This window comes from Megascapheus bottae, chromosome 10 (assembly GCF_031878675.1).
Source record: "Megascapheus bottae isolate mThoBot1 chromosome 10, mThoBot2.hap1, whole genome shotgun sequence".
In the NCBI taxonomy this organism is placed as follows: domain Eukaryota; kingdom Metazoa; phylum Chordata; class Mammalia; order Rodentia; family Geomyidae; genus Megascapheus; species Megascapheus bottae.
Genome location: NC_143518.1, coordinates 32610610 through 32682698, shown reverse-complemented (window position 1 = coordinate 32682698; position 72089 = coordinate 32610610). Strand labels below are relative to the sequence as shown.

Sequence of the window (72089 nt, the reverse complement as noted above, 5' to 3'; positions counted from 1 at the left end):
AATGCTAGTTTTGCTGGATATCTCAGTCTGGGTTAGCAGTTGTTGGTCTTCAGGACATCGATAATGTTTTTCCAAGCTTTTCTTGCATGGAGAGATCTGCTGTAATTCGAATTTTCTTCCCATTATAATATAGCTCCTTCTTTGTTTTTGCAGCATTTAAGATCAATTCCTTGGTATTCGGGTCTAGTGTCTTTACTATGATATGTCTAGATGAATTCCTTCTAGGATCTTGCCTGTTTGGGGTCCTGAAATCTTCAATAATGTGAGTATTTTCCCTTTTGAAGTTGGGGAAGTTCTCTGCTATGATTTTGGTGAATAAAGGTTGCATACCTTTGTCCTGAAATTCGGCCCCCTCCTCAATTCCTATTATACGAAGATTAGACTTCTTTGCTGCATCTGCCAGTTCCTGGAGCTCTCTCTGGTAGATTCTGACTGATTTTTCCAGCTCTTGTATTTTATCTTCCGTTTCTGATGTTCTGTTCTCCATCTCCATCAATCTGCTGCTTCATGCCTCCATTTTTGCTTGAAGTGTGGACACTGAGCTGATCATGTCTGCTCTGAGGGTATTAATCTTTTCTTCCATTTCTCTTTTGAATTCAAGGAGCTTTTGGTGATTTCCTGCTTATGTTCCTGGAATTATTTTTGGAGTTCTGTTTTTAATCTCTTTAGTCATGTCCACAATCATCTCCTTGAATAGGGTCATGTTTCGTGTCTCTTCAGGTGTCATTTCTTGGGATGGTGACATCTCTCTTGTCCCTTTGCTCTTGTTACATTTTGGGCTTTGTGTGGGACTTTGATTATTTATGTATGTCATAATTCATCTTTGCGCTCTCCTCGGCATCGAGAGCTGTTGTTGTAGTTCACTCTGTGGTCAGTAGGTAGCGGTCTTTACTTGGATTGGGACCAGTAGTTCTGGGAATATGTGAATACCTGTGGTTCTCGGCCAAATTGATTCCTCTGCTGACTAGGTCAGAGTTTGCAGTTCAGCAGGTGTTCCCAGAGGCTGTGTGCTGCTGCACGACTAGCTCTCAGCCCAACCAATGGCCTCACAGTGGCCCGTGGGATGGATCTGCGAGCTTCAGTCTCAGCATGCTGGGCGGACGGTTGGTTTTCCTGTGCTGCTTCTAGGGGCAGGCCCCCGGCCAAGGTTGGCCCTTCAGTTCCCTGCTGGTTTGTCAGAGAGTCTGTGACTGTGGGGGGCCCCTCGGTGCTGTCTTGCTCAGGATTCCCAGCTGGAGGATGCCCAGCTCAAGATTTGAGGGGGACAGATGCTGGCTCCTATTCCCCCCCCCACCTCACCAACTGTTGTAAGGCAGGGTCTCAGTGGCCCCCACTCTCCAGACCCAGTGGCCTGGGGGAGGAACCTGTTGGGCAGGTGGGAGCTGGGACACCTCCGCCTCCCTTGGTGGGGTGCTGGGTCTTAGGGCCGCCCGCCTGTCAGTCGCCAGTCAATGGCCTGGGGGAGGGGGCTGTTGAGGGAAGGGACAGGATTCTAAATTCCTTGCCCCCCTGCTCCTGCCAGTCTTTCTCGGGCGGGGTGGAGGGGTCTGAGTTAAGTTCTATTGCTTGGCACCAGCTCTGCTTTCCCCATAGGTTTCGGGACCCGCTGCGCTACTCACGCTACTCACGCCTCTGCATTCGTCTGTGGGTGCTGCACGGTGTTGGAGAATCCTTCAATCCCCTCGGATCTCCGCCGCCGCCTGTGGTCTGCGTCTGGGTTCCACTGCTTGCTGTTCCTGTTCTGCGTCTGGGTTCTGCTGCTTCTGCCGCTCGCTGGCCCTGTCCAATGCTGCGGGTCGGGGCTGCCCGGCCTGGTGCCCTACGCCGTTGGTTTTCACGGCTTGGAGCCGGTGGGGGGGGGGAGAGGGGTCCTCGCGTTCCGAATTCTTTGAGAAAGTTGAATGTGAGCTTTATCTGGATTTCTTTTCCGGTTTGAGTCCTTCTCCGTTGCTTCTTGAGTTTGTTGTTGTGGATTTCTTAAGGTTGTTGGCTCATGGGACTCCCTGGTTCTCTCTTTTTGTGAAAGAGAGCTAGGCAGCGTCCCTATTGTCTCGGCGCCATCTTCCCCCAACCTATATGGTATTTTTGAGTAGCTGAAACAGAAGCTATCTGTTCTGCAAGCAAAAAATAATAATTACTTAGAGTTTTTCTTATTGTTGGGATATATAATAGTAATATAATAATGCAAAGTATTATTCTAGTCTTAAAGACATCAGGGCCCATTTTTTCTTTTTTTTTTTTTGCCAGTCCTGGGCTTGAGCTCAGGGCCTGAGCACAGTTCTTGGGCTTTTCTCAAAGCCAGCACTCTGCCACTTGAGCCATAGCACTATTGGGTTTTCGTGCATGCTAGACAGGCACTCTACCACTAGGACAAACTCCCGGCCCATTTGAATTAAATCTATTGAGAGGAAAGTAAAAAAATAATCCCCATTTTTAATTAATTTTTCATTTCTGGATCTGCCAATTATTGTTCTAGTGCTAGAAATATAGCAGTGAATGGAGATGTGGTCCAGTCTGCTTGGACCTTTTATTTTTATGGTGGAGTCAGAAAATAAACATATAAGCAAAACAAGTTAATAATTTCATGTTCTAAGGAGAAACTAAACAGAAAGATATTGTATGTCTTTATCTACATCAGGACTGTCCAAGAGAATATAAGTTCAAGTCACTTATGCAATGTAAACATACTTTAGCAGCTTTGAAAAGAAAACCTCAAAAGGTTAATAAGCCCAATTTTAATGGTATAATGTCTTTAACCCCTCAAATCATCATTTTGATGATGGATCATTTTACATAATTTTAATAGTACCAAGATAACGTATAGGATTTTTTTCATACTTTAAAATCTCATGTGTATTTTGCTCTTACAGTACCCATCATTTCAATTCAGACTGGTGTCTCTTCAAAGTCACATGTTGCTGGTGCCCAGAGTAGAAGGTGATAATAACTGAGAGGCCTCTTTTAGAAAATACCATTTTATCTAACACCTGAATTAGGAAAAGAACAATGTCAGATAGACAGTTCAGCCAGTGAAACAAGGCTGGGAAAGGGGTTCAAGAGACAAAGTGGCTGAAGTCTTAGAATAAAGAGGCAACAGAAGTTAAGGGTGTTGTGCCTCACTAGGGAGCCTCATTTTTTTTTTTACAGTAAGTTGCACATGTATTTTTTCATATATTTTTATTGTAATTAATAGAAGTGTTACATCATATTCACCAGCTAGAAGGTGCATTAATTCACATACATTGATACCCTTTCTCATGTCTTGGTCCCCATTTCCCTCCCTTCACCCCCACTCCTCATCTTGTTTTCCCCCTTCCATATCCAACTTCAAATAACCAAATACAAATATATCCAATATATCAGATAACAAAGGGAGATACTGTAACAATATGAGATAGCCAAGGGACAGCAAAAAAGATGAGAGATAACATAGTACATTAAGGACAACAGTCACACATATGGCTTTTGTTTCTATATCCTAGAGGTCCTTTCATTTAGCGTCATACCATATGACCTTTGTATCTAGGTTTTGCTCTATTGCAAATCTCTGCTAGGAGAGCCCAAGATTTCTAACTGATTATGACAAATGAGGGAAACCATTGAGCCTATGTTCCTTTGAGTCTGGCTTACTTCACTTAATAAGATTTTTTCTAAGTCTTTCCATTTCCTTACAAATGGGGCAATGTCATTTTTTCTGACAGCAGCATAGAATTCCATTGTGTACAAATACCACATCTTGTTGGTCCACTTATCAACTGAGGGACATCTGGGTTGGTTCCATATCTCTGCTATGGTAAATAGTGCTGCCATGAAAATCGTTGTGCTATGTCCTTGGTTCTGGACAATTGGGTAAATGCCAAGTAGTGGATTTGCTGGGTCATAGGGGAGCTCTATGTTTAGTCTTTTGAGGAACTGCCATACTGCTTTCCATAGTGGTTGAACGAGTTTGCACTCCCACCAACAGTGTAGTAGTGATTCCTCCTGGCCACATCCCTCCAGCATCTGTTGTTATTAGTTTTCTTTATCCGGGCCATTCTAACTGGAGTGAGGTGGAATCTTAAAGTTGTTTTGATTGCATTTCTTTTATGGCCAGAGATGTGAGCCTTCAAGTGTCTATAGGCTATTTTTGTTTCTTCTTCAGAGAAGACTCTCTTTAAGTCTTTGGGATGGTTGTTTCTTTGGAGATTAGTTTTGGAGTGATTCAATCTTTTGAGCTGTTGATATATTTTAGATATGAGGCTTTTGTCAGTAGTATGGTTAGTGAAGATCTTCTCCCATTCTGTAGGCTTCCTAATTAATTTACTAGCTATGTCCTTTGCAATACAAAAGCTCTGCAGTTTAATGCAGTCCCACTTATCCAGCCTTTCTCTGATTTGTTGTGTTTCTGTGTCCTTATTAAGATAGTTTTGACCTGTGTCATGGAGGCCTAGTGTATCTCCTATTCCTTCTTGTAAAGTTTTCAGTGTGTCGGCTTTTACCTCGAGTTCTTTGATCCATTTGGAGTTAATTCTAGTACAGAGTGACAAGGAAGGATACAACTTTAGTTTTCTACAGGTACTTAACCAGTTCTGCCAGCACAACTTTTTTTTTATTGTAATTAGTAAAAGGGTTACATGATATTTGCCAGATAGAAGGTGTATTAATTCACATACATTGATACCCTTTCACATGTCTTGGTACCCATTTCCCTCCCCCCCCACACTCCCCACCCATCTTGATTTTCCCCCCTTCCCTATCAAATTTCAAATAACCAAATACAAATAAATTCAATATATCAGATAACAAAGTGAGGTACTATAACAATATGAGATAACCAAGGGACAGCAAAGGAGATGAGAGACAACATAGTACATTAAGGACAACAATCATTCATTATATGGCTTTTGTTTCAATATCCTGGAGGTCCTTTCAATTAGCTTCACATTATATGGCCTTATGTATCAAGATTTTGCTCTATTGCAAATCTCTGCTAGTAGAGCCCAAGGTTTCTACTGATTATGACAAATGAGGGAAACCATTGGGCCTAAGTTCCCTTGAGTCTGGCTTATTTCACTTAATATGATTTTTTCTAAGTCTTTCCATTTCCTAACAAATGGGGCGATGTCATTCTTTCTGACAGCAGCATAGAATTCCATTGTGTACAAATACCACAACTTGTTGATCCACTCATCAACTGAGGGACATCTAGGTTGGTTCCATATCTTTGCTATGGTGAATAGGGCTGCAATGAACATTGTTGTGCTAGTGGATTTAGTTTGTCCTTGTTTCTGGATGGTTGGGTAAATACCAAGTAGTGGAATTGCTGGGTCATAGGGGAGTTCTATGTTTAGCCTTTTGAGGCACTGCCACACTGCTTTCCATAGTGGTTGAACGAGTTTGCACTCCCACCAACAGTGTAGTAGTGATCCCTCCTGGCCACATCCCCTCCAGCATCTGTTATTATTCGTTTTCTTGATCCTGGCCATTCTAACCGGAGTGAGGTGTAATCTTAGAGTTGTTTTGATTTGCATTTCTTTGATGACCAGAGATGTTGAGCATTTCTTCATGTGTCTATAGACCATTTTTGTTTCTTCTTCAGAGAAGACTCTCTTTAAGTCTTTGGCCCATTTTTTAATGGGATGGTTGTTACTTTGGAGGTTAGTTTTGGAGTGATTCAATTTTTTGAGTTGATATATTTTAGATATGAGGCCTTTGTCTGTTGTTTGGTTGGTGAAGATTTTCTCCCATTCTGTAGGCTTCCTAATTAATTTACTAGCTATGTCCTTTGCCATACAAAAGCTCTGCAGTTTAATGCAGTCCCATTTATCCAGCCTTTCTCTGATTTGTTGTGATTCTTGGTCCTTATTAAGAAAGTTTCGACCTGTGCCAAGGAGGCCTAGTGTATCTCCTATTCTTTCTTGTAAAGTTTTCAGTGTGTCAGCTTTTACCTCGAGTTCTTTGATCCATTTGGAGTTAATTCTAGTGCAAGGTGACAAAGAAGGATCCAACTTTAGTTTTCTGCAGGTGCTTAACCAGTTCTGCCAGCACAACTTGTTGAAGAGGCTGTCTTTCTTCCATTCTATTTTTTTTGGCTCCCTTGTCAAAGATTAGGTGGCCATGGGTCTGTGGTTTAATATCTGGGTCCTCAGTTCCATTCCATTAGTCTTCAGGCCTGTTCTTGTGCCAGTACCAAGCTGTTTTGATAATTATAGCTCTGTAATAGAGTCTAAAGTTTGGTATTGAAATTCCTCCTGCACTGTTCTTTCTGCTAAGAAGTGTTTTTGCTATATGGGGTCTTTTATTATTCCATATGAAATTTTGGATTGCCTCTTCTATTTCTTTAAAAATGACATTGGGGTATTGATGGGTATTGCATTTTATTTATAGATAGCCCTTGGCAAGACTGTCATTTTCATGATGTTGATTCTTTCAATCCAGGAGCATGGGAGGTTTTTCCATTTCCTCACTTCTGCTTTAATTTCCTTTTTCAGGCTTTTAAAGTTTTCATCAGAAAGGTCCTTTACATTCTTAGTTCCTAGGTACTTTATTTTCTTTGAGGCTATTGCAAAAGGAGTTGCTTTCCTGATTGTTGCCTCATTCTTCTCATTGTTGGTATAGAGGAAGGCAGTTGATTTTTGAGGGTCAATTTTATACCCTGCTACCTTTTGAAAGTTTTGAATCAGCTCAAGGAGGTTGGGAGTGGAGTCTATAGGATTCTTTAAATACAGAATCATGTCATCTGCAAAGAGGGAAAGTTTTACTTCCTCTTTCCCTATTTGGATCCCCTTTATTAGGGAGCCTCATTTTAATTCTGCATGGAATGGGAACCCGCCAAGAGTCCATAGAGGAATTTTAAAAAATACTTCTGTTGATGTATCACTTTGCAAGGCATTGTGGGACATGAATGCAAGTAGGAGGAAAATTACAAAGCTGTTCTAGTAGTTCATTTTTGAGAAAACCTTGACGTGGATTTGTGTTTTTATGTACCTAGTGCCTGCCTATAGCTCTTTAAAACTGAAAGTAAAATAATTAGCATGGTACCTTTCATGAAGAAACCATTCAAATATTTTTTGCAGATTATTATTAACAAACTTATGTCTGGAAGATTGTACTAGAGCAGTATTTTGACAAGCAGACAAAAATACCACCAGCTAATCTTAGGTTGCTTTATTTAAGTGAAGGATGTAGATTTCCAATTTCTTCATCTCTCCCAAATCTTATGTCTGTTCAAAAAATATTGCTTAGTATATATCAGGATATGACTGAGAGAAAGATAAAACAATGAACCAAACAGACAAATAGTCCTTTTCTCTAACAGTGCACACTCTCTACAGGAAAGTCAGTAAAATAATAAATCCATACAACATAGAATATACATATCAATAGTAAGGGCTATGGAAAAACACCAACCAGTCCTAAAGAATGTTCCTAGAATCAGAACAATATCATAATTTTACAAAGGGCAAAGTCTCGAATGTGCTGATGTATAGGGGATTAGCTAAGTGTTGGGAGAGGGACCCGCTCGAAAAGCAAGTCAGATGAATATGAATAATCAATGCACACACTCTGAGACAGAGCATGGCTGACATATTTGACTGTGGAGAGGGTGGCCAATTTGGCTGGAGCAAAGAGAATGAGGGAGGGACAGAGTAATAGGAAACAAAGTCAGAGAGATGATGGGGGCTAAGCTACCTGCAAGTCATTATAAATATGATGGTCTGTACTTCAAAGGATATGGGAGGCCATTGGGGAATTTTATACCAGGCAGCCATCTGAGCTTCTTTCTGTTAATAAAAAAAGAACAATAAAAGGAGTTTCATCATGCCCCCAAATAGAAAGAGAAACCAAGGCAGAGGACAGAGCAGCAGCTCAGAAGCTTTCTTTGATATCCAATGAGAAATTCTGGTAGCCTAGAAGGAGCCAGAAGAATCGGATTACATGAGAGAAAGGTCTAGATTAGAAAGAGCTTGTTCAGCCCCACTGGGGATTCTCTTGGGTTGGATGAAGCTGCCCTGGCTACCTCCTTTGTTTACCTGTAATTGCCCATCTGGACATAGTCTGGTATTATAAACCTCTACCACCTAGGGAGAATTTGGTAGCACTCCAGATATCTGACTCAGTAAGGAGTTGTGTTTCTTGATGACTTATTTCTCCAATTGGATGCCGAGTTGAAGGAAAATGAGGAAGAAGCCAAGCCCTTAGGCAGTGATGATAAAAATGACCCATACCGGGATGGGAGACAGTAATTGCAAGGTCAATGACATGGTCTAAGCTTGAGAACACTGTCCGAGCAATGGCAATGTCTATTTGCTGCCTTTACCTTAGTGAGCCACCCATTTGGCTTTTGGTTGCAGGCATCCTGACAGAGGGCACCTGCCCACCCAGGGTGAGTGCAATCAAATGGAAGGTGCAGTCCCCACCCAGCTGCCCACGGCCCATGGCAACCATCTGGAGTCACTAGAGCATGACTGCTCCAGCTGGAGTGGGTAAGGAAGTGCTCGGAAAAACAGAGTGAAGGAATCTGTGCAGTTCAGTAATGAGAGCTGGGCTCTACATTCAATCAGGAGGTGTGAAATCTGTTTTCTACTCTCATGCAGGGGCTAGGAGAATATACATAAATTCACTTCAACAGACATGCATTACCCACATGGCAAGCACGTAGAAGAGCCATGAGGATACATAACACATATATTCCACTTAAAAATTCATTCTACCAAAAGAAATTGACATAGCAGTAGAGAACTAAAAATAGGGTGAGTGTGTTAAATATTGTACAGATAAAAATATCAAGCCTGGTGCAGTGGCTCATGCCTGTAATCCTAGCTAGGCAGGAGGCTGAGATCTGAGGATCGAGGTTCAAGTCCAGCCTGGGCATGAAAGGACCTAAGACTTTTATCTCCAATTAACCTCTAGAAAACAGGAAGTGGGGCTTGGTTCAAGGGTAGGGCTATATCGTAGAGCTGAAGAGCTCAAGGACAACACCCAGGCCCAAGGGTAGGGGGGTAGCTTTGAGCTGAAGAGTTCAAGGACAGTGCCCAGGCCAACTTCAAGACCCATGACCCACAAAAAATATATCCTAGGTATGTAGATTCGGGTGGGACTAATGGTGGCTAAATAAACAATGTCATGTGCCTTGAAGAATAGCTTGTCAGTGAGCAAGAAAGACTCTAGTTTGAATATGTAGTTGCAAGAGCATATAAAGGAATATAAAACCAATGGGAAGTGTGCATATTTACAAATGAGCAATGAGACTTTAACCAGAACCCTTCATGTAAGTGGAATAACTAGAGAGTTAGAAAGGAAGGTTGTTAAAAAGCTGTAAACACCTGCTTTATTGTGTAAAAAATATAACCCAATAAAACATTTCTTGTTTTCTTTTCCCTCTTATCGGGGGAGTGAAATGATGATTTTACAAAATGGGACATAAAGGTTTTCAAAAGCTGAACTCCTCTTATTCACATCCCTTTACTTCTGTCTTTTTAAATTCTCTACCTCAGAGTGTTATATTTGCTTTTATATCTCTCTCATATTTTCTTCCATCTTCTTCCACTAGGACAGAATTAATTATGCAATCAATGAAACTGATAAAATACTGAAAAGAAAATAGCTTCTCTACATGGTTAATAAACATGCATGACTTAGGTCTTCACAAACAACAAACACAAAGAATGACTCCAGTGTCCTCTTTTAATATGACACAATCAGTGTTCTCTCTTCAAGGATATTTAATCTACATTTGTCCATTTTTTTAGTGCAAGTCCTGAGGCTTGAACTTACAGCCTGAGCTCTGTCCATGAGCTTTTTTAGCTCAAGGCTAGTCTTCTACACTAGAGTCATAGCTCCACTTCTGGCTTTTTTTTTTTTTTTGGTGGTTTGTTGACAATAAGAGTCTCATAATAATCCTTTGATTTTTGATTTTCACCATAAAAAGATAGTTCTCTCTATGAAGAAATGGTTTTCTTTCTGCTTGTTTATTATTTTAATGTCTATTGGCAAAGGACCTTGTATAAGTCGACAATCAGTAATGGCTTGGAGATAGAAAAAAAATATTGAGGAACAAGCCATCCAGATTTGAGTCAATTTAATGAGAACATTGTCATAGCCTGTCATTAAATGCTGTAGCATCCGTAAGTAGCAGTAGACCAGGAAACAGGAAGAGCTAGATGGGTACAAACTAACATTGTGCTACCTGGTACTTGTTTGTCAGTGAAATGTACTGTGAATTTAATGCTACCTAAGCAAAATTTATTTTAACCACAATAATCTTCGAGGAGCTATTCAATTTGAAGAATTACTAGCACAAAATGAGCTTCCTGACTAAACATAAAATAAAATAAAACAAACATCTGAGTTGTATAAGCAGTTACCAAAAGCATACCTAGCTCTCCCTCTGGCTTCCTAAAGCATCTTAACTATTCAAAAGCCTGGCTATGATAAGAAGGCTAAGTAATTTTTTAATCATTTATCAGGTTACATAAGAAAACCTTATAAATCACCAACCATGAATTTCTTCCATTCGTTCAGATTGTACTTTTGAAAAGCTAGTAAAGGGAAAATAGGGAGGGAGCAGAATGGAAAGATAAGTGATAAAGAATTAGCGATCCAAAAAGAGATTGCCCTTGCTTCCGTACTGCAGTTTGCTTTTTCATAATTTGCCCTAATGGTTCATGCAAGCATCAGAAGGTCAGAGATCCTTATCTTTCAGTAAGGTGACATGTCCATTTATCACATTCAAGCTAATAATGCACATGCTTCAGATGACTCCAAAAAGAATGCTTGATTCAAGTATCTATTTTCTTTCTTCTTCTTTTTAAGTAATTTTTTAGTTCATAGGTTTTGTGTTGAACAGAGGCAATATATATTAGTGCTCATTTTGTATTGTGGGCAGTATAAAAAGATTTCAAATATAGTATTCTCTTTCAGACTGATATATTAAATGGTCAATTAAGAAACAAGGAAACAACCTCCACCATGTTTTGCTGGAGTCAAACAGGTTCATAGGATTATTTTGCAGGTAAATGAGATTTCGATAACTTGTGTGAATCAGGGCCTTAATATTAGAAATAAAATCATGTGATGGTTTCTCAAAATATTTTCTCCTATATCCTCTCAGGTAATTTTTGGCAGGAGTTTCCCTTTTTACCTTAAATTTTGTTATTGTGTGCCTAAGTTCTGAGGGTTCCCACACTAAAGGGTGTTTAGAACAGTGGAGTTGCAATGATTTAAAAAAAAACAAAAAGAAAGAAAGAAAAAAAAACAAGTCCCTTGGCCTTTCTTTTGAGAAGGGTTTCAAAACATATAACCACCTTCAAACTAGATAACAAAAATCTTTCTCATTGATTTCACATTTTCCTTTATCTATAATCTCTTTCTTACAAACTAAGTATATGATACACTCTACATGTTGTTAAAGCAACAAAGCAATAAGTAGAATTGGATATTTCTGGAGGTTTGATTTGCTTATTTTTTTTAGTGAGACCAGTGGTTCCCTTCATCAACCATTTACTCTGACCCCTGCTGTGCAGCACAGATCTGGAATAAGTTGTTCTCTACATAACAAGACTATTTATCTCATATGTGCTTTCTGAGGTGCTAAGTTATTGTATGACAAAACTGAGAGCCAGAAAAATCAAATGATTTTTCAAGATCACAGTCAAAAATACATTTTGGAGTTTAATTCTAGTCTCTTGGATTTCAAATATTTTTTTGTTGTTGTTGCTTCAGATTTTCCAAATCTGAGTTTAGAAGCTATTTGTGACTCATCATATTCTGAGATATTTATCAGAAAGCTAAACCTTTTAAAGATTTGGCACTGTCTTTTAAAATTTTAGTTTTCGTGTGTGTGTGTGTGTGTGTGTGTGTGTGTGTTTGTACTGGGATGTGCTATAAGCTATATTTCTCATAGTTAAAAGATTTTCGAACATATTATGCCTTCCCACATCTCATTAATTCTTGGAAGGTAGGGACTCTACTCTATCCATATGTAGGTTATTCTATCATAGCCTACATATATAGTTAATATTAAAAATGCCATTGCTATTTCATAATCAAAACATATTCCATTTTCATCTGAGCATTGAAAAGGTAGTTATTAAATATTTCTTCTCACTCTATAAAACATAGGAATAATGCAACATAAAATAAATATTCCAACCAGAAAAGTCTGTCTAGTTTAAAAAATCATTTTATCTCCTAATTACTACATGTTTACAAACAATAATGTCTCATTGTGATATTTCCACATGTGCATAAAGTACACTTTGAATAAATTTACTTCCCTTCTCCCAATTTCCCTCTACCTTTTCTCCCACATTTTCAAACAGTATAGGTAGGTAGATAGGTAGATAGATGATGGATAGATAGATAGATAGATAGATAGATAGATAGATAGATAAATATATATATATATATATAGAGAGAGAGAGAGAGAGAGAGAGAGAGAGACAGACAGACAGACAGACAGACAGACAGACAGACAGACAGAGAGATGCAAGGCCTTTTGATCTTTTTCACCCCTCATTCCCTCCATTTCCCACCTTATACTCCCATTGATTCCTTTTAGATAGCCAAGTACTGCTCCTGGGCTTGAACTCAGGGCCTGGGCACTGACCCTGAGCAATTTTTAACTCAAGGCTAGCAATCTACCTCATGAGTCACAACTTTAAATCTGGCTTTATGATGGTTAATTGGAGATAGGAGTCGTATAGTCTTTCCTGACAGAGCTGGCTTTGAACTGTGATGCTCAGTTCTCAGCCTCCTGTGTAGCTAGGATGACAGGTGTGAGCCACCAGCACTTGACAGCAGTCCCTCTTTTACACTCACAGCTCCCATGTCTCCTGACAAATATTATCACAGTTATTCTCACCACTACCACCACCATCATCTTAGAACCATGACTACCTTCTCATGGGTCAGAGGAATTCCAGCTTTCCAGCTAGGTTCTCGGCCTAGGGAATTCATATACCTGCATTCCTCCACCATTTGGAGGCATGCTTCTGCCAGAAAGCATTCTTTCAAGCTAGGGGAATGCAGTGGGGTGCTGGCCACGTGCGGGTGAAACTTGAGTATCTCCAAACAGTAGAGGCCTGACATCCCTGAGAGCAAAACTCCTAGACTCTAGCCACTGGTCTGTAGTTTTCCAATTGTGTCTTTTCTCTGCTCACTGTTATTTCCGCTTCACACTGTCTGCCACTGGAAATTTCCAAGATTCCAGCTCTTCCCTGAGAAGCTAAGAAAGGGAAGGAAGAAATGAAATGTGGTTCCTATTGTTTGTTTTCAAAATGGCATCTATTATTTCTTTCCCTATTTTTAAACACATTCTCTGTAAGACATTTAGAACATAAGCAAAAAAATAAAAACAAATGGTATTCTCAGAAAATCAGTTGGCTACTAGAAAAGATAGTTTAATCAGAAATCATTTGTTTCCAGCAGCTGGAAACATGTTCTTCACAAAAGAACAACAGCCTTTCTACCTGAGAACTTAGGTTTCAGTACCATAGAGCTTCAATTTGATAAATCAACTTAGACTCTATATATGATCAATGGAATCACTGTCACTAATACTTTCGCATTGTCCTCATCCAGAATATCTCCAACTTCCTTCCACCATATCTTTGCTCCCTTGGTTTGATTGTATCTTCAGAAACATATAAATTGTAAATGTTAGACTGGTTTTCCAAACCTGTATTACATGATAGAACATTTTAAGAAATAAGTATAAATCGAAAGTTTTAAATGATAAATAAATTCGAGAGAAAACTAGAAAACCTCCAGGAGGAATTTAAGTATAGAGACGTTAAACAATCATTTATGAAATGTAGAAGAAGCTGGGATGACAGGCATGAGCCACCTCCCATGACATTTTTAAGATAAAGATCTTTATATTCATCTGTAAATAAGCTATAATAAAACCTACCTCAAAGTGTTCTGAGTGTTAATTGAGATTACATTTCTAAGGTGTTAATTTACTAAGGGAAAACGAAATGAAAAACACTATTGTTGCTTGTTTTCTTAATATTCTCCTGAAGATGGGCTAACTTTATCCATCAACTTCAGTAGACATACTCACTCATCATGATTTTCAGCATTAAGATATTTAGTATATTTCTCATAGCTATATAGTGATAGTACAATAAATGTTTTGACTTTTCTTCTAAGGAAAGATGTAGAAGATACTTTTCAATGTCTCCCAATCTCTGCTCATTACTTTGCTATTCTACCTTCTTATGTTTAGTTAGTTATATTGTTTTCTGCATTTACTGAAATATAGATGTGTGTATCTATGTGTACATATATGCATATGTGTGCGTGCTTATGTGCTCTGGACAGGTAGACTACTGATAGCTTTCTTGTGAAACATATCCAAATAAGGGGCTAATTATTTAAGTAGACAGACATGGTAACATAGCCACCAGGATAAAGGAATATACGAGAAACTGCAATAACAGTGGCACAAGAAAAAAGAAATCCAAATACTTCTGTGAGAAAGTAGTAGAAAAATAGAATAAAATAAAAGACAAATGGCCAACAGTTGCACAGAAAAATGCTACTATCATCAGGGAAATGCAAATAGAAATCAGTGAGATATCAGCTCCACATGTTAGAATAATTGCAACTGAAAAGAAGAAAAGGAAAGAGAGACAGAGACAGAGAAAGAGAGAGAGAGAGAGAGAGAGAGAGAGAGAGAGAGAGAGAGAGAGAGAGAGAGAGAGAGAGGAAGTAATCATTGGATTTTTTTTTATCAGAGTGTGGAGAATCTGAAACCCAGCAGACTTTTGATGGGAATGCAAATATTAGCACAACCACTAAAGGAAAGAATATCAAGGATATTCAAAAGGGTTGAAGGTAAGAACCATCCTATGATCTAGCAATTCTGTTATTTGCATATATTAAAAACAACTGACACCAGCATGGCCATATTCCAATTAGCCAGGGTATGGAATTAGCCCAGTCATCAACTGATGAATGGATAAAGAAATGGGAATATTTATACAAAACAGGATACTGTTTGCCTTAAACAAAAATGATTGGCAACACTGTGGATGAACCTGGAGGACATTATATTGAGTGGAACACTTGGGCACAGAAAGGCAGACAAAGGGGAGATATGTCTCAGTGATACCATCAAATAATACTGGAGACTTGGTGTATAATTTGATGACTGTAGTATGTAATTCATTGTGTATTTAAACATTGCTAAAAGATCACACAAAGTAGTTCACTATACCCAAAAGAGAAAACAAACTTAAGTGATAGGTATTTTAGTTGGTTTGTGGTAACCATTTCACAGTGTATTCTTAATGTCAAAACATCATGAGCTGTGGTGGCTCAAAACTTCAGTCCTAGGTACTTGGGAGTTGAAGATGAGGGGACTGAAGCTCAAGAACAATATGAGAATAAGTTTTCAAGACTCCAGCTCAACCAATGGCTAGGCATGGTGGTATGTGCCTGTTACCTCTCTACAGGGGAACCATGAAGATATCTAAGTGTCCTTCCCAGAAACACAGGGAAGGGCCAGGAGTTTGGCCTAGTGGTAGAGTGCTTGCCTAGTATGTATGAAGACCTGGGTTTGATTCCTCGGTACCACATACATGGCAAAAACCTGGAAGTGGTGTTGTGGCTCAAGTGGTAGAGCTCTAGCCTTGAGAAAAGTGCAAGGACAGTGCTCAGGCCCTGAGCTCAAGCCCCACGACTGGCAAAAAGAAAACAAAACAAATAAACAAACAAAAAACACAGGGAATACAAGTTGAAGGATAGTAGTTATTAGCCCAGAATATCCCAGGTATAAAAGTAAGACTCTATCTCAAACATTTTAAAAAATTTAAAACTTGGCTGAAATTATGGCTCAAAGTGTCAAACATCCTAAGAAGTATATGGGCCTAAGATTGATCTCCAGTAATCTTTCCCTGCAAAAAAAGCCTACTTTATCTACTTATAGTTATAATGTTAAAGACAATGAAATCACAAAGCTTATTATATAAATACATAAAATAGAAATATTCGTGTATAAATATGTATTCATATGCAAATATATGAAATATGAGATGGTATCCTCATAATATTATGGTGAAGAAAAATTTTTGAACAGGTAAGAAAAAAGTCCCATTGGATATTAAAGCTAAAAAGACTGATAAATTAGAATGCTACTGCACTTGATAAACTTCTCCAGACTAATAAAAGCAAAATCCACCCCCACACTGGAAGGCAGCATTCACCATTCATGTGTCTCACAGGAGAAAAAAGACAGATTATGCCATTAGAAAGACCCTTTAAAAACTATAAGATGGTCAGCATGTAACTGAAAACAAGCTTAATATCATTAGCCATCAAATACGTGCAAATTAAAGCCACAATGATACATCACTGCACACTGACAATAGGGCAAATTAAAGGCTGATTATGTCAAATATTAGTAATATGTAGAATTGCAATATGCTTGTGTCCTGGTAGTAGAACTCTACCTTCAGCAGCACGATAACATCTTTTGATAGCTTCTTATAAAATTAACTATGACGTATCTTGTAAGCAGCATTTGTACTTGTAGGTATTTAGAATCTAGTATCTACTGGTGATTAATCAACATTGGGTATTGATTTCAAACGTGTATAAACTGGTCAAAACTCATCATGGAGCTTCAAACTTCCAAGCTGTGTCCTTTTCCAGATGTGAAACACACTATCAATAAAAAAAGAAATCAAAGGTCAATGGCAAAGAGGTCAAAGAAGCTTCAGTGTTCAAAATTTCAAAATAACACTATACCTGTGGACTCATATGAGAAAATGATAAACTATGGCTTCTTTGTTACAATAAACAGCAGTGGAGGGATGCAATGGGAACCATGTTTTAAACATTTTAAACATTTGAGCGTTGTACTCAAGCAATGACCGGTGTTACAAGAGGGAGAGCGTATGTGGAATTAAATTGAATGCCTATGGATGACCCTGAAGGTGTTTCTAGAATTCAGTGAGTCAGTAAGTTCAGCCTATTTCAGAGGCCAGAGGCCTACCCTGAACCATTTGCCAAGATTATTAAAATAAGTTTGGTAGGTAACACACATAATATGTTATTGGTTAGCAATAGAATAATGTAGAGCCCTTCTTGTTGTGATTTATTTTGTTGATTTTTCTAGTGTAGTTCCTTTTTTTCTAGAGGGAAGGGGAGGGAGAAATGAGGAGAGGACATGTGAAAAAAAATATTCTGAATGTGGTATCAGGAAAGGAAGCTTTCAAAGTCTGACAGATTGTTTATTGTTTAAATTGTGGAAAATACTTGAGCCCTGCCTCACCAGGTTATTTATGTACCATGAATACATGGCCAAGCTATTTCTCTAAGAGTATGTGCCACCGGGTAGCTGAAGAGTTGAACTTCTGACTGTATTTAGTTCTTTCTCATATCTGAAGCCATTGCTGTATATTCGTATAACTTTATATTCATTTAGAAATGGAGATTTCTATAAATTGAGACTTTTTTTAAGGTCTAAGACCAGGACTTGATTTCAGGTACCTGCCATTTTCACTTACTGAGTAGTCATCTACCAATGGAGCCATGCCGCCAACCCCTAAAGTTGAGTATTTTAATTAAACTGTATTACACAACCAGGAAAAGCTAATCTTCCCTAGAGGAATATAATTGTTCTAATTCCCTTCCTCCTTGTTGCTAAGGACATCCACCACTATCAATCCATCCTTACTGGGAGAAGAGAGTGTTTTACAAGCCCTAACTACTTCTTTTTGATATAGCCTTCTTCAACGTATTTAATTTCTTTTCAGTTGCTTAATAACCAGTTCCATGCCTCACACCATTTCTAAAGTTTATTCCAGGCATCATACTTGTCAATTTACCTTATGTTGTTATATTTTATTACTATTGGTATTAGAGTGGTGATATACAGAGGGATTACAGTTACATGAATCATGTAATGAGCCCAATTCTTTTTGAACCATGTCTCCCTGTCCCTTGTGCTCTACCACTTTTCTCCTCCTATACCAACCCTTAAGATTCTCATTTTACAGTGTCTAGAGAGCACCAGAGTTGTATTTATCCACCCTTTGTATCACCTTTTCTGTGCCCCTTCCTGTCCCAAATACAAACTAACCAGACAAAAGGAAAAGCTAGCAAAAAAAAACCCCAAAACAAAAAAAAAACCAGTAACTAAAAAATATCTCTTGTTTCCTTTTCTTGGAGTGTATTTCATAAGTATGATTTTATATGATTATCTGAACATAGCTATTGAGCCTTTTTCAATCACTCCTATGCATATTCTCCTTTGGCCTCCATGTGTGATGGTGTAGAATTGTATATAATTTATCGTGTATCTGTGTGTGTGTGTGTGTGTGTGTGTGTGTGTGAGAGAGAGAGAGAGAGAGAGAGAGAGAGAGAGAGAGAGAGAGACAGAGACAGAGAGAGAGACAGAGAGAGAGACAGAGAGAGACAGAGACAGAGACAGAGACAGAGGGAGGGAGAGAGAGAGAGACAGACAGAGACAGAGAGACAGAGAGAGAGTATGCATGTGTGTATTTTAATCATTCAATGTGTTTAGTTATAGAATTATAGGCACTTTCTAGGTACCCAAAATGAGGAAAACCATGCAACCTATGTTTATTTGGCTCTGGCTTACTTCACTTAATAGAATATAAAAACTAGATTCTATTTCAAATACCCTATCAAGATCCTATCTTGATAATCATTTTAATTCTGCAATAAATCCAAAATTTTACATTAATCTTACCTTTTTATGTCCCTCATACCTCATACTACTGCTTCATGCTAGCTTCTTAGCCAAGTATTCAAGGGAGGGTGTCATATGCTATGGATATGAAATGGGTTGACTTTAAAAATTCTTCTTCATTTGGATTGGAGGCCTGTTAGACATACCCTACTAAGCCAGTTGAGTCTTTCTTAGCACCATAATTCCGCAGGAGGGTCACCTATTAGCTTACTTCAATGTCTTTGAAAGACTTCCTTCTAGCTATACCAATTGGGACTGTTTAGCATCTGATGAGCTTCACTGCTAATTCCAAAGTCTGGCCCCACTGTATCTTACCTCATTGCACTGAAAAAGACTCTTCTATGCCAATATTTTTCAATATAGAGTATAGCTACAGAATTTGGTATTTAAGTTTGGGTGCTTTCATATTGAGTTAGCTCAGGAAGAGCAATGAAGATTAAATTCCTCATGGCTCCCTCTGGACAAATCTTTCATCATGTATCTTTAGACTTTTTTCTTGCTCTGAAATACATTTTTGACATTTCTTCTTTTTCAAAATCATGTTTGCTTTTCTATCTATAGGGTATTTTAATTTATAAGCCAATCTTCTAGCATTAGTTAGTTTTCTAAGTACCCCTTAAAATGTTGGCAGAGAAAATGGGACTAAAGCTTAGCAAGTTTTTTAATCCATCTCCAAAATAAATTTACATTAAAAGAACTTTAAACCAGGGTTAAATTCTCCTCAGCTTAAAGTATGTATAATTTTAATCAAAACCAACCCTTTCCTAGGTGATAATGGTGATGAATGAAGAAATAAAAATAATTCATCAACCAATCAACATGAGCAAAAGGATAGTTTATGTCCATTCATGAGCACTGTATGTATGGCTTTCTTTTATGCAGTATAAGACTTGGGTATCAAGTGCATTGGAGCTTAATTAAATCAGCTAGTGGCTCACTCCATAGAAGATGGGTCCTATTTTAAAGGGCTCTGGCACTTCCATAGACCATAATGGCTATTATTTTCCTTAGCCCTAATGGCTAGCTTAAAGTGCTTATTAATAAATCCAAAAATCAATAAATAAGTTGTGTCAAACATTGACTGAATAAAATGTTAAGTGAAACATTCTGTGTGTTTAACACAATTGAGGTCAGCACCTGCAATGATGTCACAAAGACGCAGCATTTTCCATGAAATTCTGTCCTCAGTAGGCTGCTGTGACTGTGATGTTGCACTACTCACAAAGTGTCAGGAAGAAGGAAATTAGAATGATACTTTTCATCATGTTATTATAATAATAGGACCATCTGCTCGGTGTAAATCATGGATCACATTTCTGAACATTGAAAGTACAGCCAGTAAGTGTTGCATGGTGAAAAGTTAGATTTGACCAAATGATTGGAAGGGAGGTGTCTTGGTCAGTTGAATGGGACAAATTATGTGACATGCATTTATTTATTACAGTTCTAATGGCTGGGTGGTCACATACTGAAGAATCTACAGGTATGAAATCTACTAAGTGTCTCTTCCTTCTTTTCAGGATCTTTGCATGATAGAAAAAAGGAGGAAAAGCTTCTTTCATATTTTTCTATTTCACACACACACACACACACACACACACACACACAGTTCAGGTATTGCCTACATTAGAAAAGTTCTCTGTCTTTGGGCTTCATCTTCAGCTCTTCTATCTCTCGTTATAAGTTCTTTTATCTCTTTTCTTATTTCAACTTATAAAGACTCTACGTTGGGAATTCTGTCACTTCTCAAAGACCCACATCCAATACAATTATACCAATGTTAAGATTTCAGTATATGAATTTGGGAGGGGTCTATTTGACCATAAAAGAAAGATATAGAAAAAGAAAATGAACTACCATGAGGAGTCTGTTAGCTAGAACATTTGAGGGGGGTACAAGTTTATACATGGAACTCTATATCATGGTTGTTTCAACAAAAGTAAAAATAGGGATACCAGCCTTCCTTTTATACTAGGAAAATGGACAAACTTATACATACATGTGTACATTACACATCTATACATATGATACATATACATGCTTATAATTATAGATACATCAACCAGCACAGTATTTATTGAATGTATATATATTGAAAGGAACATAAAGAGAAATCATCACAGTTGAGTGAAAAGTAATCCAGATTTCTGGAGAAATGTTTTTCAAACTTGACCTGAAAATATTAGTAGAGGTCAGGAAAAAATGGCTTCCAGTTGGGGTAAATTGGATTAGGAAAGATATACACAGTTTAAATATGAGAAATGGCAAAGCAGTTAACTTGGTTCCTGTACAATGGTTGTACTGACAAAAAATGAGAAAGAATATAAGCATATAATGATGACATTTTAAAATGTAAGAATGATGTCTATCGAAAGCAGAATCCTACTCTACTAAGATCAATCTTCTTATAGCACTGTTTGGATCCCATTTCTCTCCTGCCTAAAGCCTTTATTCACTCATTACTCATTAAGCAGAAAGGTGACATCACTGGCATGAACTCCACAGGCTCTATTTGTCTTTACCATGCAATTTCAACTAAATTTTTCACTACTCACCTTCTGACCACCTCACTCCTTCCCTTGTTTATCACTTGCTATGGCCAAATGGTTATTCTTTGAAATTTTCTTGCACAGCCTGTCTCTCTTCTTGTTCTTCTGCTATTTCATCAAGTTGCTCCTTTTTTAACATGGAGATATAATTCACATTGTGTAAAATTTGTCAATTAAAATGTATAATCCTGAAGGTGTGGTGAATCAAACTTATAATCATAGCTATCTGGGAAGTGATAACTGGGAAAATGAGGTTCTTGAGGCCAGCCCAGGTATAAAAAACATGATGAGAGTTGGTCTATGCCCATGGTTATTCACAGTGACATGTGGCTTGTCACACACACAACAAAAGGGAACACAAATAGGAAGATGAAAGTCCAGGTTAGTCTAGGCATAAACTGAGACTCTCTATTTTGTAAGTAACCAGTGCAAAAATGGACTGAATGGTAGCATGCCTGGTGAGCAAGTGTAAATCCCTGAGTTCTAACTCCATTATGGCTACAATGAATGCATAATACACGAATAATATTATGTGAAATAATCCCCACCGTCTGTTCAGAATATTTTTCCACCTGTACAATCATACTTCTTCCCTTTCCTTTGTTTTCCCTTCTGCCTTAAATAATCATTAAGCTAATTTCATTTTCTATATTTGACTACTGTGGATATGACATACAAATGAATGGCATACAAATATATGGCATTTTTCTTCAACATTTGATCCTTTAAACAGAGGTGTGGAACTCTATCACTCCCTTTTCTTCCTGGGTGAGCCTGAAGGAAAAGGAAAGGGAATAGTCCTTTATGCTTCTTTAACTTGTCTTTCTCTTCCCAGGTAAAACTACACTCTCAGACTTGGAGTTGGAAAACAGGAAGGTCAACTTTTCTTCACCAGTTCCATCAGGTCAGAGTTCTCTTCCTACTCCTAAGTAGCTGAGATTATAAGAATAATACCCTAGACCCACCCACAATTCATAGCTTACTCCTCCTCCTCCTATCTAACTCTGTTCCTCCCTTCAAAGACTCCATATCTCTAACTTTCTTGGGAATAATCTATATTATCAACTAGATCTCTTGCCTTCAATTCTGTTTTCTGCCTAAGCAATATGACTTCTAGCTTTATTACTGCACAGATAGTACCTTACCCAATGTCATCTATGACTTCCAGTAGTGATAGCCAAAGGATACTCTTCTGTTCTTCTCTTAATTGGCGCCTTCCTAGACCGTGACAATTTCAATTACTACCTCTCTCTTGAAATGTTTTTCCCTTGGGATCCATAGGATCACTTTTGGTGTCTCTTCTGCCTTTATGAATCATTCTCTGATTTTCTAATGGATCATTCCTCTAAAACTTATCATCTATTTTATCACTATTCCCACTCCTGAAACTTCCATCAAGTCACCAAAATTTGTATTTCTTAAACATCTTATGTCCTCTACTTTCATATCTATATGAAAACTTTTCTCACCTACGTTGTAGCCTTCCATGCTCTAATAAGCACCTTGCATGTGGGAAAGTCACCATAAAGCCACATGCTCTAGCAAAAGGACTTTCCTTCAGTGCTCTCACAAACACTCCAAGTAATTCAAAGTCCATGTAATCCAATTATATTCTTCCTCTGTAGCTGAGGTCCTGGTGTGTCCTCTTTCATTTAATGAGGATTTTTACCATCTGGCACATTTTATTCTCTGCTCCAATCATGAGTTCTGGTAAATTCAATGACCACTTAATTAAATTGCCCATCTAATGGCCTAGCTTCTCATATTCTTCAAGTTCTTCACTCCATTTACTAACCCAAATCCATGTCATAACCAATTGCACTATCTCTGAAAAGTCAATTTCTAGTCGCACTCACTCTTACTCTCTCTTTCCCCTCTCTGTGTGTCTCGCTGACACTTCCCCACACACTCTTGCTTGTATTTTTATACATTGGTAATATCTTCATTCCAGTACTTTCTCCCTCACCTAAGAGATTCTAATGTATTATAGATCATACATCTTCCATCATATATTGAAGCTCATTCTGTGATACAATGTTATAATAAAGTAATTGCAAAGATCATTCCTTTTTCCTCCAACAACTTTTGTTAATTGTTGAGACAGGGTCTCTTCCTATAGCCCAAGAGGATCTCAAATTTGTGATCCTCTTTCCTCAATCTTCTGATTTGGGGGGATTGCTGGTATAAGGCACCACATTTTTCTTTCCTTCGCCTCTTAATACTACCTTAATGAAATTTCAAAACAAGGCCAAATATTTAGATTTTTTTCCTTGGACTCATTCAACCACATTTGCTAATCTTTTTCCTCAGATCTATAAACAAGCAAACCTCCCAAATCAGTTCTTGTCTTCAACAGGTAATTTATTTCATAATTCTTACATGAAAAGCAAACAATCGGAAGGAAGCAGCCTGAAATAATGTGTATTAGGCAACTGTAATTATATCATTCTTCCTTAGTTATCTCTCTATTTTTGGTGGTTTTTTTTCGGTGTGTGTGCATACATATGTATGTGTGTGTTTGTGTGTGTGTACCATCCCTGGGACTAAAAGTAGAGGCCTGGGCACTGTCCCAGGCATTTTTTGCTAAAGGCTAGGACTCTATCATTTGAGCCACAGCTCCATTTCTAGCTTTTTGGTGGTTGATTGGAGATAAGCATTTCAAGGAATTTCCTGCCTGGGCTTGTTTCAAATTATTCTTGGATCTCAGCCTCCTGAGTAGCTCGGATTACAAGCACGAGCCACTGGTGCCTAGTTAAACTTGTTTCTTATACCTTTTAAATCAAATCTTTTAAAAATAAATAATAGTCACACAGAAATCAGATCATGTCATCACTTAAGTAAAACTCTCATTATTTCTTATTTCTACCAGAATAAAATTGAAATTCCAGATTGGGCACTGTGGCTCGTGACATCTATCTCTGCTACTTATAGGAACACAGTTCAAGGCCAGGCGGAAAGTTAACAAGACCCTAACTCAACAGATATGTCTTTCATGGTGAGTCATGCCTGTTATCCTAGCTGGGGGAGAGCCATAGATAGGAGCATCTTGGTCCACGGTTGACTAATGCAAAAAAAAAAAATGTTTTCACAGAAAGTATTTTGAACAATATGAACAATATTGTCTAAACAATAATATAAAGCAAAACGACCTAGAAGCATGATTTAAGTTTCAAGGAGTTGAATATTTATCCAGCAAGCACAGGGTCTTGAATTCAATTATAAATTGTGGGAAGTAGAAAGAATGAAACGGAGAGATGTGAGAGCTAGAGGGAAGGAAAGAAGGAAGGAAGGAATGACAAAAGTAAGGAAGGACCTTGCTGAATGTTAGCATTTCTTTACATGCTTGGTTCCTGGCTCACTCTTGTAATCACATGATTACTTACTCTACATATTTACCTTTCACTCTGTTCCTCTTTCAAACTTTATCCAGCCTCTATTAAAAATAAGTATTAAAGTTTCAACTGAATTACATTTAATTTAGATTAAAGTATGCACAAGTAGCAAATTGTAGTTTTTTAATAATTGACTATAGGTACAATAAGGTACCTACATAGATGTACATGTGTTTGGTATGCAATAATATATCATATCTATAGTGTATAGTAATATGTCTTATCTAATTACATACCTTATAATCAAACTATAAGATATATATTTAAAAATTAGTTTCCACTAAGTGTTTATTAGTGTATATTAATTATACAAAATAATGAGTTTAATTATGAAATTTTAAATAGGAATACAATCTACTTTGATCATATCCTCCTGAATTATCCAGACTAACCCCTCTCTCTCCCTCTAATCTATCTCCTGTTGACTACATGTCACATTTCTACTCTCATGTAACTTTGTTTAGGTTCAACATGTATCAGAAAACAATTTCTTTACAAAGTAAGACCTCATGTGTCTACATAAAACAGAAAACTGAATAATTCTGCTGATACAGGAAATATTCTTTTTTCATATATTTTTATTGTAATAATTAAAAGGGTTACATTTTATTCACCAGATAGAAGGTGCATTACTTCACATACATTGATGCCCTTTCTCATGTCTTGGTCCCCATTTCCCTCCCTTCACCTCCACCACTCATCTTGTTTTCCCCCCTCCCCTATCCTATTTCAAATAACCAGATAAATATATATACAATATATCAGATAACAAGGTAAAAATACTGTAACCATACGAGATAACCAAGGGACAGCAAAAGAGATGAGAGATAACATAGTACATTAAGGACAACAATCACTCATTATGTGGCTTTTGTTTCTATATCCTGGAGGTCCTTTCATTAAGCTCATACTATATGGCCTTATGTATCTAGGTTTTGCTCTATTGTAAATCTCTGCTAGGAGAGCCCAAGGTTTCTACTGATTATGACAAATGAGGCAAACCATTGAGCTTATGTTCCTTTGAGTCTGGCATACTTCACTTAATATGATTTTTTTTCCTTACAAATGAGGGGATGTTGTTCTTTTTGACAGCAGCATAGAATTCCATTGTATATAAATACTACATCTTGTTGATCCACTCATCAACTGAGGGACATCTGGGTTGGTTCCATATCTTTGCTATGGTAAATAGTGCTGCAATGAACACCATTGTGCTAGTGGATTTAGTGTGCCCTTGTTTCTGGATGGTTGGGTAAATGCCAAGTAGTGGAATTGCTGGGTCATAGGGGAGTTCTATGTTTAGTCTTTTGAGGAACTGCCATACTGCTTTCCATAGTGGTTGAATGAGATTGCACTCCCACCAACAGTGTAGTAGTGATCTTTCCTGGCCACATTGCCTCCATCATCTGTTGTTATTAGATTTCTTGATCATGGCCATTCTAACTGGTGTGAGGTAAAATCTTAGAGTTGTTTTGATTTGCATTTGTTTTATGTCCAGAGATGTTGAGCATTTCTTTATGTGTCTATAGACCATTCTTATTTCTTCTTCAAAGAAGACTCTCTTTAAGTGTTTGGCCCATTAAAAATGGGCCGGTTGTTTCTTTGGAGATTAGTTTTGGAATGATTCGATTTTTTTGAGCTGTTGATATATTTTAGATATGAAGCCTTTGTTGTATGGTTGGTGAAGATCTTCTCCCATTCTGTGGGCTTTCTGGTTAGTTTGCTATGTCCTTTGCCATACAGAAGTTCTTCAGCTTAATGCATTCCCACTTATTCAGCCTTTCTTTGATTTGTTGTGTTTCTGGGTCTTTATTAAGAAAGTTTCGACTTGTGCCAAGGAGATCTAGTGTATCTCCTATTCCTTCTTGTAAAGTTTTCAGTGTATCTGCTTTTACCTCCAGGTCTTTGATCCATTTGTAGTTATTCCTGGTGCTGTGTGACAAAGAAGGATCCAACTTTAGTTTGCTGCAGGTGCTTAACCAGTTCTGCCAGCACCACTTTTTTTTTAATATATATTTTTTTATTATAATTAGTAAAAGGGTTACATGATATTTGCCAGATAGAAGGTGCATTAATTCACATACATTGATACCCTTTCACAGGTCTTGGTACCCGTTTCCCTCCCCCCCCACACCCCCCACCCATCTTGGTTTTCCCCCCTTCCCTATCAAATTTCAAATATCCAAATACAAATAAATTCAATATATCAGATAACAAAGTGAGATACTATACCAATATGAGATAACCAAGGGACAGCAAAGGAGATGAGAGACAACATAGTACATTAAGGACAACAATCATTCATTATATGGCTTTTGTTTCACTATCCTGGAAGTCCTTTCAATTAGCTTCACATTATATGTCCTTATGTATCAAGATTTTGCTCTATTGCAAATCTCTGCTAGTAGAGGTTTCTACTGATTATGACGAATGAGGGAAACCATTGAGCCTAAGTTCCTTTGAGTCTGGCTTACTTCACTTAATATGATTTTTTCTAAGTCTTTCCATTTCCTAACAAATGGGGCGATGTCATTCTTTCTGACAGCAGCATAGAATTCCATTGTGTACAAATACCACAACTTGTTGATCCACTCATCAACTGAGGGACATCTAGGTTGGTTCCACATCTTTGCTATGGTGAATAGCAGCACCACTTTTTGAAGAGGCTGTCTTTCTTCCATTCTATTTTTTTGGCTCCCTTATCAAAAATTAGTTAGCCATAGGTCTATGGATTAATATATAGGTCCTCAGTTCTATTCCATTGGTCCTCAGCCCTGTTCTTTTGCCAGTACCAAGCTGTTTTAGTTACTATAGCTCTGTAATAGAGTCTAAAGTTTGTATTGAAATTCCTCCTGATACAGGAAATATTTTTAATGAATCTGACAGCCTGCAGACAGTCCTTTTGTTCTGTTCCATACCCCTGTCTCAAGCTATCTCCTCTGAACCAGCCCTCCTCTCACATGCCAAGCCCATCCAAGCCATTCAATAAACATACGTGAGTGAGGAAATCAATATATTTGTTCCCCAATGGCATCAATGACAGTCAATAATTTCGAAATACTGGAGAAAAAAGTACTATTTTTTTAAATGAGGAAACATGTGCATACTGTTTATAAAAGCTTGGTAACTTGGCTTAACACCACAACTGATTTTCCAATCCTTCCGTTGTCACCTCCTGAACCATTTTAATCTCTATAATATCAAGGTCTTTTTTTTCCTTTGTTTTCTAAGAATGATTGTCTGCCTGTCTGTCCTGGGGAGGGATTCTGCATATCATTGCGCCTGCAGGTGGTTTGCATCTGCCTGTGGAGAGATACTGGCAGTCCTGTAAACACAATTCCCACCTCCTTCTCAGCATGGTTCCCAGAGCTGCAGCACCTGATGTCCTGGCATGCAATCTCCTGGAATTTGTAGTCCTGAGTGCATCATACCTTTTTCCTTCAGCAACTCTCAGAAAAACACAATATCTGGGATTGCTACATTAATATAAATATATAAATGAAATAATGTCATTCAAACTAATAGATGTTATCCATTTAACCTCCCACAAAAGAGCTGAATTGGAATTGGACCTCAAGGTAAAAACAACAACAGCAAAAAAAAAAATCTAGCAGCTGCTTTCTAGCTTCAGTTTCCTAAGCAACCTAGAAACTTAATTATACCCAAACAACAAGGATGGGTATTTAGAGGAGGGAGATTTAGTGGAGAACTGAGATTATCAAGGGAAAGGAAAGTTAAAAATGAGGAACTAATGTTCAACGATCAGATAAATCATTCACAGAGAACTGAAAACAAGATGTACACACTTGAGGACTTCAAATATCTATTCAGTAGTCTTCAGGTTTTCAGTAGGAAAATACAAATCCTTTAAATAAAGATTTAAAATAGTATTATCTGTTATGGTCTTATGCCTCCCAATCAGTTAGTTAGGGAGTATTTCCTTCCTGGAAGGCTCCTTAAACTAAATCTTGAGTATTTCTGATTATAGTCTCGTCATTCAATTCAAAATTGATATCTATGGCCATTGCTGTTTCCTTTTATACTTCCTGATGTTTCTGTGTCATTCAATTCCTCTAAAAGTTTGAAGACCTTGCTTCTGGCTAGAATTAAGGAATTTTGAGGAATCCTTGCACAGTTGTACAGTGTGTTTAACACAGTCCCAAGCTGTTGCTCTTTTTGTGTTAGGAGTCTTAAATTGTAAAGGACCATAGAGAACAAATTTTAAAACACACTTCCAGGTGACCAGCAATATCTTCCTTAAGCCTCTACCCAGATGATCAACAAGATTCTGCTTGTGTTATATGGATGGACATTTCCCAATTCTCTAGTCTACTTCCCTACTGGAAAACTGAAAGTCTTTCTAACCTGAAACCAAAATTTACCTTATATATTCAACCTTTTGTCCTATTTAATGTTCTTCAGTCACAACTAAACATACTTTCAATTTGATTCCTGTGGCTCATGCCTGTAATTCTAGCTACTTAGGAAACTGAGACTCAGGAAGCTATAGGATGAAAGCTAGCTGATGAAAAATGTCTATGAGATTTGGTCTCTGATTAGCTAGCAAAAAGCTGGACTAGTTATGTGACTCGAATGATAGTGCATCAGTCATAAACAAGAAATCCAGCAAGCCAAGAGAGCATAGACTCTTTAGTTAATCCCTGGAATCATCCATTTTCCATTTTATGAATTCTGAGTATTTTTGAGACTACACTCTTCATTTTTTGTCATCATTCCAGAGTACTTTTCCTTTGGGAAATATCTTCTTCCAATCAATTTCTAGTTTCTGAAGAGTTAAGAGATTTGAAAATGGAAAGTGTTTTATGTTCATCATCAGATTTAATGACCCTTTTGCAATTTTTTTTTATTCTTCTCTGTTTCCTAGTACGGACTGAAACTGCTAGTTTTTATTTTATTTTTCAAGATCATAAAATAAAATGATTCATGTTTTCCCTTATGTTATAGTAAACTTTGTCATTTAGATTGTCATCTCAATCAATTCATTTCATTGCCTTCAACAAATTTGATCACTTTTAAGGTTAACCAGAAGAGGATCTAAGAATCTGTCAGTCAGTAGAGAAGTGTGATCCAACCAGTACTTGAATAGTTTTCTGAGCAGATTTGTGTCTGGAATAGCAGAGATGTTCTATATCTGGCTTACTGTAACATAGAAGCAAATGATTGATTTGTCAAATGATTGTGTGTATATGTGTGTGTGTGTGTGTGTGTGTGTGAGAGAGAGAGAGAGAGAGAGAGAGAGAGAGAGAGAGAGAGAGAGAGAGAGAGAGAGAGAGAGAGAGAGAGAGAGAGATTTGCTCATAAATCCCCAAAGTGTCTCAACAATTTCTCCATCATACATTTTTTCTTTAATTTTCAAGTTTTCATTTCTAGAATACATTTTTGCTTCCTTCCATGGCAATTTATCTTTATTGCTTTAGTGGAAGTTTCAGAGACAAATAATTGTTATAATTATATATTCACTGCTAATATGTCCTCCTACATTGGTGTACTTTTAGAGCTAGAGAATAGAAATGTGTGCTTCTATTTCCAATAAATATGTGCTTTCCTTTTACTTTTCCAAAGTCTACATGTTCTTTAGGATGACTATTTTTCCTTTTTCTTTTAAAAACTTCATTATTTCTAATCTAGGAACCAGTCCAGAACTTCCAAGTGTTGATCTCATGTTTGAGGATCTGAGCTTTCTTTTCTTTCTCCCTTTCTTTCTTTTCTTTTTTCTTTTTTTCTTTTTTCTTTCTTTTCTGTCTTTTTTTCTTTCTTTCCTTCTTTCTTTCTTTAATTTAGAAAGCATGCTACTACCTGCGTTGTGGAGTTGTGTTGAGTATTAATAAGTTAATTCATATAATAATTCCAGCATTTATTATGTCTATCACATAATAAGTGGGTGACAAAATGTTAGATGTTATTATGATCACTTGTAATATATATTTAGTATAGAGAGTGAAACAAGGCTAAGAAAGAAATGCAAGCAGGAAGATAGTTGGTTATAATTCAATTTAAAGATATTCCTTATAACAATTATTTAATATACACAGACATAATATGACATATGCTCATGTGTTTATACATCTATTTATACATTTTTATGTTTTGTAGAAGAATCCGCAAAACAGTGAAACAGGCTGGCTGAATATGAATTTGTCAGCACATATTACCAACTTATGAATTCCCAATTCCCTCTTCATTCTGGAGATTCTAAAAGTGAATCAGAAAAGCTCAAGCTTGGTGGGTTTATTATTAGCTTCAGGCTGAACATCGATTACAGGAAATAGTAAAGTGAGTAATAATCATTTAGCTTAAATTGTACTTCTTATAAAGATTTTCAAGCCTTTTATAATTACCATGTCTCATTAACCTTTCCAAAAGACCTGTGCTAGAGTGTGGTGAATCTTCAGTGTAGTATGAAATCCAAGTATGGCCTGGAGAACAGCTAGCATTGCAGCTCTCTGCCTGAAAAGTCCACGAAGGAAGCCAGTGGTGAATGCAGCAGTTCTGCAGGTGTAGACATGCTCCAACCAGCCCTGGCCATAACCATTGCATTTTGTTTCTTCACATGGCTTGACTCATTTATTCAGGCAGTCTTTCTTGAATGCCAACTACAAATCCAATATTATACTAAAGAACCAAGAGCTACAGACATTAATGGAATTGTCAGTGTCTCAATGGATCTGACCCTCACCACGGAAAAGAAGGGAAAAGAAAGTTTTTGTGTATAGTGATAATCCCAGTAGAGAAACAGGGCACTGTGGCAATGTGAAGGTCAGTCATGTACATTCATTCTGAAAGTGGTCGCCATCACATCAGGTATTTAAAGGACATGACATCAAGTCAAATTGCATCTGCAGGAATTTGAAAGGTATAACCTTACTAAAGATCTACATGGCCTTGAATAGTGAACCTTAGTACTAACACATTCCTCTATTTTTAAGTTATGTTTTTATTATCTTTAAGGACTTGTACAAAAGGAGTTTCCATTCATCAACCAATCAGTTTATGAGTATAGTCTATCTTGGTCCATATCATCCCTTTCATTATTATCCCCTTTCCCTCCCACTCTAACCTCTCCCCTCGACATTCTTAATTTCATAGGATATATATTAGATATTATAACTGCATTCTCTCTATATCCTCTCTTCATTCATCTCTTCTCCTCCCTTTGACCAACTCCAAATACCTTTCAGGTGCCAGTTTGCTCCTATCTGTTTTGCTGAACTGCAAGTTATTCTAAGAAAGTACATCATTTGACTTCCCTGCAAATCTCATATGCCAGTTAATATTTTTCTTAGACTGAGTTTCTAAATAAGTTTGTTGTTGGGGTTAACATAATGCTGCCTATAATAGATATTCAGTGAATAGTTTCCTTTGTTTCATTGTTTCCTTACTTTGTTTTTCTATATATATTATGTCTAAAAATATGTATCTTTCATTTAGTCAAAGAAGGGCACTTTTAAGCCCCATGACTGATGACTGATGACATACCAAAAAAGAAGGCGTGCACTTTTATGAAAATAATTCATAATTTTGGAGTCAGTGCCCATCTGCAGATGGAATACAATTTTAATATGCCCAAAAGGTTTGTCTTCACCTGAGCATAGTAGAAGAAACATTGACAAGGAAGTAGACAGTAAGTCTAGAATGTCACTCAGTCCAGATGTTATACTGGCAGCTGTGTAGTTATCTGTCATTTCCCTTAGCCATAATTTGTTCCTAATTTAAGTCAAACTATTCAGGGCTATCTTTTTAAAGGTATCTTTTTTTAAAAAAAAATACACTTTCTTTTTTCATATATTTTTATTGTAATTAATAGAGGGGTTACAATTATATTCACCAGAATAGAAGGAGCATTACTTCACACACATTGATACCCTGCTCATGTTTTTCTCCCCATTTTCTTCCCCCTACCTCCTCCCCTCATCTTGTTTCCCCCTTCCCTTCCCTATTTCAAATAAACAAATAAAAGTATATACAATATACCAGATTACAAGGTAAGATACTGTAACAGAAATACCTTATGTTTTCTAAAAAATAGCTTAAGTTTAAAGGTACCTTTTCTAAAAATACCTACTACTTTGAGAATGTCTCCTATAATAGAAATAATGCTATGTAACATTCAAAATAGAAGAAACTTACAAGAAAGAAAAATAGAAAACAGTGGCCTGTGGAGTATGTGATCTACCATCTTTGAAAATGGCTATTCTGAGTACTATTCCAAAATGGCGTCATGGCTTTTTCTCCTGTCATCATTTGCCATCAGCATTGAGTTTAAATAGCATAATCACTGCTACAAATGGTGACTATTAATTGAGAGTGAAACTAGAGTCTCTGACATTGAATTGCCCAGGATGTCCACAGGATACACAAAGTTCACCACTTACAATTAACATTGCCAGATAGAATTCAAAAAGGATTACAAAAGACCTGTCACTTTATAAGGCTGACAGATGTGCACATCCAAGATTGTATTCCAAACTGGCAAAAGCCAATGTTCTGGTACAGAATACCCATATTTTAAATATGAAAGATGAGTTCAGAAAAATGTGGTTAGTAGGTAGAAACTTTTGAAGGAACAGACAAGAAAAATTGTTGACTAGCAGCAGCAGCAACAAAAACAACAACAAAACTCCATGTAGAATGGGTCCCTGCATAAAATTAGCTCTGTACGTTATTTGTTGTTGATTTTATTGTTGTTTCAAATTATGAGCCAATACAAATGACAGTTCCATGATGAAAAAGTCCTAGGAGGGCACAGACTTCAAAGCTGATAATTTAATTGCTACAGTCAGCCAGTTGTTACATGTTTGATAGTGATGATGAGTCCTCAGAAAGAGAAGACTGAGACGTTAAAGGGGGAAATTGAGATGTACAGATCCCCAATTGGGATCACGAGATTGGGATTTGCAAGGAGGACAAAGCAGAAAGTAAAGGAACCGTAATAACATAGAGCTGCAGAGCTAACTTTCTACTCTTGCAAACTAAAGGACTTCTCAAACACTGGAAATATTGAGTGTGTAAAAGAAAAAAATTCCAATATATCTCAGTGAGCATGAACTGTCATTTATATATCAATAATGTGAAAGAATTCAGTATATTTCAAGCAATTTAATAGAAATGATGTTCTAAAAAAGTATAAAGCCAGACAGAGATTAATTTTTCCCCATTTTTACAGGAACCTTCTTTTAACATGTGTGTATTCTCAGATATTTTCTATCCATTGGAAAGCATTACTATATTTACAAATACATAACTGATTACATTTCAATAGGTATCTCAATATTCTATTCTACTTCAATTTTTTTGTCGCTTTTCCTACTACTCTCATCAATTTTTCCCAAATCCCTTTTCTCAATTCTGTGTTCTACTTACACTAAAATGGCATTTTTGCCTTCAATATTATAATAATGCTTCTTTTTCCATTCATCCATTGCTGTAATAATGTAATAGTAAATATGGATGTTCAGATGTAACTTTTTTAAGGTGATCGATACTTTATGATTTAGACCCAGAAGTTGTAAGCTGGATCTTATGGGTTCCTTGATACATACATATCCAGTTGCAACTACTTGTTGTAAACACTATTTTGTCCTTATTGAATTGTCTTGAAACCTATATTAAATATCAGTTATTGTTAACCAAGCAAGCTTATTTATATACTTGTCCATGCCACTGATCTACATAGCATTACCAAAGTGACTTATTTATTGTAGTTTAGAGTAATTTGGAAATAATGAAGTACTTTAAACACTTCAAGATTCATTCTGGGAATGCACCACTTATTATGGTGTATAATAATTTTATTTGTTATCATATTCAACTTCTCAATAATCTGTTGAAGATTGTGGTATATGTATTCAAAATAGGTAGTACAAGTACTGTGTAGCTTTCTTTTGTAGCAATAACTGTCTATATTTATTTATGTGGATAATTCTAACCCACGGTAATGAATTGAAAATTATTCTATCTTTTCTGTTTTCTACAACAGTTCATGTGCAAATTATATTAATGTATGTTTAAATAATTGATAAGGGACACAGGAATTTTATCTCAGACTTTTTCTTGTTGGAGTTTTAAAAGTACTAAATGTCTTTACTTATAGATCCAATCAGATAATCGATGTTTTTATTCAATTCTGCTAGCTACTATCTTTCTATAAAATTGTTCATCAAATGGTATACAGTATTTTCCTACTATTTTATTATTCATTTGACTTTTGTAAATGAGAACTGTGCTCATTTTTATTCTCCACATGAGTGAAATTCTGAAACTCCAACCTTCTTGCTTCTTTCTTTATAACAACATTAAATCAATGCTGCTAATTATACAGATTTTATTGAAGAATTGTGGTGAACTGTAGGCAATTAGAGTTCAGGCATAAAATAACTTCAATTTGAAATTCAGATAGACTTTCTATAAATTTGATGGATTAAAATATCTGAGTTAAAAACTGTTTCTGTCACTTACCTGCTTAGGAGTATTAAATAACTTTGATGATGGTTAAGTGTTTCTCTGTCCCTGATTTTTGTAGGATCATGTCACCACTAAATGTGGTGTTTGGCTTTTAGTTGATATTGTATCTTCTGAAAATTTAAATTTTTTGGCTTCCTAAGTTTTTCTATTTTAATGTTGGATTTGTTTTTGTTTGTTTGTTTGTTTTATCTGAAGATTTGATCACTTCTCAAACTGTGTTACTCTTGGAAAACTGAGACTTAAAAGTTATTTATGCATTGACTTATAGTTTCAGTTCTTTCTTTATTCTGATGAAACCTATTTCATAAATACATGCCAGTTTTATACTTCCCTTAACTAATAATTTTACTTCATACCTTATTGCTCTTTCTTACTTTGTTTTGTCTTATTTCAGCAAGACAGTTCATAGCTACTTTCTTAAACAATATTTGTTATAATTCTAAATAGTTCTAATAGCTTTTGCTTTTATACTGCTCCATTCTTCCTTTCATCCTGTTTTCTTTCTTTCCTGCTCTACTCCATTTTATTGTAACAGAGGTATTTTAATGTAATGTTATTGTTATTGTTGACGTGTTATGCCTTCTAATTGAAGAAGATACCTTGAAGCACAGTAAAACCTAAACCTATTGAATCTTCCAGTTTCAGTGAACCGTGTTCCAAACCTTCCTAGTTTATTTCCAAACATCAAAATGCATACAGAGATGAGAGGTCACATGATGCTATAATAAACAAATAACGGTGTTAGTTTGTATGCTTACATAACTCTTTGTGCTTGCATGACATTTATATATTCATTCAACTTTAACCATCAACTGCATAGTTTTTTGTTATATAATTCACCTTTTCAATATGTTTTGCACATTCTAGTTGTTTGCTTTGTTGTTTTGGACAGAAATAAAATTGCATGAAAACCATGAAGAAAAATCTTCCCATTAATTTCCTTTTACACTATTTGCTCTGAATGAAACTGGGATATTCCAAAATGCCTTCTAATTCTGTACATATCTTCTTTACTCATACATGTTTCTGGGTCTCATCACTTACAAGGAAACAATATTGTTTGCATATACAATACTTTGTAACTTGTGTACCCTAACTGAATAATTCATTTTAATTGACAATAAGATAAATTTTTATCATCATTACTCTACCAGGTGAATGTTTTTCTTGGCATTTTCATTTAAGTGTCTTCATTTAAAAGTGTGTTTGTGTTTTCTGTAATAAATACCAAAATAAATATTTTATTCCACTAATTCTCATCAGTAACCTTTCAATTAGGACATTTTGATACCACAATGAAGTAAAATAAAATATCTATCTATCTATGTACCTATCTATCTATCTGTGAATATATTATTGTACATGCATGTGCTGGTCCTGTAGTTTAAATGCAGTACCTGGGTGTTGTCCTTGAGCTTTTTTATTCCAGGCCAGTGCACTACAATTTGAGTTTTTCTAGTTATTTGGAGATAAGAATCTCACAGACCTTGGTAATCCAGTTGGCTTCATACCACAATCCTCATAGCTTCCTCAGTAAATGTTTTAAGCTTCATACCCTGGTACATAGCTCAAATATATTTTTACAACAATGTTAGATTTGAGTATTGTTGGGAGAAGAAATTTCTCAAGGAGATACATTCATAAAATGTATATTTCAATTCTCTTATTTTTGGGAACATAATACTAGAGAGTTTAAAAATATCTCATTCCGATCGCAGGTGTGATGAATTTCAGGCGACTATAAAAAAACACATGCACAAAAGCTTGACTTGGGTTTCAGCTTTATGAAAAAGAAAATGTAGGTATTTTGAGAACAGATTTTATAGTTTGATGAGTCTGTGGTTGTATAGGTTAAAAGCATTCAGTCTTTAATAACATACTGTTGAAAAGAGCTGGATCACTGAAGAAATAAAGCAAAAAGAAAGTTCTTGCAATACAATAAAAATAAAAACATCATATCAGAACCTTTGTGTTACAGCAAAAGCAGGGTTGAGAGGGAAGTTCATAGCTCTAATGGCCAACATAAATATAACAGAAATAACTCAAATAAATAACCTCATAATTTGAATGACATTTCTAGAAAAACAAGAACAAAACCAACCCAACACTACTAGACAGAGATAGTAATGGTGAGGGAAGATGACTATGACTTAGAGATTAAAAATTTATTCATAGGGTAGTCGACAAAAGTCTAGTTCTGAAATAAAAAGAACAAATAGATTTTTAAAGAGAAAGAGAGCCAAATTAACAAAATTAGAGGTGATAAAAGAAACATTACACAAAAATTGAAGATATCCAAAAGATTATGAGGGACTATTTTCAAAGCCTATAATCAAAGATGATAAAAATCTTAGTAGAAATAGATAAATTCCTAGAGACATTTGAGCTGTCTAAGCTGAACCAACATGATATAAACCACTTAAACAGATGCTTAGCAAGCAATGGGATGGAGAAAGTAATAAAGTCTCCCAACAAGAATAAGTCCAGAATCTGACGGATGAATTCTATAAGTCCTTTGAAGAAAACTAACACCAGTACTCCTGAAACATTTGTATGAAACAGAAATGGAAAGGTGACTACCAAACTCATGCAATGAAGCCATTATTACACTCATCCCAAGACCAAATAGGGACCCAATAAAAAGAGAACTAAAGCCCAATCTCTTTGATGAACATGGACATGAAGATCATTAATAAAAATACTTGTTAACAGAATTAAATATCTAATTAAAAACATTTATCGTGATTAAGTTGGTTTTATCCTAGAGATACAGGACTTGTTTAATATACACAAATCAATAAACATAATATGCTACATTAACAGAGCCAAAGACAAGAATTCTATGATCACCTAAATAGATTCAAAAAATCCTTTCATAAAATTCAACATCATTTATGACAAAAGATCCAGAGAAGCTATGAATAGGAGGAAAATGTCTCAACATAATCAAGGATATGTGTGTGTGTGTGTGTGCACGTGTGTGTGTGCACGTGTGTGTGTGAGTGAAAGATCTACAGCCAATGTTATGACATTGGTGAAAAGTAAAAACATTTCTTCTAAAGTTAAAAACAAAATGAGGCTGTCCACTCTCGCCACTCCTTTTCAATCCAACACTTGAATTTTTAACCAGAGGAATAAGTCAGAGAGAGAGATAGAAGCTATCCAAATAGGGCTGTAGATGGCATGACTAAAGAACCCAAAGGACTCTGTCTCCAAGCTTTAAGAGCTGATAAACAACACTGGCAAAAATCAGGATACAAAATGAACACACAAAAATCAGCAACTTTTCTGTATACCAACAATGTGCAGAAAATCAGGAAAATGAGTCCATTTTTAATAGCCTCAAAAATTAGGACTAAGCCAAAGAAAGTGAAAGATTTCTGCAGCAAAAACTACTAAAAAAATTCTGAAGAAATAAATTAAAGAAGACACCAAATAAATGAAAAGGTGTCCCATACTAATGGATAGTAAAATCAGTTCTGTGAAGATGGCCATACTCTAAAAGCACTCTACAGATTCAACACAATTCCCATCAAAATCTCAATTTTCAACAAGATGGAGAAAACAAATCAGAATTCATATGAATCCACTAAAGACCCCAAATGGACAAAGGAATTTTATACAAAAAAAAATGCTGGAGGTATCAAAAAATCCAGATCTCAAACTTCCTTATATAGTTAAAAAAAAAAAAAACAAAAAAAACACTTGGTATGGGACTGGGACTTTGGCCTAGTGGTAGAGTGCTTACCTAGCATGCACCAAGAGCCAGATTCGATCCTCAGAATCACATACATAGGAGGAAAAAAAAGCCAGAAGAGGTGCTGTGGTTCAAGTGACAGAGTGCTTGCCTTGAGGAAAAATCCCAAGGACAGTGCTCAGGCTCTGAGTTGCTGTGAGTTCAAGTCGCAGACCAGCAAAAAAAGAGAGAGAGAGAGAGAGAGAGAGAGAGAGAGAGAGAGAGAGAGAGAGAGAGAGAGGAGAGAGAGAGAGGGAGGGAGGGAGGGAGGGAGGGAGGGAGGGAGGGAGGGAGGGAGGGGAGGGAGGGAGGGAGGGGGAGGGAGGGAGGGAGGGAGGAGAGAGAGAGAGAGAGAGAGAGAGAGAGAGAGAGAGAGAGAGAGAGAGAGAGAGAGAGAGAGAGAGGAGAGAGAGAGAGGAGAGAGAGAGAGAGAGGAGAGAGAGAGAGAGAGAGAGAGAGAGAGAGAGAGAGAGAGAGAGAGAGAGAGAGAGAGAGAGAGAGAGAGAGGAGGAGAGGAGAGGAGAGGAGAGAGAGGAGAGGAGAGAGAGAGAGAGAGAGAGGAGAGAGGAGAGAGAGAGAGAGAGAGGAGAGAGAGAGAGGAGGAGAGAGAGAGAGGGAGGGAGGGAGAGAGGGAGAGAGAGAGGGAGGGAGGGGAGAGAGGGAGAGAGAGAGACAGAGAGAGAGAGAGAAGAGAGAGAGACAGAGAGAGAGACAGAGAGAGACAGAGACAGAGACACAGAGGGAGAGAGAGAGAGAGAGAGAGACAGAGACAGAGACAGAGACAGAGACAGAGAGACAGAGAGAGACAGAGACAGAGAGAGACAGAGACAGAGAGAAAGGAACAAAAAAACCCACTTGGTACTAGTATAAAATAGACCAAATAGAATAGACTAGAAGACCCAGAAATAAACCCATATAACTTACAGTCATCTAATATTTGGCAAGGGAACAAAAAATATGTATTAGAAGAAAGAAAGCTTCTTCAATAACTAGTGCTCGAAATACTGAGCATCCATACATTGAAGCCTGAAATTGAATTCCTGTTTGTCATTTTGAACCAGTATCAGCTCAAAACTGATCATACTGGAAACTTTGAAACTACTACAAGATGGAGTAGGAGAAGCATTAGACCATACAGGCATAAGTAGAAACTTTGGAGAGTTGCAGGAGCACAGCAATTAGGAGAGAAACTTGATTATATCAAAAAACTAAAATGTTTCTTGTACAGCAAAGAACATAGTTACTAAACTTAAAAAAAATTCAACAGACTGAGAGACAATCTTTACCAATTACACATTCGATATGAACTTAATATCTACACACACAAGGATCTCAACAAACTAAACCCTATCCAAAATTAATAGGCCAATCAATAAATGAACAAAGAAGCTAAATGGCGCCTCCTCAGAAGAAACAAAAGTGGCTAATAAACATATGAGGGAAGGTATAACAAACCAGGATATAAAAGAGATGAAACTCAAGATAGCATTGAGATTTCCATCTCACCCCTGTAAGAGTGGCAAGCGTGGAGAATTTGAACAGTAAAAAATGTTGGCAGGGATGTGGGGAAAAAGGAATTCTATTACATGGAGGGAATGTAAACTAGCACAGCCACTCTGGAAGGCCATTTGGAGAAACCTCAACAATCTCTGTGATCCAGCCATACCATCCTTGGGTATCTACCCAGAGCATTATAAATCAAGATATGTGCAACCCTGTTCATTGCTTTACTATGTACAGTATCCAAGTTATAAAAACATCCCAGATGCTCTACAATAGATGAGTGGTTCAAAAAAATGTGGTACCTATACACACAATGAAATTTTATCCTTTATGAAGAATAATATTGTGTTATTTGCAGGAAAATGGATGGACATAGAATGAATCATGCTAAGGAAAGTAAGCTAGGCTCAAAGAAGCAAGCAGTGCATGTTCTCTCTCCTTGTGGAAGTGAGATCTAAAATACAAGTATGCATGACAATATATACAGGGCTCAATGCATTTATACACAATTAAACCTGAATAAAGGAGGGTTAATTTAGGGGGAAATCCAAAGTTCTAACTCCTCTGAACAACAAATGTAGTTTATGAAAACTAATACCAGAAAGTAGAAATGTGGGCTTTCTTGGAGGGGGGTGAGCAAAGAGAAGCTATGGCAATGGAAGGAGGGAGGGGAAGCAAATATACTCATTATATTCAATATATGTTATGTAAAAAATGAAGTATGTGATGAGGGTAGAGACAGATGGTAGGTAGAGACAGATGGTAGAAAATGGGAAGGAAGGAAGGGGTGGCATTGTTCAAGAACATTGTACTCATAACCTGATATAAGGAATGGTAAACTCTTTGTGCAACTAATTAATAATATAAATAACTAAAATAAATCAAAGAAGCCTCCAGTCTTGTAGCAGAAGTAATCTGCTTTTCTTTATTTCCTGCTTTATAGGAAGCAGTCTTCCTGATTTCTATAAGGTTTGACCATAGCTAAATCTCACTGGGTGTCTCCTGGGGGGTGGGTCTCAAGACTTACTTCTGGTGACCTTGTGATCTTTTGTCAGTGAGTCCTCTTCATTCAATATTCACTCCTGACATTGTTTAGGAAGGGTCAACAATCTGAGCCTTCATCTGTTTGACCCAAGCCAGAGAGTTGTCAGATTAGAGAAAACAGCCATAGCCCCTTGCCATAGCTCTGGTCATAAGTTTATAGTTCAGGCTTCTCTTCGCAAAGGATCATCAACATCAACATGTTGTTTCCAGGGTCATAAATTTGCAATGTGATGAGACACAACCAGATGTTGCCAAACGTGAACTGACTCATAATGCCAGCTCTCGCTTGCTCTGTCTTTCTTTCCAACTCACAGAAACTGGTGGTCCATTTGGTTCTTCATACCCCATGGAAGGGCTTGGTGGTCTAAAGCCAATTATATGAGGGGAGCCACTGTATTCTCCAACCTGAATCATGAGCTATTCATTATCATCGACTCCACAGACATTTCGTGTTACTTAGAGCAAGTGCATGGTGTTTGTTGTCATTCTTGGGTATTCTTTCATTTTTTTAAAAAATTTGCTGTAATGGTGGCTATGATTGTGAGGCTGCTTGTGTATTGTGATTAAAGAAATGTCATATCTATCTACAGGCCTTACTCCCATGTTTAAATTTATGGATTGATTTTTCCATAATATTGAAACAATTTCAAAGATATTTTGATTTCTTTATTCCCCTTTGTCATCAATGTCAATAAGTGCTCCAAAGTATATTTCTAGATATGTAAATCTTTGATGTCCTTTGGATTTTTACACATTTCCCTTCCTTGAAACGGAAACAAAACAACTGAGGCCATGGAAGTTAAGCAAATAATGAAATTTCAAACAAATCATTGTGTAAACCAGGGCTCTAGCTTTCAGCTTGGGTATGTAGTCACACACTTCTTGAGGGATCCAAGAGCCTATAGTTTTGACATAAATATAGAACTATAGCTTCAATTCTTGAGGTATAAAATGAGACTAAATTTAAAGCACAATTCAGTGGAAATAGAAACAGGTATTTACAGTCACATACATTCTTCATAGTAATTTTTCTTTTTCTACATTCTAGTTATCTCTTTTATAAAATGGTGGCACTATACCACTTGATCATAGTATCTTTAATAAGATATCTAAGTTAAGAGTTCTCATAGAAGGTCATTGAATAGTCTGTGAAAAAGCCCTTAAGTTGTGTTATATTATCTTAAGTTAAATTATGTTAAACCTAACATAATTTACTTTCCTGTTTGCTCTCAGTGGTGAGGTCAGAGATAACTAGTAATAGGAAGCAACTGCATATTGTTTTATGACCAACAGAGATGGGGAGGAAAAGAATAATATACAGCTATAATGAAAGTCAAATATCTTTAAATGCAGTTAGCATTCAATAAACTATTTCCATTTTTCTGGACAAAAAGATAACCTAATTTTCTGTTATTATTTTATTATTATTTATCTTTATTATTCTGTTCTAAATTTCATTTTTCATTTATGTTAATTCTTTGTATAATTTTTAAGGTTTATGGACATTCATGAACAGTCACTCCTAAAGGCTGGGATTTACATTCTGAAAGGTTGAACTCCCATAGGTGTTTTGCAAGCTTTCACAGAAGACAAGTTGCCTATGATAAAAACCATTAGTGTAACCTTCATTGTTAGAATGAGATAAAGAAGTAAAGATGTTCTCTGGCTTCCTAAAAGCAAGTGCCAAGATTTAACTCTTGTTACTTATTGTATGTTTTCTTTGCTTTCACAACAGAAAACCGGAGCCAGTTACATGAGTTCTCAACAATTTCCCATCTCCTTACCCAATATGAAGTATCTCAAAAGAATTCTAGAAAATGGTTGCTAAATGTTGAAAGAATAAATAATTGAATGAATGTCAGATTGTTCCCAGTGTCTCATTTATTCAGTCACTTCATTAAAATGACAAGGGAACTGCCCTTGCCAAGTGTTAGGACAAATCTAGAGTGTCCAATTTGGTAGAATTTCAACATCCTCTCAGAGATAGTTGGGATAGTGTCACATTTTTCTGCCCAGGAATAATGATCAATTAGGTAAAAAAGTAGAAAGAAAAATTCACACTGAATGAAGCTTGCCATAGAATGGAGCTTGGTGCTCAAAGGAGAGGAGTAAGACTGAGAGCACATTAGATCCTAGAAGAGAGGCTGTAACTCTTTCCATGTCAAACATATTAATCTAAGAAAATTCATCAATCTGAGCATTAAGAATTCAGAAAGAAGGCACTTGAGGCTCTCAGGGATGAAGGCCTGTCTATTGTGACTGCTAATCCAAGTGAGTTTGGGTTAAAAGGGGTTAACAGCCCTCTGCTGTAACACATGATTGGTCTTTATGGGGTTGAAGCTCTTGTCTGTTTGAGGCCTACAGATGATGCTAAAGAGCCAATAATGACAGCAATTCAAAGCAATCTAATTATGCAAACGGGAGGCTAAACAATTTCATCATCCTTAAATTAGATTGTCCTAATGAGATAAAGACACCAATTAATCCTGAATTAATTTCAATAGCCTATTTCAGGCAAACACTTTAATATGCAAATGTAAATGAGAAACAAAGCCTACTGTAGAATGCCAGAGTTCAGAACCTCTCTCTTCACAGCTGTGGCGGGTGTAAATAGTGCCTAATGAGTTTGCATGGAAAGACACAACCAGTTGAAAATTTTAGACTTCATAAAGCACAGTCGGTGACTCAGGTAAACTGGATGTGGTCTGGAGGCAGCCATTTGGAGAGAAGGAATTCTAGAGAGGACATTGTGTACAAACTGACAGAGTCATTGTGCATGCGTCTTGGTCTAAGCAAACTTAGAAATCCAGGTAAGCAATCAATATGTGTGTGTGTGTGTGTGTGTGTGTGTGGTTGCATGTATATTGTATGTTGCATGTGTGTTTATATGTGTGTGGGCATGGGTGACAGTGTGTGTCTCACATGAATTTGTGTGTTTGTGTTTGCATGTGTGACTGTGTGTATGTGTGCTGATGTGTGTTTGAATGGCTACATGTGTGTTTGTATTTTCATGAATGACTGTATATATGCCTGTACATATTGCTTGGGGTGACAGGGTATGTATATGTTGGTGTGTATGTGCATGGGTAAGAGAGAGTATATATATATATATATATATATATATATATATATATATATATATGTTTGTATAAGTGCATGAGGGAGAGGGTGTGTGTGTGCATGCATGTGTGTGTGTTTGTGTACACACGTGTGCGTGCACACTTGCAAGTGCATAGGCAAGAGAGAGAGAGAGACAGAGTGGGGAGGGATGGTGAGGTAGACTGGGAATAGTGCAGTGAGGTGAGATAAGAGGGGTGATGCAGAGACGAGTTTAATGAGTTGATATTCAGAAAGCCAAGTTGTCATATCATACATCTGTTTGAAAGTCTCTTCTGGACATAAAGTTGATTTTTAATTAGTGACCACTTAATCATTTTAAATTAGCCATTCCCGACCCATTTAATATTTCTAAATAATTAACTTCCCAAATAAAACACGGGAACTGATTCAAAAATCTTAGGTGCCTATACTGTAATGTTATTACTCTCTGGCTGGAGGGTTCTTCATTGGGCTAACTCATTTTATACTTACCAAAATATTCCCACAGGTAAATTAGTGGGGTATAAATTTCTTCTCTGCAGAGAAGATGGTTGATGGTATCGGGAGGGGATCTAAGCCAAAATAAAGAAAAAAAGATGTCGGTGTTTACTTCCATGACCTGCACTAGTTTTAAGTGACACTCTGACATGATGACCTGAAGGCTAAACACACACACACACACACACACACACACACACTCCTCAGGCTTGAACTCAGGGCCTAGGTATTATCCATGGCTTTTGTGCTCAAAGCTAGTGGTCTCCCACTTGAACCACAGCTCCAATTCCAGCTTTTTGGTTGTCAGGGTAGGAGTGTTGTGGACTTTTCTGCCCGGGTTAACTTTGAACTGCAATTCTCAAAAATTCAGTTTCCTAAGTATCTAGGATTAGCTTTCTGTCTTGTATTATTATTTGCAAACACAGGCAACTCTGTTAATGCTGTATGCCTACCAGTTGATCAATAATTATTTCTTGGCCACATCAAATTAATATCTGTAATCACAGATTTTGAATGCCATTTTTGAGGGAGACCATATCAGATACATTTTGGGGACACTGCTTCCATTTTCAGGTAGTACATGCAAGGTTCTCTGCTTAGAGTTAGATGATAGGCCTTTATCTAGGTTGTTCACAGCACATAACCAACCCCATCACAGATGCCATTTTCATTCCATCTTAACCACGCAGGAAAGATACTGCCTTTCCAGTATTGGAAAATTCATAGGTATTGATGGCTCACTCCACTCATCCTAGCTACACATGGGGCTCAGATTCAGAGGATCATGGTCCAGTTTCAGTGCGGGCAAACTATTATGTGAGACTGCATCTCTACAACAACTAGCAAAACTCCAGGATAGAGATGTGGCTCAAGTGGAAGAGTATCAGCTGAGCCATTGAGAGTCTTTGAATTCAAATTCAGGTACCATGAAGAGGGAAAAGAATAAAAGAATGCAGAATTGAGCCTGAGAAACTATGTATTCAGTTTTTAACCTCTGATGTTTATATTTGATATGCTCAAAAGCAGGGCAACTACTACCAAGTAGATGAAATGTGCCATAGGAGTTAATAGAATTAGTACTGGAGTTGGTCAGATTTACCTGTCTTTAAATTTTTATCAAGCAAGCAACATTTTAAGCATTTGTGAGGCTCAATTACTTTTTGTCTGTTAAGAAGAAATATTGCACTAGGTGATTCTGCACATTGAAACTGATCAATGTTATAAATGGAGCACAGAGAAAACGGTAACAGCACTAGTAAAAATAGTAGTTTATATTTAAGGTTAGAAAAAGAAAGTCTCTAGACAGGAAAAAAAACCAAGACTTGCAAAAATGAGAATCAGAATGTTCTTGTGTTTATTAGCTTAAGTTAATTGATACTCTTCTATCATCTTCTAAGTCTCTTCTCCATCTATTCTTAGGTTTGAGTTCCTCTTACAAAAGTAAAGATATTTAAAATTGAGTACATATGATCATATAGATGAGACTAAATAAAATGACCTCTAGGATATGGAAACAAGAGGTTTATCTTTGTGATTGTTGTTCTTAAGTTAATATGTCCAGTTATTTCTTTTCTCTTTTTCCTCCCTTCTGGTTAATCTCATGTTGCTAATGTATCTGATTTTTTTGCCTGGTATATTGTATATCCATTTGTTTATTTGAAATAGGGAAGGAAAGGAGGAAAACGAGATGACTGGAAGGGGTGGGGGGAAGGGAAGGGGGACAAAAACATGAGAAGGGGCATCAATGTGTGAGAAGTAATGCATCTACTATCTGACAATTGTAACTGTAACCAGTCTATACATTACCCCAACAATAAAATACAATAAAAATAAAATAAAATTGAATCAGCCTCCATGGAAGTTTGATCATAATATACAAGTAAACATTCAACTATTCTAATTCTCTCTGGTTAAAATAATCATCAGAAATATTCCTTAACTGTCCAGCCATTTCTGAACTTGTCACTTTTCCTATCATTTCTTTTAGTAATAAAATCTGAAATTACTCCCACTATCTTTAAATTTGATACATTTTTAAACAGAATGACTATATTTTATTCAAGAAATATTGTACCATATAGTCTGCCACTAGTGGTATTGTTATGGAAACAACAGGACAGCCCATTTGATTAGAATTGTCCTGAGTTACCTGAGATATATTTCTTGATTCTGCTAACTTCTGTTTTCCTTCTGCTGAGCAATAACATGTGCTCTGGTTACTGTGTGGAGGGATGCCTTATACCTAGCACATTCCTATATTTGGGAGATCAGAAATAATTATGGATAACTTGCTTTTATTGGTTTTTTTTGGGGGGGGGGCTCGGTCATGGGGATTTAACTCCACCTGGGCGATGTCCCTAAGCATTTCAGCTCAAGGCTAGAGCTCTACCACTTGAGTCACAGGTTTCTGGTGGTTAACTGGAGATAAGAGTCTCATGGACTTTAGTGCTCTGGTGGCTTTGAACCTCAGTTCTCAGATCTCAGCCTCCTGAGTAGCTAGGATTATAAGTGTGAGCCACCACGTCTGGCAGATCACCTGATTTCTTTAGTCATTTTTTTTTTTTCAAATTCTTCATTGAGTTGACAGGATTTGGACCAGGGTTTTTCTCACACTTTCATGGATACCTAATCTGAGGCAGAGTTGAATGAGAAATTCTCTCTTACTATTCTGTGACAGTCATCCCAACATACTAAAGGCCACACCTGAGAACTACAGATCATGAAGTCAGCAGACGAGGTATCCAGAATTGAAAGGTAAACTCAACAGGTATTAAGAGTTTTGGTGTTGAATGGGAGAACATCTTACTTAAATCTTCTTGCAGAAGAGTGTAATGCATGTACGTAGGAGTAAATTGAATAACCTAAGGAAACTAAGAGAGTTTCCTAGAAGGGATATGTAATCTTTCTCTAGGAAAAAAAAATAAAGTGTAGTTTATCCGTCTAGATAAAGCATTTTTTTGACTCTCTGGAACAATAATTGTGTTAGCAGGTGAATAAAAGTTGCATTTGAAAAACAAAGTCATGAACAGATGGGCAATATTAATTGCTATTTCTGAGGTCTCAGGTCATCTAGTAGAAGTAATTATCTAGAGGAATGAGATGAGTATCATACAATCTGATTTTTTTTCCCTTTCTTTATCTTTCTTGTTGGTGTGACTATTAATGGATAATTTCTTTGATTTTTGGCATTCAATGAAGCTAAACATGTAGCTATGAGTGGAAGGTAAATTGTATCTGCTGCAAAAAAAAAAATGCCCCTAAACCTCCCTACACTTTTTCCTAAAGAAATTTGTTGCATTCGAATATAAGAGTGGTTGCTGGGAGCCTTATCCTAAATACATGTGACAGATTGATTATATTTCAATGCTCTCATTTCAGTGATTTGGTGGTTAATGTTGTGCAGTAATCTTATCTGTAAAAGTTGTTCAAATGAATACACACCTAAACTGCTGTAAACATTAAATAAAATAAAAATGAGTGTAGTTTACGAAATACACCAAATTGGCATATTTTCTTTTCTACATAGTATCAAACCAATCTAATCATTATTTTCCTAAAAAGGAAAGAGACAATCAGAACTTAAATGTTATTATTCTTAAAAGGGGATCAAATTTCATTATTCTGAATCTATTTCCTTTCATGTAAATAATTCTCTTTGCTAGCCTCGGTTGGGCTTTGTGCTCCTGAGGATGGAATGGAATGTCGGTCATTTTGTAAGCTCAACAGTGAGATGTATTTGTGGATCACTGTTGTGAGATAAAGTGGAGTAGAATTATGATAACAGACCAGCACATCCTGGCCAGCAGACCAGATAGACTGCTGTTTGATAAACCTAATAAAACAGGAGAGCTTGTTGGTATTGCTGCTCAACTGGGGTTGAAGCAGCCTGAAGCTGCTGGTCATTTGGCATTGAAACTGAACCCAAGGAGGACAGACTAAGCAAGCCAGCTGTCTCAGTATAATGGTAGCGCTGAGCACTTGACTGGACAATGCTATATACTCATCATTCTCTGGTGCTTGTTTTGAAGATAAGGGTGTCCTCTTCATTACTGTCCTATGCTAATGGGAATAATTTGTGTCTTTTCTTTCTTTTGAACTCATGTTGGTCTTGGCAGGATGCTACAGAATGGGGTACGGATGGGTCGCTATGACGGTTGTCCACAGCAAGCGTATGTCACACAAAGGGCTGCCAGAAACATCATATGAAGATTTCCTGTTTAGCACATCACAGCTTTTCTTCTGTTTAAGTCCTATCACTTAGCTGTTTTGTCTTGCATTGTTTTGAAACTATACTGGGGCTTGACCTCAGGTTCTCATGCACTTACTTGACATTTTCAACTCAAGGCTGGAGCTCTACAACTTAAGCAATGACTCTACTTCCACCTTTTGTCTGACTGATTGGAGATATAGTCTTGTGGTTTTCCTGTCCCTGGCTGGCTTCAAACCATGATCTTCAGAATTCAGCCTCCTGAGTAGCTACGATTATAGGTGTGAATTATTAGTGCCCAACTCTATGATTTAGCTTTTTTAAAAAAATTTAATTGTCAGTATAATGTATAGAGGGATTAGTTACATTCATTAGGTAGTAGGTGCATTGCTTCTCGTACATTGATACCCCTTCTAATGTTTTTGTCTCCGTTTCCCTCCCTTTATCCCCTCCCAATTATCTTGCTTTCCCCCTTCCCTATTTCAAATAAACAAATAAATGTAACCAGATAACAAAGTCAGATATAGTAACAATAGGAGATTAAACCATCAGGGCAATAAAAGAGAAGAGAAATAAGATAGTATAAGCTTCTTATAGACATCTAAGTATATTAGGTTAGTTTAGTATCACAGAATTAATGATAGTATGTACCAATTTTCCTATCAATACATTTGTCATGCTATGACAAGTAAATATCATTTAAAAGTCAAATAACATCAACTCAAGTTGTAATAAGAACTCTTGGAACAAGAAAGAAATGGCTCCCAGTCTTTTTTTTTCTTTCTCAATAAACAGAACAGCATTACCCAGTTAGCCCGCAAGCACAAAATCTGGGTGTAATGTTTGATTCCAATTTTATGAGTTCCCCATACCAAGTCCTACTTTAAGTCTTGTCTACTCCATTTTCCAAATAACAACCTGGTATTTATTGGAGTACTGGAGACATTTTGGAATGTTCCAATGAAAAAGAAATCACTCTTTCATTATACTTAATTGGACATCAGACACAGCCTCTTAACTTTTATTTTTGATTATCTTTACACTTAGAGAGTATAAAATAAATCTTCAATAGGATACCTCCTTTGAAGTTCTCTTGGTGCTAGATGCAAGTAATAGTGTGTCCTTTGTTCACTTCATCAGAATCCATGAGATGGTTGGTCCCAATATTGATATTTCAAATAGTGTATGATTAAGGTGGTATTCCCAGGCTTAAATATTATATATTGACTAATTTCTTTTGTAATTAATAGTTTACTAAACATTACTTTTTAACTATGCCTTGATTGTTTAAACATTTACATTTAATATTCTGCTTCTCGTGAAATTTACCAGTAATTTTGGCCATACATTATTTCATTTCTTTGATATTTATAAGATAATGTCTTACCCTAAGGGAAAAATGCCTTTCTAGACCTCTTCCTTCTTTCTTGTCTTCTCTGCTTCCCTTCTCTTCCCTTTCCCTTTCCATCAGCTATGACTTACCTGCCCTTCAAATACCCCTTCAAATAGTCCAGTTCTGGCCCTCTGTAATGATCTGTAGACACCTGATGATGGTGACCTACCTGAGTCTCATGGCTTGAGCTTCCACATGAACATTGGTGAGCTTTGAATTTGTCTCTGCTGTCTACCCCTCCCTATTAAGCTTCAGAGCCCTAGGGGATACCAGATATCCATCAGCACTCGGTGTCCACAGGTGTACACTCCTTCTACATTGCCCCTAAAAATTTTTTTCTTCTCTTCTATGTCTTGTGTCAGTAAAAAAAAAATCACCAGAGACTCATTCCTAGAAATGATAGGAATAGAATTCATCCTAGAATTCTGTTCCTCCCAATCATTCAAATCCCCCAAAACAATTACTGACCAGCACATGAATACTGCCAAGTATATGTCTCTCAAATCTGTCATTACCTCTCTATCTGGATTGTCAAAAACCCAAATCCAGACTCTCAACAGAATTTTCTTTGTTTGTTCTTCTTTGCCTTCAGTTTGCCAGCTGTCAACCCATTCTCCACGTTTATACTGAAGTGATCTTTCGGCGATGCTGACCAACCTGAGAAAACTAAAGCTGTCCTTTTCTTAAAGCCACCCATTCATTCCCAATCATTCCCAGCGTGATATTTACAATCTTTCCCACAGTTGTCAGGCATAGAGCTCTATGTGGTAGATGCAGCCTCACTGCCTCTGAACTCATTGGCAAATTTTCAACAAATACCTTCCAACCTAGCTGTTCTGAGTATCTGACCAGGTTTTCTCTCTTGCACTTGTTCTGTCCTTTCCTCCAAAGGCTCTAGCTCCTTTTACTATAATTGTACTGAACCCTAATAAATTTTCAAACTCAGCTCCAAAGTCCTTCACTTTGGAATGATTTCTAATCCTTTGTTACCACATTTATTTATATGACACAACTCAACTTCTTTGGTCTCACATACCACCACAGGCAACTAGATTTGTCCCTTGTAATACTGAGCTGTATTCATTTATTTCCTTTTCCTCTCTAAGAAATAACCTCTTGATAACAAGAGTGTTACATTGTTTTTGCTGAATTTGTATTTCCATGACTGAATTGGTACTTGGTAGGGAATATAAAGGAAAATAAGGGAATATAAAGTTCTGATGGGTACATAAATGAATATGTATACATTACATGTATGCTTATGTGTGTGTTTGTGCAAGTGTGTGCATGTGTGTTTTGTGTCTGTGTGTGTGTGAACAAATGCTGAAGTGATATCATTTAGTTGTTGGAACTCTAAGTGGAGTTACTAAATAATAGTATTGTAAAACCCATTGTTTGTCTATAAAAAAGAATCTAGATTTTCAAACATTTACTAAAAGCCACTTGTTGCTAAGTACAAATGTCACAAATAGGTGCCTGACTTAAACAAGTAAAATCAGTACCTGAAAGCCTGAAGTAATAAAAACTCAAGTTTAGGAAAGTCTCAATTTCAAATGAGAAAAAAACAAAGCACTATGAAGCAAATGTAGGATACCAAGAGAAAAAACAAAAGAGTTCATTATTATGGAAAGAAAGCAAAGGGAATTTGGTTGAAAGGTTTGTCTTTTGTTTGCAAAGCTGTGGGAGGAAACATAGTAATCACAAAAATCAAGGAAAAATGATATAATTTTGTAGCCAGAGAAATACCAATCACCTTCAAAATAGCATCTTGCTCTTCTCAATTTGATGATTGAGGTTGATTTCTAGCCTCTTCAGGTGGCCATTGAAGATCTGTTTGTGACCTGAAGTAGCACCAAGATCAGTTGGAGACAAGTGTTGTCATAGAGTATGACCACAAAAGGTCAATTCCTTTATGCCCTTATGCATTTTATTGTCAAAATGAAATACAGTAACTGTTGCTTAATGGGCATTTTCTTTGTGCTTCCATTTTTGAATGCATTAAATCCCTGACTTTTAGCTTCTTTCTTAAAATACCCTCTTTAATTAAAGCAGATATTTGATTTCAATAAACCACTTGTGTTTATTGAATAGCACTACTGCAAAAATGATCTGGTTTTTTTTTTTTAGTGTTATAGATTGGGTCACTTTTCCTAAGAATTGAATACAATAAGTACAATTCCCAAATCATCAGTGTGACATGAGCAATATGATATCTCAAGGAAAACTCCCTCCCTTTCTTTCCTCCTCCTCTCTCTCTTTCCCTCTCTACTCAACTATTTACAGAGATAGCTTTAGATACGTGCTTGTGTGGAGACGCACAATAGGCAAGAATTAGAGCTTTCAACTCAATATGTGCCATGAGATTTTCTTTTTCCATTTGCAACAGTTGCATAGCATTAAAACTTCCCTGGGTCTTAACTATATTTTCTCTGTGTGACAGGTTTAACATTTGATATAAATCCACAAACCTTAGAACCTAACAAGTTAAATGAATAGATGCTTCCAGTTTCGTTTAAAAAATTATACACCAAGTTCATAAAAAATGGCTTTTGGGGAAACAAGAAATGACCCAGAGACATTTTCTTCTTGATTCCATCCTACACATTGCTAAAGCAGAAGATTTGTAACTCCCTCTTTCTGAAAGCCAGTCATCTATAGAGCGCTGAATAAAAAATCATTTCCCTTTGAAAATGTCACAGGGCATCCAGGCAATCTCTTTTAGTTTTATCTTGGCAAACAAATGTCCACTGATCAATATAAATGAGGAACAGGCACATCAACATCCATAAGAAATGACTTTTGTGAAGCATGACTTGATGCACAGCACAGAGTGGCCCTTCCCAGGTTCTGTTCTATTATCAACCTCCAAGAAGGAGATATCATAAAACGGGCTTCCAGATGACTGTCATTTTCAAGTGGGGTGTTCTTAAGTTATAGACTTCTGCCACCTCTGAGATAAATGACTGGCTGCCCTTGACTGACCCTGTCTTTAAAGAAGGAAAGGCTGTCTTTACAGACACAGGGATGCATCCTGGAAAACTTTGAAAGACATAGCATTTAGAGACAATTTTATTTCTTTATCAACTGATAGTTCTCTATTTCATGTCTCTTTTTTTTATCACTTACTGGCACATGTGTTGAAATGAGATCGGGAGGTCTCAGCACTCTTTTCCATGGCCTCTTAAAGACTCATTCTATCCGCGGAACAATCTTGTGCTTTGTGGAGTTGGCAAGCGTGAGGTCACATTCCTAAGGGCAACGCTTGAAGTGCAACATGTAATGATTAATTATTTAACATCCACATCCTGTTGTTCTTCATGGTATCCTGAAGCAGTAAAGAATGGAATGAACGTGGAGGGATGGCTAGACACTGATGCGGTTATTGAGAGTATTGTCCTGTAATGGAAAATATTTTGTGAAAGTATTCCTTTTTAATTTTAAGTTAGTTCAAAAAGAACTTCCCAGTTTTAATGTCTAAGAGAATACCAAATTAAATTCATGCTGACAGGAAAAAAGTTAAAGAAATACTGAACCTGGACTCTGGATTCAGAGTATCTGGGTTAACGGCCACTGCTCTATGAGTTGACCAGGTGATCTCAAGCATTTGAAGCAACCGCTGGCCTCGTATGCAAAGGACAATGAAAGGTCCTGTGTGAGGTGGTGTGTGTAGTGAACACAAAACAAGTAATTCCCTCAATGTAGCCCATGCTTCACACCTATCCTCTGCCATGTACTATATCCTTCATTTCCTCCTTCTCCTTTCGAAAACTCCAAGCACATATTATTTTCAAACAAAACCCTCCTAAGAAAAAAATTAAGGTAGGGAAGGGGGAGAAACAAGATGATTGGGAGGGGTGGGGAGAAGGAAAGGGGCACAAAAAAACATCAGAAGGGTTATCAATGTTCTATAAGTAATGCTCCTACTACCCGACGAATGTAACTGGAACCCTTCTATACATTACCCTGACAATAAAAAAGAATAAAAAAAGAAAGAAAAAATTAAGCTAGATTCTAAGCTCCAAATGATGAAAATTATTTATGTCTGGGAGCACATTTATCATCCAAACATTATATATCCAATATCCGAGGTCAGAACTTGACAACAGCTGGAGAAACAGCTTCCAATTCTACAGACACTTGTGCTCCAGTCAGCATTAATAAAGCCCACTGGAAGGAGGGAATGATAGGAGGCCCACAGGTGAGGCTTATTGCTGTTCTGTTTTGTTTTGTTTTGGGTGCCTGTTTCAGGGCTTGAACTCAGGGCCTGTCCCTGAGATTTTGTGCTCAAGGCTAGCACTCTACTACTTGAGTCACAGCTCCATTTTCGACTTTTTGCTGGCTAATTGTAGAGAATATCACAAGTTTTCTCACTGGGGCTGACTTTAGACATCAGTTCTCAGATCTCAGCCTCCTCAGGATCGAGGAAAACAGTCGTGAGCCATCAGTGGCTGGCCAGGTGTTTGGGGTTTTTTTGTATTTTTTAAATTGATTTTACCTTTATAAAAACGTTGAGAGTGTGGTGTTGAAAAAATACTTTTTAAAAAATAAGCATAAACTTGATCCATAGTGAGGGATGTATTTTTCATCATTGTCAATCACGCATATACATGTGCAGAATCAGTGGTAGCTATTTGCACGATTCTCTTAAGGTTATATAATGGTGTTCTCTCTGGGTAGGAAAAAAAATAAACCATCCCTTGCACACACAGACCCTGATGCACATGGTCTGTCATGTTTGAAGGCAGCTATATTTTTCCCTACATCTTCACAACAGGGTCCCTCTGTGAAATACTCAAAGTACACACAGCCACATTGAAACTATATGTCTTTACATTTCTAAAGCAAAGGTTTTACACGCCCACATAAAACTTCTAACTTTTTACACCCTTTTCATGACCCATGAAAAGATTTTACAATTCACTACAAAACTACATTTTAGAATTCAGAAAACGGTGGCAGAGTTTGCAGATATATCCTCTGAAAACAAGGAAGCCCAGATCTGACTGCCTGTTTCACAGCTTACTAGATGGAATATTTGGGGTCTTTTTCAGGCTTCCTCAGCTTTGAGCTCCCTCTTCCCTGAAAAGGGATGGATGAGAGAATGGCCTTTATGAGACTGACCTTGATGGAAATTAGTCAACTATGTAGGACACTCAGAAGATGGCATAGCAACTCTGAATGATTTAGTTTAATATTCACTGGTTCCTCCCCAGAACCATTTTTTCTGAGACATAGAAGGAAAGGCACAGTGGGTTGATGGCAGTAGATACGTGGTAATCTCATCCTGAAAGTTTGAAAAAAGCTAAGTTGTTGAAGGTGAACTGAGCTTCATTCGACAACCCCCCACACACCTTTCCGTTTTCTCCCCCTATCGTATGAAAGTTTACCAAAAAAGAACAGATTATCCACATGAACGCATATAGTATGTACATGAAAGTGTGCTATAAATTGTGGAACATTTACAATATTTACAATTACAATTCAATAAGCACTCATGAAGCGATTCTTTGTCAAGAATTGTGCTGTACAGACAAACTAAGTCAAAGCTCAACAAAATAAGCACCAGGAACTTGCAAGAGAGATAATGGGGCCATGGAGCAGGGTAGATGAATGAAGAGAAAGGTGGTAAAATGCAGTTAAGAATTCATTGTATGTGCCATGAAATTTAAAACAGTTAGGGAAGGGATGAGTGGAAGGGGGTGAGAATGTTGAAAGAATTATACAAATCAAGATGCATCATTTACATAAATTGCTTTGTGAAATAGCCAAGGAATATATTTTAAAAATTTAAGAAAGTATTTCCACCAATAATAATTAAAGAAGTATGTCTTGTGCTACAGATGTATTCTGAAGAAGTTCTTGAAGGCCAGGAACATAGCCTAGTGGTAGAGTGCTCACCTAGCATGCATGAAGCCCTGGGTTCGATTCCTGGGTACCACATACACAGAAAAGGCCTGATGTGGTACTGTGGCTCAAGCCTTGAGCGAAAAGTGTCCAAGGACAGGCCCTGAGTCCAAAGCCCCAGGTGAAATAAATAAATAAATAAATCCCTGAAGAATCAGACTTCTCCAACACTATGGTGACTGAAACATAAAGACCAGATAGACTAAACATCGCTACTCTGGTGACAATGTTCTACCTCCCATGAGACAAATTTTGGAGTCCTTTAGATTTACAAAGAATGTATTCAATAGGATGGGACATTCAGTTAGTAAGGATTATGCACTGGGGTGGTAAAGAAAAAAAGAAATGGATCAGAATTTACAAAGCAAAATTATTAGCACCTGTTGTGTTGTGCCCAAGTTGATATCTCCTGTGAGACTATTTTCCTTTACTCCTTCCCCAGTCCTAATCTTTTATGTTGAATAGGAAGATCATAACTAGAAAAGTAGTTAGTGCATGAATTAAGTTATGATTTGGTTTCCTTAAAAACAGTTTGGAAATTTAAAACGTGACGTTAAAGGCTAATGTAGGTAGTGTAGTGACTTTTCTTTGACTACTCAATTAACTTTGTGAAATTAAGTAACATATTTTATCTAATTAATTGCCATTAGAGTTTTTAAATAATATATAATTAACAGAAAAAGATTATTTAGCAAAATGGTGCATAGACTCAAGTATCTTACACATTTACACACAGATAAAACATACTAAACATTACCTAAACATGTTAGCCTGCATTCGTAATACATGTTTTGAATCTGCTTGCTCAATCTTCTGGCCTTTCAAACCATGAAAAAGATGTTTGTTTTTCAATCTTTTCTAGCATTTCGCCTGATTTTTCCAAATCCTAATCACAGTATATTCCATTATATTCAGATCGCAAGGGAATTCATTCATATATATTAGCCTGTTCATAGCTTTATTTTATGAATTAAGATCTTATATTCTTAGTGCTTGCTGGGGGCCTAGTAACGCCATGAATCAAGGCAAGGCGCAAGAGGCAGGGCGCAAGACTTGATTACCACTGGTTACAAATATGTTATTGTTTATCACTCTCTGCTGGGACCTAGAGTGAGGGTGTATTAGCTGGAGGGACTTCCTCAGGAGGGGTTTTTTTTAGAGAGAGAGATTTTCCTGCCTTGATGAAGCTGCATGGCGTCTCTGTTCGTGCTCTGGGGAAAGAAGGCTGAGTGCGCGAGGACAGTGGGCCCTCTCCTCTCGCAGCTCATCCTGGTTGGGCTGTGTTTTTCCCCATCCCTCCTAGTAGTCGAGAAGGACCGGGGACGAAGGACCCCAACAGTGCTTTTCCTTGTGTCTAATGAAAGTGATTACTTTCAAATGACTATTGAATTGTCTTAAATTTTTGAAAAAATTCCACTTGTACACATGAATTTTTAATGTCACTCAGCATATATCAATGGCTCCAATACACTTGAGATTATCTAACTATCTATCTATCCACCTATCATGTATCTACCTACCTGTTTGCCACTCACCTATACATCTGTTCATCCATTCATCCATATCTATCTATCTTTCTATCATTTATGCATACTATTTGCCTGATGTACAAATAAAACATGTTTTAATTACAAATATATATAAGGCTTACTTTCTGATAACTTTATTTTAAAAGTTTTTCCTGATATTCTGTATCTCTTTTTCCATATAGACTTTAACACCAATTTTCTAGTTTTATAAATAGAACATGTAGAATTTCATATTTGGATTATCTTAAACTTTTAAATTAGTTTGAGAACTATAGTAGTCTCAGAGCTGCATATTTCCATATCCAAAATGCATAATGATGCTTACCTATTTGCAAGAGATTAATTGCTTTCCAAACGAAGTCAAATCTTTCTCTTAGAGAAACAAAAGAATGGCTACTGATTTTGATATATAAGCTTATCTTTTTTAGACAAGATTTTTCATTAACCCATAGGGCTGTATTACTTACCGGAAAACATCGTATTTTAAAATTACTTTAATTTTAAATGTTGTGTTTGTCAGCCTTCTTACTGATGGCTTCAAACAAAACATGGAAACTTCAAAAATTATCTTTGCTTTCAAAAGTTGTTTGTGATTGTTGTCAAGAGTTATCTTTTTTCTCAATACCACATGAAGAAAGGCTGGTATATGGTCACATTCAGTAATCCTTAGTCATGTTTGTGAATATGTATTCACCTCTTTTTTTTCCTTCTTTTTTCTTGGGGGCTCTAACTCTAGCCTGGGCACCGTCCCTGAGCTCTTCAACTCAAGGCTACCTCCCTACCCCTGGGCCTGGGTGCTGTTCCTGAGTTCTTCAGCTATGCTTGAGCCACAGCCCCACTTCCTATTTTCTAGTGATTAATTGGAGATAAGAGTCTCTTGGCTTTGTATATCCCAGGCTGGCTTTGAACTGTGATCCTCAGGTCTCAGCCTCCTGAGTAGCTAGGATTATAGGCGTGAGCCACCGCGCTTGGCATATTAACTTCTTTGTATTTAACAGGTTGAAGTTTAGGAGGGGTAGCACTGATGCGACATATACACATATATGCATATGCATACATATATATATATATTTAAGAGAGAAAGAAAGGAAGAGAAAGAGCATGTGGATGTGTGAATGCACATGTGTTGATATGAGCAACATCTTTGAACATGGATAAAGTAGGACTTCATATTCACAGTGTGTACTGAACTGGAATGATACAGAAAAATATATCAGATTTGTGACCATGCAGGAAAATGCCCAGTGTGTTGATGTAGCATATATTTTAAAGGCCAGACAGTAAGTGGCAGAAACTGACATAAATGAATATGGTTAAAAGCAAATGAAACAGCCATCAAAGATGTTTCTCTTCTGACTTAGTGGCTGCAGGCTCTCTGATACTCCCAGCAACAAGGCAAAAAGGAATCTGCATAAAATATTCTGAGCAGAGCATGAGTAGCTGGTTCCAGACTAGATAAACAATTTGACAAACACCCAGGAAGAATGTCTCTAACCTTCATAAAACTGAAAGGACAGGCAAGAAATGAGATGGACGACACTGTCATGGAAATTACAGTCTCAGCGATTTGGAGACATTTCATTCTGCAAAGGAACTGGAACACTGGAGGAGGGATAAACAGGAAGTTTGAAATCAGCCTCAAATGACATGGCATATTTTTCTTGGAGTATAGTATTAAATGAGACTGAGGTTCTCTTTAGCAAATAATATCACCTAAAGTTCAGTTCCTTTTTTTTTTTAAACAACTTAAGAGGATTGTCAGGAATTATGTAAGCAGTTGCAAACTTTGTTTCCCTCCTGCAAAAAAAAAAATCATGACACTAAATAGTCTCAGGAAAAAAAATACTGCTCAGAGAAGAAGAAACATTAGTTTATTAGTAATAGGGGCTACCTGAATATGGGAATGCCTCTTGTGCTAGGAGCCTATGCTTGGCACTCTGAAAGGGAACATTGTCCTTAAGTCTACTTGGGGGGCAGGATGCATGCAGGCAAACAGCAATGCACAAATACAGACTAATGTCTTAATAGCTGAATGAACAGAGCTCAGGAGTAATCTGAATTGACAGGCATCAATCAAGGATAGCATCTTAAAAAAGTAATGTTTAAATTATGATTTAAATGGGGATGTTGATCAATTCGGCAACTATTATTTTAATTCCAAGGAATATATGTAATTCTAAGGAATACATAAAGAGGGAACATATATGTAGAGAGAGAGAAAGACGAGATGATCCAAATATATCTTGAAGGTGCTTTTAAATTTCTATTTATAAACAATTAAAATATATGTACTACATTGTGATGGTTAATGATATGTGGCAAATTATCTGAATCAAGTTTATGCCCAGGTAGCTGATTAAGCAATGCTTTCTTATGTTCTTTTATACATAGTATGTTACTGTTATTATAAAGGCAATGTACAGGAGGAGTTGCTGTTATGAAAATCAGGTAAGGAGTACATTTCTTTTTGAACCATGTCACTTCTTCCCACACACTTTCTCAATTTTTCCATCTAATCCCATCCCAAGTTGTATAATTCATTTTCAACATGGTGTCTAGTGAGTATCACTGCTACCGCTGTTCACACTTTGTTCCTTCATTTCTGTATCCCCTTACCCTCCTAAAGATAGATAAACAAACTAGACCAAAAGGTGAAGAAAACAAAAAGAGTGACAAAGAAAGGTAACATCTCTTGTTTCCATTTGGAGTTCAGTTAAAAAAATATGATTTGATATGATCATACTCACATAGCTGTCAATCCTTTGTGACCCTGTCCTAAGAGTATACTTCTTAGAGCTCACTGTGTGGTGGTCTGGAGACCTGTATAAGCAGTCATGTCCTATTATGTTTATTTGTGAATTTATAGGCACATTCTAGTTACCACAAATGAGGGAAACCATGCAACCTCCTCTCAGTATATTTGTGAGGATGTTTCCAAAAGTGATAACTTGAGTTCAGCAAATGGGTGCATAGCATCTAATCTCCTGTGGGTTTGTGTGGAAAAAGCATTAGAGGATAGTTGAATTAACCACCATGAATAATAGTGAAATTTTGAACTGCTACTGTCAAAAGCATCAACACTCATAAAGGTAAATCTTTGTGAAAAGATGCACAAAACCTATATGTTGATGACCATTCTTGAGAAAAAAATATCAGGAACATCTAAATTTAATTAAGTTGTATGTTCTATTCATGAATTAGAAACATTTTTTTTTATATTTCAGTTCTCACACATTCACCAGTAGGTTCAAAAATCAATTAAAATGGATCATAAATACATATGTAAATCTTATTTCAGAAGAGTTACCAAGAGAAAAATGGAAAATATTGAGATATACAAATATTTCTTTGATACAAAATGTAGAGCATATACAAAAAAGCACAAATTGATTAACTGGACTTCCACAATGTACAATTCTCTTCTTAGAAAGGAAAACCACAATCTGGAAGAAATTATTTGCAAAGTTAATAGCTGATAAAAGACTTACATGTGGAATGCATAAAGAACATTTGAAACACCATCCTACAATTTTTCTTAAAATGAATAGAAAAACACCCAAAGGATTTGAAAAACACTTTGCCAAAGAAAACAGCCTGATAGTAACTAAGCACATAAAATTGTTCAACATCATTAGTCAGTGAGTGAACACAATGAGACTGCATTTTGTGCTAGGATGGCTAAAAGTTATTTAAACAAAACAAAACATAAAAAATACCAGCATGGGTAAGGATGAAGGGGCACTGGAACTCTCTTACTGTTGGCAACACAAAATTATATAACCACAATTGCTGGAAAATGCTAGAAGTTTGTTTTGCTTGAATGTTTATTGTAAGGGAAGGGAATGTACAGTTCATGATAACTAACCATTTCTCTCTTAGAACTTGCTCCAAAGTATTTCACAGGTTTACAAAAAATTTTCCACTAGTATTCCTAGAAAAGTTTAGATATAGTGCACAGATACTAGAAAAACTCACATAACCATCAAGAAGTAAGTGGTAGGGGCCGGGAGTTTGGCCTAGTGGTTAAAGGGCTTGCCTAGCATGCATGAAGACCCGGGTTCGATTCCTTGGTACCACATACATAGAAAAAAGCCGGAAGTGGTGCTGAGGCTCAAGTGGTAGAGCTCTAGCCTTGAGAAAGTCCAAGGACAGTGCTCAGGCCCTGAGCTCAAGCCCAGGACTGGCAAAAAAAAAAAAAAAAAAAAAAAAAAAGAAGTAAGTGGTAAACAAGTTCTATATAATTTGTATAATTGTAGTTAGCCAAATAGTAGAATGGTAGAATGGCATTTGGCAATAGTAATAGATAAATTTTTAAAAAAACAGTAATGTGACTACATATAGCCATGTGAATGAATCTCTACATACTTATAATGACTGAAGAAGTCAGACAGCATGAAGGACATTTATTTGGTTCTATCTATAATAGAATCGAGAGAGACAGGTTCTCTATAATTAAAGAAAGCAGATCAGTAGTTCTCTGAGAATGATATAAATGAAATACAAATGACAACATATCTTTAGGCTACAAAAAGAAAGGTATGAGGATGATGAATATGTTGATTCATGGCTGTAGTCATAGTTTCATGGCTACCTGTAGGGTGAAACTACATTTTAAATATAAATTATATGAAGATTGGATGGTTGGATACCGGAACAGATGTCTAAAACAAAATTGCTGTTTGTTTAAAATTATTTTGATATAGTGGAGGTATGATTCAAGTATTATAATGCCATCCTTGAACAAAAATGCCAAGCAAGAGCATGGGGCCCTTATTCCAAATCTTAATACCATATCACACACACATACACACACAATTGAAACAAGGGGCACACGTTTTCTGAGGTTATAGTTTGTTGGCAAGAAAAAATGCAAAATTTATACCTGGGATGTGTTATACTGAGGCCTGATGATGATTCTAAGCCTATTCATAACCTGTGGTTCTCTGTTGGCAATAAGATCCATTAAGGGATACACTGTTGATAGGAATGTAAGCTTGCATAAGCACTCTGGAAAACAGTATGGAGGTTCCTCAGAAAGCTAAACATGGAATATAAACATACCCATTGACCCAGCAAGGCCACTCTTGGGTATTTAACCAATAGATAACAAACAGGATTACAGTAAAGTTGCCAGCATGACCATGCTCACTGCAGCATTGACCATAGCCAGGATTGGAATCAACCCCCATTCCCCTCAGTGGACAAATGGGTCAATAAAACATGTACACAAGGCAAATTTATTAACCTGGCAGAAAGAAAGCTATTTGAAATTGGAAAAAATACATTACGTGAATTCAGTTATACATTACATGAATTCAGTCAGACCCATGGAAACAAAGGCTACATGGTTTCCCTCCTTTGTGGAGGGAATGAGACAATAAACTTACAAGAAAACACAGATGGTATGCACATGGTTACAAATAAAATTAACAAGTATAGTAGAATATGGAAAGCTCAAATAGTGTAATTTTGTAGAAAGATGAAGCCAAAATCCAACAAAATGAGCACCAGAAAATGGGTACTTGCAACGGGTTTGGGCAAGAGGAGGGGAATAGAGGAATGAAGGAGAGAAGTGGGAAGAATGCCATCAAGAACTCATGGCGAATACCACAAAATTAAGTAAGGGAAGCCAAACATTGATAATGCCTGTAATCCTATTCAGGAGGCTGAGATCTGAGAATCACAGTTAAAAGCCAGCCTGGGCCCAAAAGTTCATGAGATTCTTATCTCCAGTTAACCACCAGAAAACCAGAAGTGGCACTGTGGTTCAAGGGGTAGAAAAGTAAGGGAAAGAATGGATGGAAGGGCAGTGAGAATGGTGAAGTGGTGACATTGATCAAGATTCACTGCATTCATGAACTACTTCTTTACATGGCACTTCCTTTGTGCAACTACTTAAAGATTTTTTTAATGAAAAATCTGGTGCTTATTCTCAAACATTAGTCCTTTTCTAGAAAACTATTCAGAGTGAAACACTTTTGAATGAGATTAACAAATGAGTACTCAAATTAGTGAATAGATATGGGAAAAGACAAACTAGGATTGTTTTAGAAAAAATCTGATAATGAAGTGGAAAAATAATTCGGTCTATCAATCTTCACACAAGAGAATTCATGTAAAATCTCCTTACCTTTATAAATCCATATAAGCATAGCCATGTATTTTATAATTTTTCAGAATGCATTTAACAATACTAAAATATATTAACCGCACAATACCTCAACAACAATATTTGCTAGGTGATAAGTACTTGATCTAATATTTTAAAATTCCTTTTGGAACAAAACATAATGATCTGACTCTTATGACCCAGGGTAGGCTTAGCAAATGATGCACAGATAGATTAGAGTCAAAATACTTGAAACTATAGCCTTGAAAACAAGTTATGAGTAGCAACCATTTTTTCAGCCCTAACCATATTTCTACAACCCTGAATGCTCAACATATTAATATTCCATGTTTTCTGTTATGAACAAATGTAGGGAAAGTAAAGCAAGAATGATTTTCTTCCAGTGGATTACAATTTTAAGACATTCCCATGGGCTCAATTTTTCTCATTTCCCAGAATTGCTGATGAAAAGTCAGCCTTTAGAGAGCTTTTTACCTGTGAACATTTCCTGTAGGCTGTCGCACTCTTCTTGTCTTGTCATGTATTTTTGTGTACCTCCTCACCAGTGGAAATGATTAAATCTCCAGGTATCATTCCATCTGAGGGAAATGAAATCACTGGAACAGAACATGTTCTAAGGATCATCTGTCTGCTTATCCAGCCAAGAGTTTATGTGTTACCTGTCATTTGGGTGCCACTTCAGCAGAGGTATGCTGGACTGAGTGAGGAAAATATACTCTCAGAGACACCGGAGCTCCATGGGTTGAGTTTATTGATATGCATGAGAAACCCATATGGATTATCACAGGTCCCTGAATCCTTCCAGTGAGTTCAGTGAGTCTCTGGCATCCCTGGGACATCCATTGATGACACCCTTAAGACCCGAAGCCAAGCAGAGGCTTTGAGAAGTCATGATGTCAATCATGACACTTGGACCAATACCTCATCTTTTCCCTCCATATGTATTTTCAACTTCATTAAGATGTAATTGACAAATAAGTGCCATATAGGTTTAAGCAGGAAAATGGATGGTTTATGTATGTATACATTATGAAATGGTTGTCACTGTGAAGTAAATTGACATATTCATCACTCACTCTGACCATTCTTTTGCATCTCCATATGCAAGTAGATCATTTAAGGTTTCATCTCTTAACAAATTTCAAGCCTAAAAGCAATGTTGTTCACTACAGTCCATGTGTTGCATGTGAGGAGGCTAGAATTTACAAATCCTGAATCATTTAAAATTTACACATCTGACCCACATCTTCTCACATTACCTATTCCCAGCCCCTGTATTTTCTGCCTCTGTGAGCTTGCCTTGTTTTACATTCTTCTTATAAGTAAAATCCTGCAACGGTTGCCCTTTTAATGCTTGGTTTATTTCACTTAGTCTAATTATTTTCATTGTAACACATCTAGCAAATGAAAGAATTTCCTTATTTTTAGGTTGAATAATATTCAGAGTAATATATAGTGGAATACAGTGTGATTATTTGTGTGTATTTACTGCATATGTCACTTTATGGAAACTTAAATTGACACCATAATAATACAATATATTGATTATTTATTTTTGGGGGTGGTGATATACTGGGGATTGAACCCAGGACCTGTACTTGCTCCACAAGTCTTTTGCCAGTGGACTACACACCAGAATCTATGTGCTGATTCTTCTTTTTTTTTGTCAGTTATGCGCTTGAACTCAGGACCTAGATGCTGTCTCAGAGCTTTTTAACTCAAGATTAACACTCCACCACTTTGAGCCACAGTGCCATTCTGGTTTTTTCCCATATATTTTAATTGTAATTAATAGAAGGGTTACATTATATTCACCAGATAGAAGGTGCATTATTTCACATACATTGATACCCTTTCTCATAATCCCCATTTCCCTCCTCCCACCCCCGCCCCTCATCTTGTTTCCCCCCTTCCCTATCCTATTTCAAATAACAAAATAAACATATATACAATATATCAAATAACAAGGTAAAATACTGTAACACTATGAGATAACCAAGGGACAGCAAAAGAGATGAGAGATAAATTAACATAGCACATTAATGACAACTATCACTAATTATATGGCTTTTGTGTCTATATCCTGGAATTCCTTTTATTTATGGTCATACTATATGGCCTTACGTATCTAGGTTTTGCTCTATTGTAAATATCTTCTAGGAGAGCCCAAGATTTCTGATTATGACAAATGAGGGAAACCATTGAGCCTATGTTCCTTTGAGTCTGGCTTTTTCTTTACTAAATAGGATTTTTTTCTTAGTCTTTCCATATCCTTACAAATGAGGCGATGTCATTCTTTCTGACAGCAGCATAGAATTCCATTGTGTATAAATACCACATCTTGTTGATCCACTCATCAACTGAGGGGCATCTGGGTTGGTTCCATATCTTTGCTATGGTAAATAGTGCTGCAATGAACATCGCTGTGCTAGTGGATTTAGTATGCCCTTGTTTCTGGACCATTGGGTAAATGCCAAGAAGTGAAATTGCTGGGTCATAGGGGAGCTCAATGTTTAGTCTTTTGAGGAACTGCCATACTGCTTTCCATAGTGGTTGAATGAGATTGCACTCCCACCAACAGTGTAGTAGTGATCCCTCCTGGCCACATCTCCTCCAGCATCTGCTGTTATTAGATTTCTTGATCCTGGCCATTCTAACTGGAGTGAAGTAGAATCTTAGAGTTGTTTTGATTTTGCATTTCTTTTATGTCCAGAGATGTTGAGCATTTCTTCATGTGTCTAAAGTCCATTCTTATTTCTTCTTCAGAGAAAACTCTAAGTCTTTGGCCCATCTTTTAATGGGATGGTTGTTTCTGGAGATTAGTTTTGGAGTGATTCAATTTTTTGAACTGTTGATATATTTTAGATACGAGGCCTTTGTCTGTTGTATGGTTAGTGGAGACCTTCTCCCACTCCGTAAGCTTTTAGTTTGCTTGGTATGTCCTTTGCCATACAGAAGCTCTGCAGTTCAATGCAATCCTACTTATCCAGACTTTCTTTGATTTGTTGTGTTTCTGTGTCCTTATTAAGATAGTTTTGATATGTGCCAAGGAGACCTAGTATATCTCCTATTCCTTCTTGTAAAGTTTTCAGTGTATCTGCTTTTACCTCTAGGTCTTTGATCCATTTGGAGTTAATCCTGGTACAAGGTGACAAAGAAGAGTTCAAATTTAGTTTTCTGCAGGTGCTTAACCAGTCCTGCCAGCACCACTTGTTGAAGAGGCTGTCTTTCTTCCATTCTATTTTTTTGGCTCCCTTGTCAAAGATTAGGTGGCCATAGGGCTGTGGTTTAATATCTGGGTCCTCAGTTCTATTCCATTGGTCCTCAGGCCTGTTCTTGTGCCATTACCAAGCAGCTTTGGTCACTATAGCTTGGTAATAGAGTCTAAAGTTTGGTATTGAAATTCCTCCTGTGCTGTTTTTTCTGCTAAGAATTGTTTCTGCCATATGGGGTCTTTTATTATCTCATATGAAATTTTGGATTGTCTCTTCTATTTCTTTAAAGAATGACATTGGAATATTGATGGGTATTGCATTGAATTTGTATCTAGCCCCTTGGCAAGATTGCCATTTTCATGATGTTAATTCTTCCAGTCCAGGAGCTTGGGAGGTTTTTATTTTTGTTTTTTTTTTCCATTTCCTCAGTTCTGCTTTAATTTCCTTTTTCTGGGTTTTAAAGGTTTCATCAAAAAGGTCCTTTACATACTTAGTTAAATTAATTTGTAGGTACTTTATTTTCCTTGAGGCTATTGCAAAAGGAGTTGCTTTCCTGATTGCTGCCTTGTTCCTCTCATTGTTGGCATATAGGAAGGCACCAACTCTGTAACTTTTTATGACTAGTTTTCCAGATTGGTGTTTTTTCCTTCCCTCAGTTTGTATCTGCTCTTATAGCTCTCTATTGAAATTTTCAATTCAGTAATTATATTTTGAGCTCCAAGTTATGTTTGATTCTCTTTTTATAGTTTCTAAATCTTGAAATCTTTATTTTTTTCCCACTTGTTAAAACCCTCTTTTTCTTTCTTTCTTTCTTTTTTTTTTTGTTTTATTTTGGTTTTGGTTTTGGTTTGGTTAGTGCTGGGACTTAAACTCAGGGATTGGAGGAATTGGGCACTTTTTTTTTTTTTAATCAAGGCTAGCACTTTTCTACTTAAGCCACAGCATCACTTCTGGATTTTTCTGTGTATGTGGTACTGAAGAATCAAAGTAAGGCTTCACTCTACCACTAGGCTACACTCCCAGCCCTGTTTTGTTTTAACTTTGATTTCCTATATGTTATCTAAATTCTTTTGTAGGTCATTGAATTCTTCAAGATAATTCTTTCCAATCCTTTCACAAACATTTTGTGCATACCCATTAACTTAGCATTAGCTACTGTTATTTAATTTTGTCCTTGAGGTGATTATGTTTCCCTGCATATTCATAATCTTTGTAGCCATGGTTTGGTGTTTGTACATTTGAGGAAGTATAATCAGTTACAGTTTTAACAGATGAGCTGCTCTAAGACTATTCTTTTAGCAGTCAGACCACCTAGACTTTTAGAGGGAGCTGTTTGATATGGCCAAAGTGAAAGTTTGATACTCCCCTGGTTCTGGGGCCCAGGTGTAGATAAACTGGTTAATTTGGCTTATTATCCCCAGAGGGAAGCTTGTGTTCACAGGGGCTGATTTGGTCCTTGAACTTGAGTCAGTTTTATGATAGTGTAATCCTGAAGATGGAGTATGCACGGGTATGAGTAGGTCAAAGGAGTTAGTTTGAAGTCTGGGAACTTGGGAAAGGCCTGGCTCTAGGAGGTGGGAGCCTAAGTAATGGGGAACTGTCAATAGACTAAAGATCAAAAGCCACTGTGGCACTACATTAAGACTGGAGTTCCACAAATGAAATACCAGTAAGCAATTCTCAAAGGAGTGTGGTCGGGCCGGGAGTTTGGCCTAGTGGTAGAGTGCATGCCTAGCATGCACGAAGACCCGGGTTTGATTCCTCTGTACCACATACATAGCAAAAAGCCAGAAGTGGTGCTGTGGCTCAAGTGGTAGAGCCCTAGCCTTGAGAAAATCCAGGGACAGTGCTCAGGCCCTGAGCCCACGCCCAGGACTGGCAAAAAAAAAAGGGGGTGGGGTGTGATCAAGGGCCAAGCCATAGATGAATGAAGAGGAAAAGAGAGGTAAATGCAGACAAGACTCAAATGTATACCTTACAAAATTAAGAAGAGTGAAGAAAGGGATGAGTCAATTAGGGATGGGTAAGATATATTGATTGTGTTCATAAACTGCTTTGTTAACTGGCAATTCCTTTGTATAGCTACTCAAAGTATTTTTTTAATTTAAAAAGAATCTGAAGCTTAGAGTTTTTGTTGCTAATCTAACTCTGAGGCAGGCATCACACTCCTCTTTTGACCCACTAAAGCTTGCCCATGTCACACTCCAATTGCCAACACTGATGTAGACATGGTCCAAGAGCCTGCCACTCTCATGGACACTTGATTGCCAATTACTTTGAATTCTTCTGGTAAACATTATTCTCTTCTATTGCCTTTTTTCATATATTTTTTATTGTAATTAATAGACGCATTGCATTATATTTGCCAGATAGAAGGTGCATTAATTCACCTACATTGATACCCTTTCTCATGTCTTGGTCCCCATTTCCCTCCCCTCCACCCCATCCCTCATCTTGTTTTCTCCCCTTCCCTGTCCAATTTCAAATAACCAAATACAAATATATCCAATGTATCAGATAACAAAGTGAGATACTGTAACAATATGAGATAACCAAGTTTCTATTGCCTTTTTAAAAAAAAATATTACAGACCTAAATCTGAGTACTCACTCAGCTATGCTCTTTCAGTTTCTTCATAATGTCATCAAATTGACTTTTAGCTAATGATTTTTTGTCCATTACCTCTTTTAGTTTCATCCACTGAGAAATCCAACCTGGATGACGGCTTCACAATTGACAACATATCCTTGCCCTACATATAATCCCTTAGAGCTCCTTTTATATTTCTATTCCTCTTGACTTAGTATTTAATTACCTCTGCTCATTAGTACATGGTTTTTCTTTAATACTATGAGAAAAGTAGGTAGTACACAGTGGGAAAGCTCTCCTGGTACATGTAAGCCTCTGGGATCAATCTAAGCATTGAAAAAATGATAATTAATTAACTTAATGAGCGAATGTTACTTTGTGATAGTATGAACTTGTATTGACTCCAGCTTGGGTCCTCAGGAAATCATAAATGCAGTTTTTTGGTGCATAACTAAGTTCTACCAAAGTACACAAGAAATATCAAAGGGATGGTATAAAGAAAGAAGTGATTAAAGGAGCATTTGAGTCATCAATACATAGACAAGTTTTATTCATGACAATATGTAGTCACATATATACATACAGTTTGCATGTTTGCAATCAAAATTCCATAATATTTTTAGTTGTTTTAGCTAATTAGAATATGGCCAGATGATGTCCTGGCTTCATTTTTTATTGATGCTTAGCTTTATTAATTTAACCTTTCTTTCCACCTGCAGTTTTCTCACTTACCAATTGGCAACAATAATACTTTTTCCCTATGGTTATTAAGAATAGGAATTAAGAAAATTCACATAAAAGCACTTATTGCCTGAGGCTTAGTATTCACCACCTGTAGCATTATGTCTAGCTAGTTACAATTATTTATCAGAATAGCTTTCATCCTCTTCACCACTGCATATTACCTATATCTGCTACTAGTGTTCTAGAGTATTCATCAGTCATTTCTTGGATTCATTTTCCTAGCCTGTGGAGTGTAATTTCTGTAACATTTTATGGGTCTTACATTTTATTATTAATACAGTCTTTGGATACATGATTGATTTTTGTGACAACTAATACCCAGAAAGCAAGCTTTAGTAAGTTACCCAAGGCTTGTGAGAGTTATCATCATAAAGCATCTTGCAAGTATTTTATTCGTTTTGTTAAAAATTTGTGAATTGATAGACTTATTCCCTGAGTTAAGAGCTTCTAACCTAAAAAGTGATACAAGCTGAAAAAAGGTAAATTACCAATGCCATTTTGAATATATGAAATTTTGCATAATTTATTTCTTAGAATATTAAATAGAGAAGAATTAATTAGCCATCTTTCTTTCATGTTTTCCTGAAATGTATCATGTTAAATAAACTAAGTATTCAAAAATGAAGAGGCAGACTTGAAAACTTGTAACTTTAGTGTTCAAGTTACAAATCACAGGAGTATGGCTAATCCTGTAACAAAGTTTAATTATATAGTATTGTTTAAGGGAGCTTATACTTGCTTTTTCACAGAATTAGATGTCCTATTCAACTTTGTATGTGTTCCATACTGACTGCTGTCTTGGATACATCTCATCTGAAGTATATATCTTTAATTGTCTACAGTCCAGTTAGATATTTGATCTTTAGATAAATGTTAACTTATTAAATATTTAACATTTCTTAGAGCTTTGATGTTTTCCTTGTTGTGCTGAATTTTAGTGCTCATTCTACTAACTACTATTATGTCACTTGCATATCTAATGCACATTGTCATTGAGTTTATTGATTGAGCTACTCAATGTAGAAATAATTATGATGGAAAATCAATTACTATGCTATTCCTGATTAATATAACCTATTGATATCAGTTCTTTTTGTATTCACTGATGATGCCTATCCAGCTTAATAAACATATGTGGATTGTTATGCCAGCTCAAGTAATAGATATATGTCTATTACCTAAAGCAGAATCAAAAGCTTCACTGTGACATACTAGATTAGATCTATAGCATTTTTTAATCAATGAAGTCATTTACCAATTGGTTATGGAATTTTGGCAATCTTGTAAAAACTACTTTAAGCGATATAAAGCAGTTCTTTAAGAAGTGACTTTATAATCTCAGTCTTCATACTCATTTTGATATAAAGAA

At 36.7% G+C, this 72089-nt stretch overlaps 1 long non-coding RNA gene across 1 annotated transcript; it reads left to right on the top strand.

Annotated features, from left to right (window-relative positions):
- Positions 1-22092: 22092 nt before the first annotated feature.
- On the top strand, positions 22093-43243 carry LOC150057867 (uncharacterized). The gene is made up of 4 exons (XR_016536792.1): positions 22093-22159; positions 24125-24250; positions 30762-30941; positions 43148-43243. It is a non-coding gene; the product is annotated as an uncharacterized LOC150057867 (long non-coding RNA).
- Positions 43244-72089: the final 28846 nt, after the last annotated feature.